Source organism: Oncorhynchus keta, unplaced genomic scaffold, assembly GCF_023373465.1.
Source record: "Oncorhynchus keta strain PuntledgeMale-10-30-2019 unplaced genomic scaffold, Oket_V2 Un_scaffold_2955_pilon_pilon, whole genome shotgun sequence".
Taxonomy (NCBI): Eukaryota; Metazoa; Chordata; class Actinopteri; order Salmoniformes; family Salmonidae; genus Oncorhynchus; species Oncorhynchus keta.
Genome location: NW_026290906.1, coordinates 20,969 through 93,057, shown reverse-complemented (window position 1 = coordinate 93,057; position 72,089 = coordinate 20,969). Strand labels below are relative to the sequence as shown.

General features: G+C 45.9%; 3 protein-coding genes and 4 long non-coding RNA genes across 59 annotated transcripts; 4 read left to right on the top strand and 3 right to left on the bottom strand.

The window, feature by feature from the left end:
* Nucleotides 1–14,416: 14,416 nt before the first annotated feature.
* Nucleotides 14,417–31,675, top strand: LOC118380609 (TSC22 domain family protein 1-like). 3 transcript variants are annotated; one of them, XM_052515561.1, is made up of 5 exons: nt 14,417–15,059; nt 19,290–19,988; nt 20,149–20,297; nt 24,983–25,034; nt 31,430–31,675. In XM_052515561.1, the coding sequence occupies exons 2-5, from the start codon at nt 19,290–19,292 to the stop codon at nt 31,562–31,564; spliced, it is 1,035 nt and encodes a 344-aa protein (XP_052371521.1). In that variant the 5' UTR covers nt 14,417–15,059; the 3' UTR covers nt 31,565–31,675. The 3 variants fall into 3 exon arrangements, with proteins under 3 accessions (XP_052371521.1, XP_052371523.1, XP_052371522.1); XM_052515563.1 differs by lacking the exon at nt 14,417–15,059 and adding an exon at nt 18,267–18,285; XM_052515562.1 differs by lacking the exon at nt 14,417–15,059 and adding an exon at nt 18,276–18,317.
* On the top strand, nt 25,354–28,777 carry LOC127928536 (uncharacterized). 2 transcript variants are annotated; one of them, XR_008131529.1, is made up of 4 exons: nt 25,354–25,476; nt 26,135–26,200; nt 28,363–28,428; nt 28,738–28,777. It is a non-coding gene; the product is annotated as an uncharacterized LOC127928536 (long non-coding RNA). The 2 variants fall into 2 exon arrangements; XR_008131530.1 differs by lacking the exon at nt 28,363–28,428.
* On the bottom strand, nt 26,837–29,542 carry LOC127928535 (uncharacterized). Of its 2 annotated transcripts, XR_008131528.1 has the most exons (4): nt 29,403–29,542; nt 28,480–29,334; nt 28,000–28,035; nt 26,837–27,667 (listed from the first exon to the last, which is right to left on the bottom strand). It is a non-coding gene; the product is annotated as an uncharacterized LOC127928535 (long non-coding RNA). The 2 variants fall into 2 exon arrangements; XR_008131527.1 differs by lacking the exon at nt 28,480–29,334 and having other exon boundaries at nt 26,844–27,633; nt 27,898–28,313; nt 29,403–29,538.
* Nucleotides 31,676–31,776: 101 nt separating the features above from the next.
* LOC127928534 (uncharacterized) lies at nt 31,777–32,940 on the bottom strand. Of its 48 annotated transcripts, none has more exons than XR_008131523.1 (6): nt 32,730–32,940; nt 32,610–32,669; nt 32,460–32,579; nt 32,239–32,298; nt 31,993–32,067; nt 31,793–31,923 (listed from the first exon to the last, which is right to left on the bottom strand). XR_008131523.1 is itself a non-coding variant. In XM_052515564.1 (4 exons), exons 1-4 carry the CDS (start codon nt 32,922–32,924, stop codon nt 31,777–31,779), a joined length of 747 nt encoding a protein of 248 aa, XP_052371524.1. In that variant the 5' UTR covers nt 32,925–32,940. The 48 variants fall into 48 exon arrangements, 11 of the variants coding, with proteins under 11 accessions (XP_052371524.1, XP_052371525.1, XP_052371527.1 ...); XR_008131507.1 differs by having other exon boundaries at nt 32,460–32,609; nt 32,640–32,729; nt 32,760–32,940; XR_008131502.1 differs by having other exon boundaries at nt 32,460–32,624; nt 32,655–32,729; nt 32,760–32,940.
* A 4,203-nt stretch (nt 32,941–37,143) lies between these two features.
* Nucleotides 37,144–64,039, top strand: LOC118381634 (eukaryotic translation initiation factor 4E type 2-like). 2 transcript variants are annotated; one of them, XM_052515557.1, is made up of 8 exons: nt 37,145–37,353; nt 44,349–44,433; nt 49,222–49,356; nt 50,677–50,781; nt 55,713–55,761; nt 57,623–57,726; nt 63,279–63,415; nt 63,878–64,039. In XM_052515557.1, the coding sequence occupies exons 1-8, from the start codon at nt 37,337–37,339 to the stop codon at nt 63,915–63,917; spliced, it is 672 nt and encodes a 223-aa protein (XP_052371517.1). In that variant the 5' UTR covers nt 37,145–37,336; the 3' UTR covers nt 63,918–64,039. The 2 variants fall into 2 exon arrangements, with proteins under 2 accessions (XP_052371518.1, XP_052371517.1); XM_052515558.1 differs by lacking the exon at nt 49,222–49,356 and having other exon boundaries at nt 37,144–37,353.
* Nucleotides 47,598–49,016, bottom strand: LOC127928530 (uncharacterized). Its single transcript, XR_008131474.1, has 3 exons — nt 48,967–49,016; nt 48,092–48,269; nt 47,598–47,733 (listed from the first exon to the last, which is right to left on the bottom strand). It is a non-coding gene; the product is annotated as an uncharacterized LOC127928530 (long non-coding RNA).
* LOC127928531 (uncharacterized) lies at nt 51,058–51,694 on the top strand. Its single transcript, XR_008131475.1, has 3 exons — nt 51,058–51,110; nt 51,217–51,325; nt 51,381–51,694. It is a non-coding gene; the product is annotated as an uncharacterized LOC127928531 (long non-coding RNA).
* Nucleotides 64,040–72,089: the final 8,050 nt, after the last annotated feature.

Here is a 72,089-nt window from a genome sequence, read left to right as displayed (position 1 = left end):
ACAGACTACCCCCAACACCCTACAGACTACCCCAACCCCTACAGACTACCCCCAACACCCTACAGACTACCCCCAACACCCTACAGACTACCCCCAACACCCCCTACAGACTACCCCCAACGCCCTACAGACTACCCCCAACACCCTACACCCCAACACCCTACTACCCCCTACGCCCTACAGACTACCCCAACACCCTACAGACTACCCCCAACACCCTACAGACTACCCCAACACCCTACAGACTACCCCTACACCCTACAGACTACCCCCAACACCCTACAGACTACCCCCAACACCCTACAGACTACAGACTACCCCCAACGCCCCCAAACCCTACAGACTACCCCAACACCCTAACTACCCTAACACCCTAGACTACCCCAACCCTACAGACTACCCCTAAACCCTACAGACTACCCCAACACCCTAAACCCTACAGACTACCCCAACACCCTAAACCCTACAGACTACCCCAACACCCTAAGCCCTACAGACTACCCCCAACACCCTAAACCCTACAGACTACCCCCAACACCCTAAACCCCCCAACACCCTACAGACTACCCCCAACACCCTACAGACTACCCCCAACACCCTACAGACTACCTCCCTACAGACTACACCCTAACCCCCTACAGACCCCCCCTACAGACTACCCCACAGACTACCCCTAAACCCTACAGACTACCCCAACACCCTAAGACCCCCAGACTACCCCAACACCCTAAACCCTACAGACTACCCCCAACACCCTAAGACCCCCCAACAGACTACCCCCCTAACGCCCTACAGACTACCCCCAACGCCCTACAGACTACCCCCAACGCCCTACAGACTACCCTAATAATAAATAATATATGCCATTTAGCAGACGCTACAGACTACCCCATTCTAACTACCCCCAACGCCCTACAGACTACCCCCAACGCCCTACAGACTACCCCCAACGCCCTACAGACTACCCCCAACGCCCTACAGACTACCCCCAACGCCCTACAGACTACCCCCAACGCCCTACAGACTACCCCCAACGCCCTACAGACTACCCCCAACGCCCTACAGACTACCCCCAACGCCCTACAGACTACCCCCAACGCCCTACAGACTACCCCCAACGCCCTACAGACTACCCCCTAAGACTACCCCCAACGCCTCTACCCCCTAACGCCCTACAGACTACCCCCAACGCCCTACAGACTACCCCCAACGCCCTACAGACTACCCCTACGCCCTACAGACTACCCCTAACGCCCCCTACAGACTACGCCCAACGCCCTACAGACGGACCCCCACGCCCAACCCCTACAGACTACGCCCAACGCCCTACAGACTACGCCCTACAGACTACGCCCTACAGACTACCCCCAACGCCCTACAGACTACCCCCAACGCCCTACAGACTACCCCCTACGCCCTACAGACTACCCCCAACGCCCTACAGACTACCCCAACGCCCTACAGACTACGCCCTACGCCCTACAGACTACCCCCAACGCCCTACAGACTACCCCCAACGCCCTACAGACTACGCCCTACGCCCTACAGACTACCCCCAACGCCCTACACCCTACAGACTACCCCCAACGCCCTAAACCCTACAGACTACGCCCAACGCCCTAAACCCTACAGACTACGCCCAACGCCCTAAACCCTACAGACTACCCCAACACCCTAAACCCTACAGACTACGCCCAACACCCTAAACCCTACAGACTACGCCCAACACCCTAAACCCTACAGACTACGCCCAACACCCTAAACCCTACAGACTACGCCCTACACCCTACAGACTACGCCCTACACCCTACAGACTACGCCCTACACCCTACAGACTACCCCAACACCCTAAACCCTACAGACTACGCCCAACACCCTAAACCCTACAGACTACGCCCAACACCCTAAACCCTACAGACTACGCCCAACACCCTAAACCCTACAGACTACGCCCAACACCCTAAACCCTACAGACTACGCCCTACACCCTACAGACTACGCCCTACACCCTACAGACTACGCCCTACACCCTACAGACTACGCCCTACACCCTACAGACTACGCCCTACACCCTAAACCCTACAGACTACGCCCAACACCCTACAGACTACCCCCAACACCCTAAACCCTACAGACTACCCCCAACACCCTAAACCCTACAGACTACCCCCAACACCCTAAACCCTACAGACTACGCCCAACACCCTAAACCCTACAGACTACGCCCAACACCCTAAACCCTACAGACTACGCCCTACACCCTACAGACTACGCCCTACACCCTACAGACTACGCCCTACAGACTACGCCCTACACCCTACAGACTACGCCCTACACCCTAAACCCTACAGACTACACCCTAAACCCTACAGACTACGCCCTAAACCCTACAGACTACGCCCTACACCCTACAGACTACGCCCAACACCCTAAACCCTACAGACTACGCCCAACACCCTAAACCCTACAGACTACGCCCAACACCCTAAACCCTACAGACTACGCCCTACACCCTACAGACTACGCCCTACACCCTACAGACTACGCCCTACAGACTACGCCCTACACCCTACAGACTACGCCCTACACCCTAAACCCTACAGACTACACCCTAAACCCTACAGACTACGCCCTACGCCCTACACCCTACAGACTACGCCCTACACCCTACAGACTACGCCCTACACCCTACAGACTACGCCCTACACCCTAAACCCTACAGACTACGCCCAACACCCTACAGACTACACCCTACACCCTACACCCTAAACCCTACAGACTACCCCCAACACCCTAAACCCTACAGACTACGCCCAACACCCTAAACCCTACAGACTACGCCCAACACCCTAAACCCTACAGACTACGCCCAACACCCTACAGACTACGCCCTACACCCTACAGACTACGCCCTACACCCTACAGACTACGCCCTACACCCTACAGACTACGCCCTACACCCTACAGACTACGCCCTACACCCTACAGACTACGCCCTACACCCTACAGACTACGCCCTACACCCTACAGACTACGCCCTACACCCTACAGACTACGCCCAACACCCTACACCCTAAACCCTACAGACTACCCCCAACACCCTACACCCTAAACCCTACAGACTACCCCCAACACCCTAAACCCTACAGACTACCCCCAACACCCTAAACCCTACAGACTACCCCAACACCCTAAACCCTACAGACTACGCCCAACACCCTAAACCCTACAGACTACCCCCAACACCCTAAACCCTACAGACTACCCCCAACACCCTAAACCCTACAGACTACCCCAACACCCTAAACCCTACAGACTACCCCCAACACCCTAAACCCTACAGACTACGCCCTACACCCTACACCCTACAGACTACGCCCAACACCCTAAACCCTACAGACTACGCCCAACACCCTACACCCTAAACCCTACAGACTACGCCCAACACCCTAAACCCTACAGACTACCCCCAACACCCTAAACCCTACAGACTACCCCCAACACCCTAAACCCTACAGACTACCCCAACACCCTAAACCCTACAGACTACCCCAACACCCTAAACCCTACAGACTACCCCAACACCCTAAACCCTACAGACTACCCCAACACCCTAAACCCTACAGACTACCCCAACACCCTAAACCCTACAGACTACCCCAACACCCTAAACCCTACAGACTACCCCAACACCCTAAACCCTACAGACTACCCCAACACCCTAAACCCTACAGACTACCCCCAACACCCTAAACCCTACAGACTACCCCCAACACCCTAAACCCTACAGACTACCCCCAACACCCTAAACCCTACAGACTACACCCTAAACCCTACAGACTACACCCTAAACCCTACAGACTACACCCTAAACCCTACAGACTACACCCTAAACCCTACAGACTACACCCTAAACCCTACAGACTACACCCTAAACCCTACAGACTACCCCCTAAACCCTACAGACTACCCCCTAAACCCTACAGACTACCCCCAAACCCTACAGACTACCCCCAACACCCTACAGACTACCCCCAACACCCTACAGACTACCCCAACACCCTACAGACTACCCCCAACACCCTACAGACTACCCCCAACACCCTACAGACTACCCCCAACACCCTACAGACTACCCCCAACACCCTACAGACTACCCCCAACACCCTACAGACTACCCCCAACACCCTACAGACTACCCCCAACACCCTACAGACTACCCCCAACACCCTACAGACTACCCCCAACACCCTACAGACTACCCCCAACACCCTACAGACTAACCCTGATGTTGTCATCGTGCCTTTCTGAAGTATTCATACCCCTTGACTTATTCCACACCCTAAACCCTACAGACTACGCCCTACACCCTAAACCCTACATACTAACCCTGATGTTGTCATCGTGCCTTTCTGAAGTATTCATACCCCTTGACTTATTCCACATTTTCTTGTTACAGCCTGAATTCAAAATGTATTAAAAAATATTTATAAAACATCTACACACAATACCCCATAATGAAAACATGTTCTTAGGAATTTTTGGCAAATCTATTGAAAATGAAATACAGAAATATCTCATTTACGTAACTATTCACACCCCTGAGTCGATACATATTAGAATCTGCTTTGGCAGCGATTACAGCTGCAAGTGTTTCTGGGTCTTTAAGAGCTAATCTGGATTGTGCAACATTTTCCCGTTCATTATTTTCAAAATCCTTGAAGCTCTGTCAAGTTGGTTGTTGATCAATGCTAGACAACCATTTTCAGGTCTTGACCTAGATTTTCAAGTAGATTTAAGTCAAAACAGTAACTAGGCCACTCAGGAACATTCAATGTAGTCTTGGTAAGCTCCAGTGTGTATTTGGCCTTGTGTTTTAGGTTATTGTCCTGCTGAAAGGTGAATTCATCTCCCAGTGTCTGGTGGAAAGCAGACTGAACCAGGTTCTTCTAGGATTTTGCCTGTGCTCAGCTCCATTCCATTTATTTTCATCCTGAAAAGCTCCCCAGTCCTTAACGATGACAAGCATACCCATAACTTGGAAAGCTTCTACCCTGCTGCTCCTCTATTAGTATTTATGCATAGTCACTTTAATAACTCTTTTATTTATTCTATTTCATTTAAAAAAACTTTTACCCCTTTTTTTTCTCCCCAATTTCGTGATGTCCCATTGGTAGATAGTCTTGTCTCACCGCTGCAACTCCTGTACGGACTCGGGAGAGGCGAAGGTCGAGAGCCATGCGACCTCCGAAAACACAACCCAACCAAGCCACTTCTTGACACAATGCCCATCCAACCCGGAAGCCAGCCGCACCAATGTGCCGGAGGAAACACCATAAACCTGGCGACCACGGCCGAGCATGCAAGCGCCTCGGCCCACCACAGGAGTCGCTAGACCGCGATGTCCCGTTTTGTCCCATATCAGTAGAGTCCTGTAGAGGGGTAGAGCAGGGTCAAGGGTGGGTCCCATGTTGTGTGCAGCACCAGAGTTCCTTTCACCATGTTGTTTGCAGTGCCTTCCCTTAGAATAACTACACCAAAAGTATGTGGTCACCTGCTCGTCGAACATCTCATTCCAAAATCATGGGCATTATTATGTAGTTCTTGCTGCAATAACAGCCTCTACTGTTCTGGGAAGGCTTTCCATTAGATGTTGTAACATTGCTGCAGGAACTTGCTTCCATTCAGCAACAAGAGCATTAGTGAGGTCGGGCACTGATGTTGGGCTATTAGGCCTGGCTGGCAGTCTGTGTTACAATTCATCCCAAAGGTGTTCAATGGGGTTGAGGTCAGGGCTCTGTGGAGGCCAGTCAAGTTCTTGTCATGCTGAAACAGGAAAGGATATTCCCTAAACTGTTGCCACAGAGTTAGAATCATCTAGAATGTCATTGAATGCTGTAATGTTAAGATTTCCCTTCACTGGAACTAAGGAGTCTGAACCATGAAAACCAACGCCAGACCATTATTCCTCCTCCACCAAACTTTACAGTTGGCACTATGTATTGGGGCAGGTAGTGTTCTCCTGGCATCCGCCAAACCCAGATTCATCCATTGGTCTGCCAGATGGTGAAGCGTGATTCATCACTAGAGAACGCGTTTCCATTGCTCCAGAGTCTAATAGCGGCGAGCTTTACACCACTCCAGCCGATGTTTGGCATTGCACATGGTGATCTTGGGCTTGTGTGCGGCTGCTCGGCCATGGAAACCCATTTCATGAAGCTCCCGACGAACAGTACTTGTGCTGACTTGCTTCCAGAGGTAGTTTAGAACTCGGTAGTGAGTGTTACAACCAAGGACAGATGATTTTTACATGCTTCAGCACTCAACGGTCCTGTTCTGTGAACTTGTGTGGCCTACCACTTCACGGCTAAGCCGTTGTTGCTCCAAGACATTTCCACTTCACAATAACAGCACTTACAGTTGACCGGGGCAGCTCTCAGCAGGGCAGAAATTTGAGGAACTGACTTGTTGGAAATGTTGCAACCTATGACGGTGCCACGTTGAAAGTCACTGAGCTCTTCAGTAAGGGGCCATTCTACTGCCAATGTTTGTCTATGGAGATTGCATGGCTATTGTGCTCAATTTTATACAAATGGCAGAATACACTCATTTCGAAGGTGTAATCCACATACTTTTGTGTATACATATTGTATATTGTTGCAGGGCCATATCAGAATAATTCAGTGTGTAGCAGTGTCACTTCCACATACCCGATACTGAGGCAGTAGGGGAGAGGGTAACCTACCCGAGGGACTCCAATCCATTTTAAAACTTAAACGTATCCTTGCGCATACCTACCTGTCCTGGTCTTCTGTGTTGGGATGCTGGGGAACATCCTGTGTTGGGTGGAGTTCAAAGGGGCACTAAACTGTGACAAGCAAACCCATAACATGATGCAGCCACCACTCTGCTTGAAAACAGTGGTACTCCGTGCTGTGTTGTGTTGAACTTAACACCTTTGTATTCAGCACATAACGTTAATTTATTCACTTTAGTCGCTTTTTTATAGAGCCCCACAGTGGAGGTGTCACAATACCCATAAAGCCTAGTGGTCAAAGAGGGAAATGGTTCCAATCATTCTTCCTCCATTCGTTTTTCCCATAGGGGATTTTAGAAACACTTAAAATAAGGGCTGTGTTGTGTGTAGGTTTACCCTGGTACAGCGATAAGGTAGTCATTCATAAATCAAGTTAAACACTATTGCACGCTGTCACAACCTGATCGGTTTCACCTGTCCTCGTTATTGTCCACCCCCTCCAGGTGTTGCTTGTTTTCCCCAGTGTACTTATCCCTGTGTTTCCTGTCTCTCTGTGCCAGTGTATTTATCCCTGTGTTTCCTGTCTCTCTGTGCCAGTGTATTTATCCCTGTGTTTCCTGTCTCTCTGTGCCAGTGTATTTATCCCTGTGTTTCCTGTCTCTCTGTACCAGTGTATTTATCCCTGTGTTTCCTGTCTCTCTGTGCCAGTGTATTTATCCCTGTGTCTCTTGTGCCAGTGTATTTATCCCTGTGTTTCCTGTCTCTCTGTACCAGTGTATTTATCCCTGTGTTTCCTGTCTCTCTGTACCAGTGTATTTATCCCTGTGTTTCCTGTCTCTCCGTACCAGTGTATTTATCCCTGTGTTTCCTGTCTCTCTGTACCAGTGTATTTATCCCTGTGTTTCCTGTCTCTCTGTACCAGTGTATTTATCCCTGTGTTTCCTGTCTCTCTGTGCCAGTGTATTTATCCCTGTGTTTCCTGTCTCTCTGTACCAGTGTATTTATCCCTGTGTTTCCTGTCTCTCTGTACCAGTGTATTTATCCCTGTGTTTCCTGTCTCTCTGTACCAGTGTATGTATCCCTGTGTTTCCTGTCTCTCTGTACCAGTGTATTTATCCCTGTGTTTCCTGTCTCTCTGTGCCAGTGTATTTATCCCTGTGTTTCCTGTCTCTCTGTACCAGTGTATTTATCCCTGTGTTTCCTGTCTCTCTGTGCCAGTGTATTTATCCCTGTGTTTCCTGTCTCTCTGTGCCAGTGTATTTATCCCTGTGTTTCCTGTCTCTCTGTACCAGTGTATTTATCCCTGTGTTTCCTGTCTCTCTGTACCAGTGTATTTATCCCTGTTTCCTGTCTCTCTGTGCCAGTGTATTTATCCCTGTGTTTCCTGTCTCTCTGTGCCAGTGTATTTATCCCTGTGTTTCCTGTCTCTCTGTACCAGTGTATTTATCCCTGTGTTTCCTGTCTCTCTGTGCCAGTGTATTTATCCCTGTGTCTCTTGTGCCAGTGTATTTATCCCTGTGTTTCCTGTCTCTCTGTGCCAGTGTATTTATCCCTGTGTCTCTTGTGCCAGTGTATTTATCCCTGTGTTTCCTGTCTCTCTGTACCAGTGTATTTATCCCTGTGTTTCCTGTCTCTCTGTGCCAGTTCGTCTTATGTTCCAAGTCAACCAGCGGTTTTCCCGTTTTCCTGCTTTTTGAATTCTCCTTTTTCTAGTCCTCCTGGTTTTGACCCTTGCTTGTTTATGGACTTTGTACCCGCCTGCCTTGACCACGAGCATTTCTGCCACTCTGTACCTCCTGGACTCTAATTTTGTTTAGACTTTTTTTTGCCTGTCCACGACCATTCTCTTGCCTACCCCTTTTGGATTAATAAACATTGTAAGACTCCAACCATCTGCATTTGGGTCTTGCCTTGTGCCTTGATACACACAGAAAGTCCATGTATATTATTATTGTTAAGAACATTTTTACTCCTGAACTTATTTATGCTTCCAATAACAAAGGGTGTGAATACTTTCTGAAGGCACTGTATGTATAAATATTTCACTATGAAAGAACGTAGTCTTGTTTTTGTCTCCAGTGTTCCCTGCAAAACAAATTGCACGAGGACAGGTGTTGTGACACAATGCTGGTTCTTTTGGGGTTTGGGATACAGGGCTCTACTGTGATTGTCCATCCAATTCTGTGATGGAAACCAAAAAAAAAAAAAAAAAACATTAGTTACATTGACAGGTAGGCTAGGTATCAGCAGCTTAATTTGACAACATCGGTAACTTCAAGTAGGGTTGACAACTTGGACTGAAATAATTTTCAGGATATTACACAACTAATTTAACGTTGTCTAGACATCACAAGCACAGAGAGGCTGCTGCCTACATACAGACTTGAACACCAATTTTAATAAATGGAACACGAGTCACTTTAATAATGTTTGCATTACTCATCTCATATGTATATACTGTATTCTATTCTACTGTATCTTAGTCTATGCATTACTCATCTATGTATATACTGTATTCTATTCTACTGTATCTTAGTCTATGCATTACTCATCTCATATGTATATACTGTATTCTATTCTTCTGTATCTTAGTCTATGCATTACTCATCTCATATGTTTATACTGTATTCTATTCTATTCTTCTGTATCTTAGTCTATGCATTACTCATCTCATATGTTTATACTGTATTCTATTCTATTCTTCTGTATCTTAGTCTATGCATTGCTCATCTCATATGTTTATACTGTATTCTATTCTATTCTTCTGTATCTTAGTCTATGCATTACTCATCTCATATGTTTATACTGTATTCTATTCTATTCTTCTGTATCTTAGTCTATGCATTACTCATCTCATATGTATATACTGTATTCTATTCTATTCTTCTGTATCTTAGTCTATGCATTGCTCATCTCATATGTTTATACTGTATTCTATTCTATTCTTCTGTATCTTAGTCTATGCATTACTCATCTCATATGTTTATACTGTATTCTATTCTTCTGTATCTTAGTCTATGCATTACTCATCTCATATGTTTATACTGTATTCTATTCTATTCTTCTGTATCTTAGTCTATGCATTGCTCATCTCATATGTTTATACTGTATTCTATTCTATTCTTCTGTATCTTAGTCTATGCATTACTCATCTCATATGTTTATACTGTATTCTATTCTATTCTTCTGTATCTTAGTCTATGCATTACTCATCTCATATGTATATACTGTATTCTATACTATCTTCTGTATCTTAGTCTATGCCGCTCTGACATTGCTCGTCCATATATTTATATATTCTTATTCCATTACTTAGATATGTGTGTGTATTAGTTATTGGTTGTGAAATCGTTATATATTACTGTCTGACTGTAACGCTTGTCGTCGGTGGAAGGAAGAATGGACCAGCGTGGAAACATGATATTTATTTAAAAAAAACACTCAGACAAAAATAACAAATTCAAAAATGAAAGCGAACAGTTCCGTTCAGGCACAGAAATAGAAAATAACAGACACAGAAAATAACAGACACAGAAAATAACACCCCACAAAACCCAACTGGAAAATCACAACTTATATCTGATCCCCAATCAGAGACGACGATAGACAGCTGCCTCTGATTGGGAACCACACACAACTTATATCTGATCCCCAATCAGAGACGACGATAGACAGCTGCCTCTGATTGGGAACCACACACAACTTATATCTGATCCCCAATCAGAGACGACGATAGACAGCTGCCTCTGATTGGGAACCACACACAACTTATATCTGATCCCCAATCAGAGACGACGATAGACAGCTGTCTCTGATTGGGAACCACACACAACTTATATCTGATCCCCAATCAGAGACGACGATAGACAGCTGCCTCTGATTGGGAACCACACACAACTTATATCTGATCCCCAATCAGAGACGACGATAGACAGCTGCCTCTGATTGGGAACCAGACTCGGGAAAACAACAAAGAAATAGAAAACACAGAATTTTCCCACCCGAGTCACACCCAGACCAAACATAAAGAATAAGTAAGGACCTCTAAGGTCAGGGCGTGACACTCAACTAGAAGCACAAGCATTTCGCTACACCCTCAATAACATCTGCTAAACATGTGTATGTGAACAATAACATTTGATTTGGTAATACATTAATTTCATTAAAGCAGTTGATAATTCCTCAGGATATGAAGTCTGGAGGGTTGACAATCCTATGATCAAGGTTCTTTATGTTGCTGTTCCTTATCTGTTATTGGCTGTCCAGAGACAATCATCCCATTCAGGATATATTGTTCTTATCTGTTATTGGCTGTCCAGAGACAATCATCCCATTCAGGATATATTGTTCTTATCTGTTATTGGCTGTCCAGAGACAATCATCCCATTCAGGATATATTGTTCTTATCTGTTATTGGCTGTCCAGAGACAATCATCCCATTCAGGATATGACATAATGGGTAGAAGCCGGTCAAATAATCTGAGAAAATAAAGTAGGCTAAATTCTCTCTTCACCTCATCACATCCACTGTCAGGGATGTGGCCTCAGCCGCCATCTTGTCACCTCATCACATCCACCGTCAGGGATGTGGCCTCAGCCGCCATCTTGTCACCTCATCACATCCACCGTCAGGGATGCGGCCTCTTCTGCCATCTTGTCACCTCATCACATCCACCGTCAGGCATGCGGCCTCAGCCGCCATCTTGTCACCTCATCACATCCACTGTTAGGGATGTGACCTCAGCCGCCATCTTGTCACCTCATCACATCCACTGTCAGGGATGTGACCTCAGCCGCCATCTTGTCACCTCATCACATCCACTGTTAGGGATGTGACCTCAGCCGCCATCTTGTCACCTCATCACATCCACTGTCAGGGATGTGACCTCAGCCGCCATCTTGTCACCTCATCACATCCACTGTCAGGGATGTGGCCTCAGCCGCCATCTTGTCACCTCATCACATCCACCGTCAGGCATGCGGCCTCAGCCGCCATCTTGTCACCTCATCACATCCACTGTTAGGGATGTGACCTCAGCCGCCATCTTGTCACCTCATCACATCCACTGTCAGGGATGTGACCTCAGCCGCCATCTTGTCACCTCATCACATCCACTGTTAGGGATGTGACCTCAGCCGCCATCTTGTCACCTCATCACATCCACTGTCAGGGATGTGACCTCAGCCGCCATCTTATCACATCCACTGTCAGGGATGTGACCTCAGCCGCCATCTTGTCACCTCATCACATCCACTGTCAGGGATGTGACCTCAGCCGCCATCTTGTCACCTCATCACATCCACTGTCAGGGATGTGACCTCAGCCGCCATCTTGTCACCGCATCACAGGCTATTATCATGAATAACACACAGCTACAGGCTATTATCAAATCAAATCAAATCAAATCAAATTTATTTATATAGCCCTTCGTACATCAGCTGATATCTCAAAGTGCTGTACAGAAACCCAGCCTAAAACCCCAAACAGCAAACAATGCAGGTGTAAAAGCACGGTGGCTAGGAAAAACTCCCTAGAAAGGCCAAAACCTAGGAAGAAACCTAGAGAGGAACCGGGCTATGTGGGGTGGCCAGTCCTCTTCTGGCTGTGCCAGGTGGAGATTATAACAGAACGTGGCCAAGATGTTCAAATGTTCATAAATGACCAGCATGGTTGAATAATAGTAAGGCAGAACAGTTGAAACTGGAGCAGGAGCATGGCCAGGTGGACTGGGGACAGCAAGGAGTCCTCATGTCAGGTAGTCCTGGGACATGGTCCTAGGGCCCAGGCCAGTTGAAACTGGAGCAGCAGCATGGCCAGGTGGACTGGGGACAGCAAGGAGTCATCATGTCAGGTAGTCCTGGGGCATGGTCCTAGGGCTCAGGTCCTCCGAGAGAGAGAAAGAAAGAGAGAAGGAGAGAATTAGAGAACGCACACTTAGATTCACACAGGACACCGAATAGGACAGGAGAAGTACTCCAGATATAACAAACTGACCCTAGCCCCCCGACACATAAACTACTGCAGCATAAATACTGGAGGCTGAGACAGGAGGGGTCAGGAGACACTGTTATCATGAATAACACACAGCTACAGGCTATTATCATTAATGACACACAGCTATGAGCTATTATCACGAATAACACACAGATACGGGCTATTATCATGAATAACACACAGCTATGGGCTATTATCATGAATAACACACAGCTATGGGCTATTATCATGAATAACACACAGCTACATGCTATTATCATGAATAACACACAGCTACAGGCTATTATCATGAATAACACACAGCTATGAGCTATTATCACGAATAACACACAGCTACAGGCTATTATCATGAATAACACACAGCTACAGGCTATTATCATGAATAACACACAGCTACAGGCTATTATCATTAATGACACACAGCTATGAGCTATTATCACGAATAACACACAGCTACGAGCTATTATCATTAATAACACACAGATACGGGCTATTATCATGAATAACACACAGCTATGGGCTATTATCATGAATAACACACAGCTACAGGCTATTATCATGAATAACACACAGCTACAGGCTATTATCATGAATAACACACAGCTATGGGCTATTATCATTAATAACACACAGCTATTATCATGAATAACACACAGCTACGGGCTATTATCATGAATAACACACAGCTACGAGCTATTATCATGAATAACACACAGCTACGGGCTATTATCATGAATAACACCCGGCTACGGTCGCCTTTCCTTACAGTTCTCTGCTGCCAATGACTGGAACGAACTGCAAAAATCACTGAAGCTGGACACTCATATCTCCCTCACTAACTTTAAGCACCAGCTGACAGAGCAACTCACAGATCATTGCACCTGTACATAGCCCATCTGTAAACAGCCAATCCAACTACCTCATCCCCATACTGTTATCTATTTGATTTATTTTGCTCCTTTGCACCCCAGTATCTCTACTTGCACATTCATCTTCTGCACATCTATCACTCCAGTGTTTAATTGCTAAATTGTAATTATTTCGCCACTATGGCCTATTTATTGCCTTACCTCCGTTATCCTACCTCATCTGCACACACTGCATATACTTTTCTATTGTTTTATTGACTGTATGTTTGTTTATGTGTAACTCTGTGTTGTTGTTTGTGTTGCACTGCTTTGCTTTATCTTGGCCAGGTCACATTTGTAAATGAGAACTTGTTCTCAACTAACTTTCCTGGATAAATAAAGGTGAAAAAAATTAAATAATAATAATAACACCCGGCTATGGGCTATTATGATGAATAACACCGGGCTATACGGGATACGTTAGGGATGGCAGGTAGCCTCGTGCGTTGGGTCAGTAACTGAAAGGTTGCCGGATCAAATCCCCGAGAAGACAAGGTCAAAATCTGTCATTTTGCCCCTGAACAAGGCGCCGTCATTGAAGGCCGTCATTGAAAATAACAGACTTGCCTCGTTAAATTAAGGTTAAATAAAAAAATGTTTTAAAAAATCATTGCTACTCGGATATCTCTACACTAAGTTCCCAACGTGTACACGCCTCTTCGATGGCATCAGGCCCCATCCCACTTCGAAAAAACGCCATCCGCTGGAGGGAGACAGCAGTACTGTGATCTGGCCAGCAGGGACCGCCATAAACACGGAGAGAGGAACTTCCGGGTTTATGCAAGTTGTCAACAGTTTGCTGAAGATAAATAAACATGTAGATAGTGCGAGAGCAGAACGCTACCCTTGTTTTTCCCTGGAGAGAGAGAGAGACGGGAGAGTAAAAGACGGACAGACACCGCGGAAAGCACAAGTAGCTAGTTAAAACTAGAATTGTAGGTTAGTTCCTGTAGTTAGTTTTAAGTCACTTGTCCCAGGCCAGCTAACAGATAACTCCAGCCTGCTCTCCCTCTCCTCTACTGATGCCTGTCTCTGTCGGGGCTCCATGGAAGAGCTGCTAGTACAGGGCGGACCGGGACTGCAGCAGATTCTCCTCACCCTTTTGCCCCATGCCCTGATCCAAGTACGGTCCCTGCTCATCTCTCCGGTCCAACGGGATATTATAACCGTGGGGTGAGCCTGGAAACGGGAGCTTACGGCCCGATAGAGCTTGCGGTGATTGGGCGAGGAGTATTTTTCCAACTCTTTCTACAATTTTTTTATTTTTATAAAAGTCTGATTTTTATAAAGTTGACATTTTTATTTATCCCAACATCCAACTGGTGAAGGTTATGCAGCGCGTCTGTTCGGCTGTGATGAGATGTCGTCATGTGAGTCATAGAGGCGACCATCAAACAAGGTACGTCGTCGTCTTTCGCCCTGAAACAAACTCTACCAAGAAGGAAAAACAATACCAAAATAAAGTTGTGCATCTCTGTGAAGAGGGGGAAGGAGAGAAGGGGATTGTGTATTGACATGAAACCGAACTTGTTGATGGGTCAGAGGCTGTATAGACCGGTGACGTCACGGAGCGGAATTACATTCAAAGCACGTAGCCTTTTGTTGGACCGATAACAGTAATACTTAGGGTTATAGCTGTCCTCTATGAAGACCTTAACAACGGTCCTACTGTAGGTATCATACACAGACTGGAGAGTTAACTGGTCTAGTTATCATACACATACTGGAGAGTTAACTGGTCTAGTTATGATACAGACTGTAGAGTTAACTGGTCTAGTTATGATACACATACTGGAGAGTTAACTGGTCTAGTTATGATACACATACTGGAGAGTTAACTGGTCTAGTTATCATACAGACTGTAGAGTGAACAACTGGTCTAGTTATGATACAGACTGTAGAGTTAATTGGTCTAGGTATGATACAGACTGTAGAGTTAACTGGTCTAGGTATGATACAGACTGTAGAGTTAACTGGTCTAGGTATGATACAGACTGTAGAGTTAACTGGTCTAGTTATGATACAGACTGTAGAGTTAACTGGTCTAGGTATGATACAGACTGTAGAGTTAACTGGTCTAGGTATGATACAGACTGTAGAGTTAACTGGTCTAGGTATGATACAGACTGTAGAGTTACCAACTGGTCTAGTTATGATACAGACTGTAGAGTTAACTGGTCTAGGTATGATACAGACTGTAGAGTTACCAACTGGTCTAGTTATGATACAGACTGTAGAGTTACCAACTGGTCTAGTTATGATACAGACTGTAGAGTTACCAACTGGTCTAGTTATGATACAGACTGTAGAGTTAACTGGTCTAGTTATGATACAGACTGTAGAGTTAACTGGTCTAGTTATGATACAGACTGTAGAGTTAACTGATACACAGACTGTATAGTTACCAACAGGTCTAGTTATGATATAGACTGTAGCTCGAGCTTCCTGTTCTGGGAGAGTAATGGAGTGAGGCGCGCAAATATCACTCAATATTATCACCCTTTTTTTGCTTAAAATGCTATAAAATTACCACTGGCCTAATATTAATATTAACACCGGCCTAATATTCATATTAATACTGGCCTAATATTTAAATATTAACACTGGCCTAATATTAATATTAACACCGGCCTAATATTTAAATATTAACACTGGCCTAATATTAATATTAACACCGGCCTAATATTTAAATATTAACACTGGCCTAATATTAATATTAACACCGGCCTAATATTTAAATATTAACACTGGCCTAATATTAATATTAACACCGGCCTAATATTAATATTAATACTGGCCTAATATTTAAATATTAACACTGGCCTAATATTAATATTAATATTAACACTGGCCTAATATTTAAATATTAACACTGGCCTAATATTTAAATATTAATATTAACACTGGCCTAATATTTAAATATTAACATTGGCCTAATATATAAATATTAATATTAACACTGGCCTAATATTTGTATATCAGAGAAGTAAGAGATCGGACCCACGTTGCCAGTAGCTGTTTCTCAACGTAAAGCGCAGCAACAACCAAACACAGTCAACATTATTATTATATTATATAACAACCAAACACAGTCAACACCAGGTACAAGGCTAATGTATCTACAATGTTCCAGCAGTAGTGGCTATCATGAAAGTGCTAAATAAGTACATTCAATTAACCTTTTGCAGAACTTGAAATTGATGTGAAAGCCCAGGGAGTACAGGTTACAGACTTGGAAATGTCACCAACTGACATGGGCGATTGGGTTTACTGGGCTGGAGAAGACTCAGGAGTCCCTCACCAACTGACATGGGTACTGGAGAAGACTCAGGAGTCCCTCACCAACTGACATGGGTACTGGAGAAGACTCAGGAGTCCCTCACCAACTGACATGGGTACTGGAGAAGACTCAGGAATCCCTCACCAACTGACATGGGTACTGGAGAAGACTCAGGAATCCCTCACCAACTGACATGGGTACTGGAGAAGACTCAGGAATCCCTCACCAACTGACATGGGTACTGGAGAAGATACCAAACCATCAAGATACCAAACCATCAAAATCACAGGCCTGCCCGAGATAGTGAAACTACCACAGGCTACCACCTTTACTGCTAATCTGTTGATTGAGATCTTGGGGGAGGAGTTGCTGTCACAGTCACCTGAGGTTGCTGGTGAGGTTCCATCAACACTCAGTGAAGGATAATGTCCTCCCCTCAGCAACAGAAAAACACTTGAGTTCCAAGGGTCTGAAATCCGGCTGATCCCTAGCTACTACAGCGAGGTGACCAAGGACCGGGCTGCTACTACAGCGAGGTGACCAAGGACCGGGCTGCTACTACAGCGAGGTGACCAAGGACCGGGCTGCTACTACAGCGAGGTGACCAAGGACCGGGCTGCTACTACAGCGAGGTGACCAAGGACCGGGCTGCTACTACAGCGAGGTGACCAAGGACCGGCCAGCTACTACAGCGAGGTGACCAAGGACCGGGCTGCTACTACAGCAAGGTGACCAAGGACCGGCCAGCTACTACAGCAAGGTAACTAAGGACCGGGCTGCTACTACAGCGAGGTGACCAAGGACCGGGCTGCTACTACAGCGAGGTAACCAAGGACCGGCCAGCTACTACAGCTACTACAGCAAGGTAACCAAGGACCGGGCTGCTACTACAGCGAGGTGACCAAGGACCGGGCTGCTACTACAGCGAGGTGACCAAGGACCGGGCTGCTACTACAGCGAGGTGACCAAGGACAGGCCAGCTACTACAGCGAGGTGACCAAGGACCGGCCAGCTACTACAGCGAGGTGACCAAGGACCAGCCAGCTACTACAGCAAGGTAACCAAGGACCGGCCAGCTACTACAGCAAGGTAACCAAGGACCGGGCTGCTACTACAGCGAGGTGACCAAGGACCGGCCAGCTACTACAGCGAGGTGACCATGGACCGGCCAGCTACTACAGCGAGGTGACCAAGGACCGGCCAGCTACTACAGCGAGGTGACCAAGGACCGGGCTGCTACTACAGCGAGGTGACCAAGGACCGGGCTGCTACTACAGCGAGGTGACCAAGGACAGGCCAGCTACTACAGCGAGGTGACCAAGGACCGGCCAGCTACTACAGCGAGGTGACCAAGGACCGGCCAGCTACTACAGCGAGGTGACCAAGGACCGGGCTGCATTCTATGAGCTGTACAACAAGGGGGCTAGATTCGCAGCAGCGTTTTCCCCGTAACGCTGAAGGTCTTCCTTAACGGAGCAGAGTTCACTTTCAACTCAGCAAAAGATGAGAAAAGATGTATCCTTCCCTCAACTTAGCACAAGAAGGTAGAAGAAGGTAGAAGAAGGTAGAAGAAGGTAGAGGAGTGAGTCTAGAACTGACAGTGAAATAGCCATATGAATGTAACCAAGTATGACTTTTACTAGGGAACATCTGGGAGGATTTCAGAGAAACTCAAATCTTCTTTATTTTTTACTAACGCTCATAAATCGTGGTTATTGGGCCTGGTTTTTTTGTCAAACACCTATCAGATTGTTATATCATATGATGAGCTTAGTTGACACCAATCCAGCTGTGAGATCTGGTGTTTGTCATGAAGCAGAAATACCACCTGCTTCTTCTAAGTCATAATTATTTAGTAATGTTGGTAAACTGGTTTATATCTGTCAGTGCTCCACAACCTGAACAGACACACACACACACACACACACACACACACACACACACACACACACACACACACACACACACACACACACACACACACACACACACACACACAGCCCAGTGTTGTGCAATAGCTGCTCCCTGCCACTCCCTCTGTGGTTGACTGCTGTACCCTACCACTGTCAGTTAACAGTAACCCTCTGTGGTTGACTGCTGTACCCTACCACTGTCAGTTAACAGTAACCCTCTGTGGTTGACTGCTGTACCCTACCACTGTCAGTTAACAGTAACCTTAACCATCCACTTATCAAAACACACACACACACACACACACACACACACACACACACACACACACACACACACACACACACACACACACACACACACACACACACACACACACACACTAGCCCTGCTGGCACATCCAGCTCTCACTGTGTGTCTCTGTCTCTGTGTGTTTAGATGAGTGGAGGGAAGAAGAGGAGTGGCTTCCAGATTACCAGTGTGACGTCAGACTACACTCAGAGCTCCGGGGAAGCCCCACCCCCTGCCCAGGCCTCTAGCCAATCAAATCCCTCCCCTCCATCCTCCAGCCAATCCACTGCTTCCTCCCAGCCTGGCCCCTTCCACCAGCAGGGAAGCACCTCCCAGCCGACGACTCCCCTCTCGCTGAGGAAATGCAACTCCCAAGATGCCACGGGACAGGGATCCAGGTTCCGTGTCGTCCGATTGGGCCAGGGCCACAGAGAACCCTATCACCGGGGGCGATGGACCTGCACCGACTTCCTGGAACGGGAGGAAGGGTTCGGGTTTAGACGGGTGATTGACAGCATGAGACACGCCCACTCTCTGGAGTCGCTTGAGGGGATTGGTCTAGAGAGGGGAGGGGCTGCAGGCGGGCTGCTGGGGAACGTGCGTGCGCTCAGGACGGGACACCTTGTGCACTCTCAGGGTACCTCCCACTTGCTGGCCCAGCCAATAGGGTCAGATGGGGAGAGGTTTGGAGGGCTGAAGCCCCTCCTCCTCCACAGCGGCCCGTCCTCCCCCACACACCTGGACAGACTCCACTTACGATTGGTCAACTCCACGCCTCCTCCACCCAGCCCCCGCCCACGCAACATCCCCCCTCCTCTACGCCTGGATGTGGACGCTACCGGGAGGGTGAGAACACACGCACGCACGCACGCACGCACGCACACACACACACACACACACAGAGGTGTTTTGAAGGCGTTCACTGTTTCTTCTTCTCTCTCTCGCTCTCTCTCTCTCTCTCTCTCTCTCTCTCTCTCGCTCTCTCTCTCTCTCCCCCCCTGTCTAGTCCCTGTTGAGAGTGTCTAATTCCCAGCCCAGCTCCCCCCTACAGGATAGAGATGGTGTGTTCCCACCCAGTTTGACACCCATCCAGACTCCTTCGGGCTGGTCCATGTTCGGCTCCGGGGGGGGCATCCATCTGCCGGGGGATGACAGGTATGGTGGTGTGTGTGGGTTAGATCCCCCTCCGGGACAGTGAGTGTATTTGACCTCAGTCATGTTTCTGTTGGGTGGGAGAGCTGTGTTTCTTTATTCTAAAGAGAGAGATAATCAACATACTCCAAGCGAGTGGGCAGCTGAGAATGTTGTCATTGGCTGAGGCACTGAGTGGGTGGGGTTTGGAAGTGAGGTTGTGCCTGTGTGAGCCAATGAGAGTGCAGTACAGTGTGGTGTGTGGGAGAGGCAGAATGGTCCCTCGTGAGAATCTAAATCCACAGACAAAGCCTGCTCTCATCTGTGTTCAACTAGCTGGCTGGGGCTGGGTTAGAGTTGGGTCTCTGGCTCTGTGGTGTTAGGGTAGCTGGCTGGGGCTGGTTTAGAGTTGGGTCTCTGGCACTGTGGGGTTAGGGTAGCTGGCTGGGTTAGAGTTGGGTCTCTGGCTCTGTGGGGTTAGGGTAGCTGGCTGGGTTAGAGTTGGGTCTCTGGCTCTGTGGGATTAGGGTAGCTGGCTGGGTTAGAGTTGGGTCTCTGGCTCTGTGGGGTTAGGGGTTAGGGTAGCTGGCTGGGGCTGGGTTAGCTGGCTAGCTGGCTGGGGCTGGGTTAGAGTTGGGTCTCTGGCTCTATGGGGTTAGGGTAGTTGGCTGGGGCTGGTTTAGAGTTGGGTCTCTGGCTCTGTGGTGTTAGGGTAGCTGGCTGGGGCTGGTTTAGAGTTGGGTCTCTGGCACTGTGGGGTTAGGGTAGCTGGCTGGGTTAGAGTTGGGTCTCTGGCTCTGTGGGATTAGGGTAGCTGGCTGGGTTAGAGTTGGGTCTCTGGCTCTGTGGGGTTAGGGTAGCTGGCTGGGGCTGGGTTAGAGTTGGGTCTCTGGCTCTATGGGGTTAGGGTAGCTGGCTGGGGCTGGTTTAGAGTTGGGTCTCTGGCTCTGTGGTGTTAGGGTAGCTGGCTGGGGCTGGTTTAGATTTGGGTCTCTGGCTCTGTGGGGTTAGGGGTTAGGGTAGCTGGCTGGGTTAGAGTTGGGTCTCTGGTTCTATGGGGTTAGGGTAGCTGGCTGGGGCTGGTTTAGATTTGGGTCTCTGGCTCTGTGGGGTTAGGGGTTAGGGTAGCTGGCTGGGGCTGGGTTAGAGTAGGGTCTTTGGCTCTATGGGGTAAGGGTAGCTGGCTGGGGCTGGTTTAGAGATGGGTCTCTGGCTCTATGGGGTTATGGTACCTGGCTGGATTAGAGTTGGGTCTCTGGCTCTATGGGGTTAGGGTAGCTGGCTGGGGCTGGGTTAGAGTTGGGTCTCTTGCTCTGTGGGGTTAGGGTAGCTGGCTGGGTTAGAGTTGGGTCTCTGGTTCTGTGGGGTTAGGGTAGCTGGCTGGGTTAGAGGTGGGTCTCTGGTTCTGTGGGGTTAGGGGTTAGGGTAGCTGGCTGGGTTAGAGTTGGGTCTCTGGTTCTATGGGGTTAGGGTAGCTGGCTGGGGCTGGGTTAGAGTTGGGTCTCTGGTTCTATGGGGTTAGGGTAGCTGGCTGGGGCTGGGTTAGAGTTGGGTCTCTGGTTCTGTGGGGTTAGGGGTTAGGGTAGCTGGCTGGGTTAGATGTGGGTCTCTGGCTCTGTGGGGTTAGGGTAGCTGGCTGGGTTAGAGGTGGGTCTCTGGCTCTGTGGGGTTAGGGTAGTTGGCTGGGGCTGGGTTAGAGTTGGGTCTCTGGCTCTGTGGGGTTAGGGTAGCTGGCTGGGGCTGGGTTAGAGTTGGGTCTCTGGCTCTGTGGGGTTAGGGGTTAGGGTAGCTGGCTGGGTTAGAGTTGGGTCTCTGGCTCTGTGGGGTTAGGGGTTAGGGTAGCTGGCTGGGTTAGAGTTGGGTCTCTGGCTCTGTGGGGTTAGGGGTTAGGGTAGCTGGCTGGGGCTGGTTTAGAGTTGGGTCTCTGGCTCTATGGGGTTAGGGTAGCTGGCTGGGGCTGGTTTAGAGTTGGGTCTCTGGCTCTGTGGTGTTAGGGTAGCTGGCTGGGGCTGGGTTAGAGTTGGGTATCTGGCTCTATGGGGTTAGGGTAGCTGGCTGGGTTAGAGTTGGGTATCTGGTTCTGTGGGGTTAGGGTAGCTGGCTGGGTTAGAGTTGGGTATCTGGTTCTGTGGGGTTAGGGTAGCTGGCTGGGTTAGAGTTGGGTCTCTGGCTCTGTGGGGTTAGGGGTTAGGGTAGCTGGCTCTGTGGGGTTAGTGTAGCTGGCTGGGGCTGGGTTAGAGTTGGGTCTCTGGCTCTGTGGGGTTAGGGTAGCTGGCTGGGTTAGAGTTGGGTCTCATGTTCTGTGGCGTTAGGGGTTAGGGTAGCTTGCTGGGTTAGAGGTGGGTCTCATCTGGCTCTATGGGGTTAGGGGTTAGGGTAGCTGGCTGGGTTAGAGTTGGGTCTCTGGCTCTGTGGGGTTAGGGGTTAGGGTAGCTGGCTGGGGCTGGGTTAGAGTTGGGTATCTGGTTCTATGGGGTTAGGGTAGCTGGCTGGGTTAGAGGTGGGTCTCTGGCTCTGTGGGGTTAGGGTAGTTGGCTGGGGCTGGGTTAGAGTTGGGTCTCTGGCTCTGTGGGGTTAGGGTAGCTGGCTGGGGCTGTGTTAGAGTTGGGTCTCTGGTTCTGTGAGCACACACTTCCCTCGCCTTGACAGGAGACTCCGCCATGCGGAAAGTAAAGTGATGATTTGCCAATGAGACATGTGGATGGAATCAGGAAGTAATCTGCATAATCTAAATCCACAGACAAAGCTGCTCTCATCTGGGATCAACTGGGTGGCTGGGGCTGGGTTAGAGTTGGGTCTCTGGTTCTATGGGGTTAGGGGTTAGGGTAGCTGGCTGGGGCTGGGTTAGAGTTGGGTCTCTGGTTCTGTGGGGTTAAGGGTTAGGGTAGCTGGCTGGGGCTGGGTTAGAGTTGGGTATCTGGCTCTATGGGGTTAGGGTAGCTGGCTGGGTTAGAGTTGGGTATCTGGTTCTATGGGCTTAGGGTAGCTGGCTGGGTTAGAGTTGGGTCTCTGGCTCTGTGGTGTTAGGGTAGCTGGCTGGGGCTGGGTTAGAGTTGGGTATCTGGCTCTATGGGGTTAGGGTAGCTGGCTGGGTTAGAGTTGGGTATCTGGTTCTGTGGGGTTAGGGTAGCTGGCTGGGTTAGAGTTGGGTATCTGGTTCTGTGGGGTTAGGGTAGCTGGCTGGGTTAGAGTTGGGTCTCTGGCTCTGTGGGGTTAGGGGTTAGGGTAGCTGGCTCTGTGGGGTTAGTGTAGCTGGCTGGGGCTGGGTTAGAGTTGGGTATCTGGTTCTGTGGGCTTAGGGTAGCTGGCTGGGTTAGAGTTGGGTATCTGGCTCTATGGGGTTAGGGTAGCTGGCTGGGGCTGGGTTAGGGGTTAGGGTAGCTGGCTGGGGTAGAGGTGGGTCTCTGGTTCTGTGGGGTTAGGGTAGCTGGCTGGGGCTGGGTTAGAGTTGGGTCTCTGGTTCTGTGGGGTTAGGGTAGCTGGCTGGGTTAGAGGTGGGTCTCTGGTTCTGTGGGGTTAGGGTAGCTGGCTGGGTTAGAGGTGGGTCTCTGGCTCTGTGGGGTTAGGGTAGCTGGCTGGGTTAGAGTTGGGTCTCTGGCTCTATGGGGTAAGGGGTTAGGGTAGCTGGCTGGGGCTGGGTTAGAGTTGGGTGTCTGGCTCTGTGGGGTTAGGGTAGCTGGCTGGGTTAGAGGTGGGTCTCTGGCTCTGTGGGGTTAGGGTAGCTGGCTGGGTTAGAGTTGGGTCTCTGGCTCTGTGGGGTTAGGGGAGCTGGCTGGGTTAGAGTTGGGTCTCTGGCTCTGTGGGGTTAGGTTAGCTGGCTGGGTTAGAGTTGGGTCTCTGGCTCTGTGGGGTTTGGGTAGCTGGCTGGGTTAGAGTTGGGTCTCTGGCTCTGTGGGGTTAGGGTAGCTGGCTGGGTTAGAGGTGGGTCTCTGGCTCTATGGGGTTAGGGTAGCTGGCTGGGTTAGAGTTGGGTCTCTGGCTCTGTGGGTTTAGGGGTTAGGGTAGCTGGCTGGGTTAGAGTTGGGTCTCTGGCTCTGTGGGGTTAGGGTAGCTGGCTGGGTTAGAGTTGGGTCTCTGGCTCTGTGGGTTTAGGGGTTAGGGTAGCTGGCTGGGTTAGAGTTGGGTCTCTGGCTCTGTGGGGTTAGGGTAGCTGGCTGGGTTAGAGTTGGGTCTCTGGCTCTGTGGGGTTAGGGGTTAGGGTAGCTGGCTGGGTTAGAGTTGGGTCTCTGGCTCTGTGGTGTTAGGGTAGCTGGCTGGGTTAGAGTTGGGTCTCTGGCTCTGTGGGGTTAGGGTAGCTGGCTGGGTTAGAGTTGGGTCTCTGGCTCTGTGGTGTTAGGGTAGCTGGCTGGGTTAGAGTTGGGTCTCTGGCTCTGTGGGGTTAGGGGTTAGGGTAGCTCGGCTGGGTTAGAGTTGGGTCTCTGGCTCTGTGGGGTTAGGGTAGCTGGCTGGGTTAGAAGTGGGTCTCTGGCTCTGTGCCTCTGTGCTGTGTGATCTAACAAAGACTGTGAAGGCACCCTGGTCTATGTACTATGTAGGGAACAGGGTGCCATTTTTAGATGTGTTGTGTTTTTGCTGCAGTGGAATATGTTAGATTGTTTGAGGTGTTTGATTTAGGAATAGGCATTAATGTGAACCATGTGCCACCACATGACACTGAACCGAGACACACGACAACATATTCTGACTGGTTTATTTTATTGTCTTTGCAGTGGGTCGAGCAGCAGCATGATCGCAATAGACAACAAGATAGAGCAGGCAATGGTAGGTCTCTGTTGTGCAATAACCTTATTGTGATATCTAGTCTGTTGTGTAATAACCCTATTGTGATATCTAGGTCTGTTGTGTAATAACCTTATTTTGATATCTAGTCTGTTGTGTAATAACCTTATTGTGATATCTAGTCTGTTGTGTAATAACCTTATTGTGATATCTAGGTCTGTTGTGTAATAACCTTATTTTGATATCTAGTCTGTTGTGTAATAACCTTATTGTGATATCTAGGTCTCTGTTGTGTAATAACCTTATTGTGATATCTAGGTCTGTTGTGTAATAACCTTATTTTGATATCTAGTCTGTTGTGTAATAACCTTATTGTGATATCTAGTCTGTTGTGTAATAACCTTATTGTGATATCTAGTCTGTTGTGTAATAACCTTATTGTGATATCTAGTCTGTTGTGTAATAACCTTATTGTGATATCTAGGTCTGTTGTGTAATAACCTTATTGTGATATCTAGGTCTGTTGTGTAATAACCTTATTGTGATATCTAGGTCTGTTGTGTAATAACCTTATTGTGATATCTAGGTCTCTGTTGTGTAATAACCTTATTGTGATATCTAGGTCTGTTGTGTAATAACCTTATTGTGATATCTAGGTCTGTTGTGTAATAACCTTATTGTGATATCTAGGTCTGTTGTGTAATAACCTTATTGTGATATCTAGGTCTCTGTTGTGTAATAACCTTATTGTGATATCTAGGTCTCTGTTGTGTAATAACCTTATTGTGATATCTAGGTCTGTTGTGTAATAACCTTATTGTGATATCTAGGTCTCTGTTGTGTAATAACCTTATTGTGATATCTAGGTCTGTTGTGTAATAACCTTATTGTGATATCTAGGTCTGTTGTGTAATAACCTTATTGTGATATCTAGGTCTGTTGTGTAATAACCTTATTGTGATATCTAGGTCTGTTGTGTAATAACCTTATTGTGATATCTATGTCTGTTGTGTAATAACCTTATTGTGATATCTAGGTCTCTGTTGTGTAATAACCTTATTGTGATATCTAGGTGTGTTGTGTAATAACCGTATTGTGATATCTAGGTCTCTGTTGTGTAATAACCTTATTGTGATATCTAGTCTGTTGTGTAATAACCTTATTGTGATATCTAGTCTGTTGTGTAATAACCTTATTGTGATATCTAGGTATGTTGTGTAATAACCTTATTGTGATATCTAGGTCTGTTGTGTAATAACCTTATTGTGATATCTAGGTCTGTTGTGTAATAACCTTATTGTGATATCTAGGTCTGTTGTGTAATAACCTTATTGTGATATCTAGGTCTCTGTTGTGTAATAACCTTATTGTGATATCTAGGTCTCTGTTGTGTAATAACCTTATTGTGATATCTAGGTCTCTGTTGTGTAATAACCTTATTGTGATATCTAGGTCTCTGTTGTGTAATAACCTTATTGTGATATCTAGGTCTGTTGTGTAATAACCTTATTGTGATATCTAGGTGTGTTGTGTAATAACCTTATTGTGATATCTAGGTCTCTGTTGTGTAATAACCTTATTGTGATATCTAGTCTGTTGTGTAATAACCTTATTGCGATATCTAGGTCTCTGTTGTGTGATAACCTTATTGTGATATCTAGGTCTGTTGTGTAATAACCTTATTGTGATATCTAGGTCTGTTGTGTAATAACCTTGTGATATCTAGTCTGTTGTGTAATAACCTTATTGTGATATCTAGTCTGTTGTGTAATAACCTTATTGTGATATCTAGGTCTGTTGTTTAATAACCGTATTGTGATATCTAGTCTGTTGTGTAATAACCTTATTGTGATATCTAGGTCTCTGTTGTGTAATAACCTTATTGTGATATCTAGGTCTCTGTTGTGTAATAACCTTATTGTGATATCTAGGTCTGTTGTGTAATAACCTTATTGTGATATCTAGGTCTGTTGTGTAATAACCTTATTGTGATATCTAGTCTGTTGTGTAATAACCTTATTGTGATATCTAGGTCTGTTGTGTAATAACCTTATTGTGATATCTAGGTCTCTGTTGTGTAATAACCTTATTGTGATATCTAGGTCTCTGTTGTGTAATAACCTTATTGTGATATCTAGGTCTGTTGTGTAATAACCTTATTGTGATATCTAGTCTGTTGTGTAATAACCTTATTGTGATATCTAGGTCTGTTGTGTAATAACCTTATTGTGATATCTAGTCTGTTGTGTAATAACCTTATTGTGATATCTAGGTGTGTTGTGTAATAACCTTATTGTGATATCTAGGTCTGTTGTGTAATAACCTTATTATGATATCCACGTCTCTGTTGTGTAATAACCTTATTGTGATATCTAGGTCTCTGTTGTGTAATAACCTTATTGTGATATCCACGTCTCTGTTGTGTAATAACCTTATTGTGATATCTCGGTCTGTTGTGTAATAACCTTATTGTGATATCTAGGTCTGTTGTGTAATAACCTTATTGTGATATCTAGGTCTGTTGTGTAATAACCTTATTGTGATATCCACGTCTCTGTTGTGTAATAACCTTATTGTGATATCCACGTCTCTGTTGTGTAATAACCTTATTGTGATATCCACGTCTCTGTTGTGTAATAACCTTATTGTGATATCTAGGTCTGTTGTGTAATAACCTTATTGTGATATCTAGGTCTGTTGTGTAATAACCTTATTGTGATATGTAGTCTGTTGTGTAATAACCTTATTGTGATATCTAGTCTGTTGTGTAATATTTTTTTTGTGATATCTAGTCTGTTGTGTAATAACCTTATTGTGATATCTAGTCTTGTGTAATAACCTTATTGTGATATCTAGTCTGTTGTGTAATAACCTTATTGTGATATCTAGTCTGTTGTGTAATAACCTTATTGTGATATCTCGGTCTGTTGTGTAATAACCTTATTGTGATATCTAGGTCTGTTGTGTAATAACCTTATTGTGATATCTAGGTCTGTTGTGTAATAACCTTATTGTGATATCCACGTCTCTGTTGTGTAATAACCTTATTGTGATATCCACGTCTCTGTTGTGTAATAACCTTATTGTGATATCCACGTCTCTGTTGTGTAATAACCTTATTGTGATATCTAGGTCTCTGTTGTGTAATAATCTTATTGTGATATCTAGGTCTCTGTTGTGTAATAATCTTATTGTGATATCTAGGTCTGTTGTGTAATAACCTTATTGTGATATCTAGGTCTGTTGTGTAATAACCTTATTGTGATATCTAGTCTGTTGTGTAATAACCTTATTGTGATATCTAGTCTGTTGTGTAATAACCTTATTGATATCTAGGTCTGTTGTGTAATAACCTTATTGTGATATCTAGTCTGTTGTGTAATAACCTTATTGTGATATCTAGTCTGTTGTGTAATAACCTTATTGTGATATCTAGGTCTGTTGTGTAATAACATTATTGTGATATCTAGGTCTGTTGTGTAATAACCTTATTGTGATATCTAGGTCTGTTGTGTAATAACCTTATTGTGATATCTAGGTCTCTGTTGTGTAATAACCTTATTGTGATATCTAGGTCTCTGTTGTGTAATAACCTTATTGTGATATCTAGGTCTCTGTTGTGTAATAACCTTATTGTGATATCTAGTCTGTTGTGTAATAACCTTATTGTGATATCTAGTATGTTGTGTAATAACCTTATTGTGATATCTAGTATGTTGTGTAATAACCTTATTGTGATATCTAGTCTGTTGTGTAATAACCTTATTGTGATATCTAGTCTGTTGTGTAATAACCTTATTGTGATATCTAGGTCTCTGTTGTGTAATAACCTTATTGTGATATCTAGGTCTGTTGTGTAATAACCTTATTGTGATATCTAGGTCTGTTGTGTAATAACCTTATTGTGATATCTAGGTCTGTTGTGTAATAACCTTATTGTGATATCTAGGTCTCTGTTGTGTAATAACCTTATTGTGATATCTAGGTCTGTTGTGTAATAACCTTATTGTGATATCTGGTCTGTTGTGTAATAACCTTATTGTGATATCTAGGTCTGTTGTGTAATAACCTTATTGTGATATCTAGGTCTGTTGTGTAATAACCTTATTGTGATATCTAGTCTGTTGTGTAATAACCTTATTGTGATATCTAGGTCTGTTGTGTAATAACCTTATTGTGATATCTAGGTCTCTGTTGTGTAATAACCTTATTGTGATATCTAGGTCTCTGTTGTGTAATAACCTTATTGTGATATCTAGGTCTGTTGTGTAATAACCTTATTGTGATATCTAGTCTGTTGTGTAATAACCTTATTGTGATATCTAGTCTGTTGTGTAATAACCTTATTGTGATATCTAGGTTTGTTGTGTAATAACCTTATTGTGATATCTAGGTCTGTTGTGTAATAACCTTATTGTGATATCCACGTCTCGATGAAGGGGAGGAGACAGGTTAAAGGAGGATTTTGAGACAATTGAGACATGGATGGTATTTGTGCATTTCAGAGGGTGAATGAGCAAGACAAAATATTTAAGTTCCTTTGAACGGGGTAGATAGAAGGTGCCAGGTGCACCGGTTTGTGTCAAGAACTGCAATGCTGCTGGGTTTTTCACGCTCAACAGTTTCCTGTGTGTATCTAGAATGGTCCACCACCCAAAGGACATCCAGACGACTTGACATAACTGTGGGAAGTATTGGAGTCAACATGGGGCCAGCTTCCCTGTGGAACGATTTCGACACCTTGTAGATTTCGGTTCAGGCTGGAACCTCCCTGACGCAAACTGCCCGGGAGGTACCATGCTCACCCCCTCCAGTGGTTTTGGAACGATCAACCTTATCAACCTTATCAACCAATCACAGTACATGATACAAGAAGCAACACTTAGCTTGCATGAAGAAGCTAATTTACAGTGGCGCTCACTTCGAACAAGCTAAAGGTACTGATCAACAGACGAGGATGGCGATATTTACCTCCGTATTGGTGAGCCTCGCAAGCAAGGGAAGAGATCCGATCTCGATTCAGCAATCGACCTTTTCTCAAAACTACCTCAAGGGATATGAAGGCTGTAGCTGCCGTTAAACCCTTCCACTTACGTCAGGTACCACCGGCGGTTTTACCGCCTATTCCCCCACTCGCAACTTCAAAACCCAGATCTTCGTCCTGATTGGTCCATGCGGCAAGTCCAGACATAGGCAACCTCCCCCAATGACGTCTTCTACAAAACCCACAGGAACTGGTGTGACGGCTAGTCTTCTACAAAACCCACAAGAACTGGTGTGACGGCTAGTCTTCTACAAAACCCACAGGAACTGGTGTGACGGCTAGTCTTCTACAAAACCCACAAGAACTGGTGTGACGGCTAGTCTTCTACAAAACCCACAGGAACTGGTGTGACGGCTAGTCTTCTACAAAACCCACAGGAACTGGTGGGACGGCTAGTCTTCTACAAAACCCACAGGAACTGGTGTGACGGCTAGTCTTCTACAAAACCCACAGGAACTGGTGGGACGGCTAGTCTTCTACAAAAACCCACAGGAACTGGTGTGACGGCTAGTCTTCTACAAAACCCACAGGAACTGGTGGGACGGCTAGTCTTCTACAAAACCCACAGGAACTGGTGTGACGGCTAGTCTTCTACAAAACCCACAGGAACTGGTGGGACGGCTAGTCTTCTACAAAACCCACAGGAACTGGTGGGACGGCTAGTCTTCTACAAAACCCACAGGAACTGGTGTGACGGCTAGTCTTCTACAAAACCCTGCTTCTTCTTTCCCCAGGGATGCTGGCCCATGTTGACTCTACAAGGTGTTGCATTCTTTCCCCAGGGATGCTGGCCCATGTTGACTCTACAAGGTGTTTGCAATCTTTCCCCAGGGATGCTGGCCCATGTTGACTCTACAAGGTGTTGCATTCTTTCCCCAGGGATGCTGGCCCATGTTGACTCTACAAGGTGTTTGCAATCTTTCCCCAGGGATGCTGGCCCATGTTGACTCTACAAGGTGTTGCATTCTTTCCCCAGGGATGCTGGCCCATGTTGACTCTACAAGGTGTTGCATTCTTTCCCCAGGGATGCTGGCCCATGTTGACTCTACAAGGTGTTTGCAATCTTTCCCCAGGGATGCTGGCCCATGTTGACTCCAATACTTCCCACAGTTGTGTTAAAATGGCTGGATGTCCTTTTTGTGGTGGACCATTCTTGATACACACGGGAAACTGTTGAGCGTGGAAAAACCCAGAAGCATTGCAGTTCTTGACAGCATTGCGGTCCTTGACACAAACCGGTGCGCCTGGCACCTACTACCATACCCCGTTCAAAGGCACTTAAATCCTTCCTCTTGCTCATACACAATCCATGTCTCAAGGCTTAAAAAATCCTTCTTTAACCCGTCTTCACCTGGTCAGTCCGTCATGGTGTTCTTAATATTTGTCCACTCAGGACCTTGTAAAGACCCACCTGATGCTGGCGGTCAGAGAGGAAGTGGAGTTGCTATGGGAACAGATTAAAGAACTATCAGAAAGGAACGCCCAGCTGGAGAGAGAGAACTATATCCTGAGAACTCTGAGAGACTGACAACAGCAACAGCCATGTTACGCTCCTGCAGTAGTCCTTCCAGAATACATACAGCATTACTGATTCTCTCTAACTGCAGAAAACAAGAATAAATAACTTACTTAAAACCTGCCTGACTACTCACAACTCTCTCTCTCTCTCTCTCCCTCTCACACACACACAGCGTTGTCAGGGGTAACCAGCTGAGCTGGGTCAGAATGTGGATCGGAGCGCTAAGAGGATGGGAAGGAAAGGATCAAACAGTCAGGGATCAGCACCTCTATAAACACCTCTACATACACCACCTCCTCTATAAACATCTCTACATACACCACCTCCTCTATAAACACCTCTACATACACCACCTCCTCTATAAACACCTACAACACCACATACACCACCTCCTCTATATACACACCTATAAACACCTCTACCTCCTCTATAAACACCTCTACATACACCACCTCCTCTATAAACACCTCTACATACACCACCTCCTCTATAAACACCTCTACATACACCACCTCCTCTATAAACATACACACCACCTCCTCACCTATAAACACCTCTACACCACCTCACTATAAACACCTCTATATACACCACCTCCTCTATAAACATCTCTACATACACCACCTCCTCTATAAACATCTCTACATACACCACCTCCTCTATAAACACTCTACATACACCACCTCCTCTATAAACACCTCTACATACACCACCTCCTCTATAAACATCTCTACATACACCACCTCCTCTATAAACACCACCTCCTCTATAAACATACACCACCTCCTCTATAAACACCTCTACATACACCACCTCCTCTATACACCACATAAACACTCTATATATAAACACCACATACACCACCTCCTCTATAAACACCTCTCTACACCACCTACACCTCTACCTCCTCTATAAACATCTCTACATACACCACCTCCTCTATAAACACCTCTACATACACCACCTCCTCTATAAACATCTCTACATACACCACCTCCTCTATAAACACCTCTACATACACCACCTCCTCTATAAACACCTCTACATACACCACCTCCTCTATAAACATCTCTATATACACCACCTCCTCTATAAACACCTCTACATACACCACCTCCTCTATAAACACCTCTACATACACCACCTCCTCTATAAACACCTCTACATACACCACCTCCTCTATAAACATCTCTACATACACCACCTCCTCTATAAACACCTCTACATACACCACCTCCTCTATAAACATCTCTACATACACCACCTCCTCTATAAACATCTCTATATACACCACCTCCTCTATAAACACCTCTACATACACCACCTCCTCTATAAACATCTCTATATACACCACCTCCTCTATAAACATCTCTATATACACCACCCTCCCCACCTCTACATACACCACCTCTATAAACACCTCTACATACACACCCTCCTCATATTTACACCTCTACACACCACCTCCCTATAAACCTCTATAAACATCTCTACCACCACCTCCTCTATAAACATTTAGGCAGATTGCCACCTTTGTGTTCTATAAACACGGACATACACCACCTCTCTATGAAAACATGCCATTCTGATATACTCCGCTACACTCGCCGAGCATGTGTCCTTGGTGAGCAGGGTACTTGGTGAGCAGGGTACATACACCACCTCCTCTATAAACAGGGTACTTGGTGTGCAGGGTACACCACCTTGGTGAGCAGGGTCTACTTGGTGTAAACAGGGTACATACACCACCTGGTGAGCAGGGTACTCTATGTGCAGGGTACTTGGTGTGCAGGGTACTTGGTGAGCAGGGTACTTGGTGTGCAGGGTACTTGGTGAGCAGGGTACTTGGTGAGCAGGGTACTTGGTGTGCAGGGTACTTGGTGAGCAGGGTACTTGGACGACTGTTGGAGCATGACCTGTACGTCAAGGCTGAGAAATGCCTTTCAGCAAGTCGTCTCTGTCCTAGTGTACTGCATTTCCACATCAGGGGTGGAGATAGAAAGTGATTGCATTTCAGCTGTGTGTAATTGGCCGACTCCCACCACGGTAAAGGAGGTGCAGCGGTTTTTAGGGTTTACTACCGGAGATTTATCTGGGGTTTTGGCCAGGTGGCTGCTCCCATTGCCTCACTGCTGAAGGGGGGTCCTGTACGTTTGAAGTGGTCGACTGAGGCGTACAGGGCTTTTAGTCACCTGAGGGCTCTCTTTACCTCGGATCCCGTGTTGGCACATCTGGACCCCTCTTTGGCGTTCATAGTGGACGCGACCGAGGCTAGGGTTGGAGCCGTGCTTTCACAGCGCTCGGGCACGCCACTGAAGCTCCGCCCCTGCGCTTTCTTTTCGAAGAAGCTCAGTCCGGCGGAGAGAAACTATGATGTGGGGGACCGGTTAGCTGTGGTAAAGGCCCTGAAGGTGTGGAGACATTGGCTTGAGGGGGCGAAATACCCTTTCCTCATCTGGACTGACCACCGTAACCTGAGGTACATCCGGGCAGCGAGGAGACTGAATCCTCGTCAGACAAGGTGGGCCATGTTTTTTTTTTTTTTTTACCTGTTTTGTGTTTACCCTGTCCTACAGACCAGGTTCCCAGAATGTGAAGGCAGACGCACTGTCCCGGCTGTATGACACAGAGGAGCGGTCCATGGATCAGACTCCTATTCTCCCGGCCTCCTGCCTGGTAGCGCCAGTCATGTGGGAGCTGGACGCGGACATTGAGCAGGCGTTACGTACAGAGCCTGCTCCTCCAGTGTCCCGTCAGGCGCTACGTACAGAGCCTGCTCCCCTCCAGTGTCCCGTCAGGCGTTACGTACCCCACTCCCCTAGTGTCCATCCAGGCGTTACAGAGCCTGCTCCTCCAGTGTCCCGTCAGGCGTTACGTACAGAGCCCACTCCTCCAGTGTCCTCTATAAACAGAGCCCACTCACTCCAGTGTCCCGTCAGGAATTACGACTTACATACTTTTACACCTCCAGAGCCCACTCATACCCCACTCCAGTGTCCCGTCAGGCGTTATACAGAGCCCACTCCTCCAGTGTCCAGTGTCCCGTGTCAGGCGTTGACGGGGCGAGCCCACTCCCCTCCAGTGTCCCGTCCAGGCGTACGTACGAGCCTGCTCCTCCAGTGTCCCGTTTTTTTTTTTTTTTTTTTTACCTCTACAGAGCCACCCTCTCAGTGTCCCGTCAGGCGTATACGTACAGAGCCCACTCCTCCAGTGTCCCGTCAGGCGCTACGTACAGAGCCTACTCCTCCAGTGTCCCGTCAGGCGTAAACAGAGCCCACTCCACCCAGTGTCCCGTCAGGCGTTACGTACAGAGCCTGCTCCCCTCCAGTGTCCCGTCAGGCACCTACAGAGCCCACTCCCCTCCAGTGTCCCGTCAGGCGTTACGTACAGAGCCCGCTCCTCCAGTGTCCTCCAGGCGTCTATACAGAGCTCTACTCCTCCAGTGTCCCGTCAGGCGTTACGTACAGAGCCTGCTCCTCCAGTGTCCCTCAGGCGTTACGTACAGAGCCTGCATCTATCCAGTGTCCCTACAGAGCCCACTCCCCTCCAGTGTCCTCTACATCAGGCACCTATGTACAGAGCCCACTCCCCTCCAGTGTCCCTATAAGGCGTGTCCCGCCTCCCCTCCAGTGTCCCGTCAGGCATACGTACAGAGCCTGCTCCTCCAGTGTCCCGTCAGGCATACACCAGCCTGCCCTCCAGTGTCCCGTCAGGCATCTCTAGAGCCTGCTCCCCCAGTCCAGGCGTCCCAGAGCCTCTCCTCCAGTGTCCCGTCGTCAGTACAGAGCAGTGTCCCACCCTGTACAGAGCCCTCCTCCAGTGTCCCGTCAGGCGTCAGTACAGAGCCTGCTCCTCCAGTGTCCCGTCAGGCGTACAGTACAGAGCCTGCTCCTCCAGTGTCCCGTCAGGCGTCTCCTCCAGTGTCCTCTATAAAGCCACAGACAGAGCCTGCTCCTCCAGTGTCCCGTCAGGCGTTACGTACAGAGCCTGCTCCCCTCCAGTGTCCCGTCAGGCGTTACGTACAGAGCCTGCTCCCCTCCAGTGTCCCGTCAGGCGTTACGTACAGAGCCTGCTCCCCTCCAGTGTCCCGTCTGGCGTCAGTACAGAGCCTGCTCCCCTCCAGTGTCCCGTCAGGCGTCAGTACGTTCCATCTGCTGTCCGTGACCAGTTGATCTAATGGGCCCAAACATCACCCTCCTCTGGTCATCCGGGAATCAGCTGGACGGTACGCTTTCTGACTGGGAAGTACTGGTAGCCCACCTTGGCTCGGGACGTGAGGGTTTGTTTCCTCCTACTTGGTGTAAGGCTCCTAGACACCTGCCCAGAGGTAAGCTACATCCCTTATCCGTTCCACAACGTGGTCACACCTGTCAGTGGATTTTCTGACCGATCTTCCTCCCTCACAGGGAAACACCCTTATCCTGGTCGTTGTGGATCGTTTCTCTAAGTCCTGTCGTCTCCTCCCTCTGCCCGGTCTCCCTACGGCCCTACGGACTGCGGAGGCCTTGTTTACACACGTCTTCCGGCACTACGGGGAGCCTGAGGATATAGTGTCTGATCGAGGTCCCCAGTTCACTTCGAGAGTCTGGAGGGCGTCCATGGAACGTCTGGGGGTCTCGATCAGCCTCACCTCATGTTTTCACCCCGAGAGTGATGGGCAGGTGGGGAGAGTGAACCAGGATGTGGGCAGGTTTCTGCGGTCTTATTGTCAGGACTGGCCAGGGGAGTGGGATTTCCTAGTTCTTAATATATGTCACGAGAAGAGAATCATCCAGCCCATTTGGGTATCTCACTACACCCCTAAAAGTCACGTCTTGAAATATGCAGACGGACGGATTAAAAGTATATTTACATTGTAATACTTCTGACAGACAACATTCTAGCTCCGCCCACAACTTCCAGACTTTATTCTTAGAAAGGATTATTGAGTCATTATTAGTTTTACACTTAAGATATAACTCTGCCGTTGTTCTGTAGAATGTGAATTTTGTTGTTTAATACATTAGTGTATACTGGATTAAGCATACACATTCATTAACTGTCATTTTGTTATTTCTGCTCCAACTTTGACTCCATAGTTAACTTTCTTTAGGATATTGTCAGTTGGATATGTTCTGCACGGTTTTGTATACATTATCTTGCCTATCATATGAACATCCTTTTCTGACTCATAAGTATCCCTCAAGGTTGCTCTGATGTCCAAAATAAATCAAATACTTTACATGTGCTTGTTTGTGCTTGCCTGTCTTAATAAACCAATAGAAAAGTCCCAAAATTGCATTGCAAACCATCACCACTGTCATTGCCAGGCTTGTAATTACATCTACTGACGACAGAACAGACTAGAACAACTGAGGTAAAAGCGCCCTCCTGTGGTGGACCATGATATTACTGCTACAGTTCTTCAGATACTGCCTGAGCATACCGGTCCGCAACATGTATTACATTATGTTTATTATGAATTATCTCAAATAGGAAAGCAGGCCACAGATCCGTCCGTCCATCCAACCAACATCAATACATTCGAGAAATGAACGGAGCTGAGGCATTCCGTGTTCAACTTCGTTCCGTTTGTCCCATCCACCGACCCGTCTGCTTCCGTTCACAAGCGGAACCGCGGCTGTGTGGAACTTCAGTTGCACCGCGACCAGCTATCTTGCGTGTTGTTTGAAGCGAGTGAACGTAACCAGCGGGTTAATAAACGATTAACGTTTAAACCCATCAACTCTCCTTGTTGTCGTGAGGTTCGCTTCTCTGTGAAGAAGACTGCTCGGAGCTGAGATGAATCAATTTGAACAGTAAGTTATCTGTCTGCGCTAGCCATGATGCTAACCACGATGTTAGTTGTTTTAGCATCTACCCAGAGTCACCAATTAGATAGCATCTACCCAGAGTCACCAATTAGATAGCATCTACCCAGAGTCACCAATTAGATAGCATCTACCCACAGTCACCAATTAGGTAGCATCTACCCACAGTCACCAATTAGGTAGCATCTACCCACAGTCACCAATTAGGTAGCATCTACCCACAGTCACCAATTAGATAGCATCTACCCACAGTCACAATTAGATAGCATCTACCCACAGTCACCAATTAGGTAGCATCTACCCACAGTCACCAATTAGATAGCATCTACCCACAGTCACCAATTAGATAGCATCTACCCAGAGTCACCAATTAGATAGCATCTACCCAGAGTCACCAATTAGATAGCATCTACCCAGAGTCACCAATTAGATAGCATCTACCCACAGTCACCAATTAGGTAGCATCTACCCACAGTCACCAATTAGATAGCATCTACCCACAGTCACCAATTAGATAGCATCTACCCACAGTCACCAATTAGGTAGCATCTACCCACAGTCACCAATTAGGTAGCATCTACCCACAGTCACCAATTAGGTAGCATCTACCCACAGTCACCAATTAGATAACATCTACCCACAGTCACCAATTAGATAGCATCTACCCACAGTCACCAATTAGATAGCATCTACCCACAGTCACCAATTAGGTAGCATCTACCCACAGTCACCAATTAGATAGCATCTACCCACAGTCACCAATTAGATAGCATCTACCCACAGTCACCAATTAGGTAGCATCTACCCACAGTCACCAATTAGATAGCATCTACCCACAGTCACCAATTAGATAGCATCTACCCACAGTCACCAATTAGATAGCATCTACCCACAGTCACCAATTAGGTAGCATCTACCCACAGTCACCAATTAGATAACATCTACCCACAGTCACCAATTAGGTAGCATCTTCCCACAGTCACCAATTAGATAGCATCTTCCCACAGTCACCACCAGGTAGCATCTACCCACAGTCACCAATTAGGTAGCATCTACCCACAGTCACCAACTAGCATCTACCCACAGTCACCAATTAGGTAGCATCTACCCACAGTCACCAATTAGGTAGCATCTTCCCACAGTCACCAATTAGATAGCATCAACCCACAGTCACCAATTAGGTAGCATCAACCCACAGTCACCAATTAGGTAGCATCAACCCACAGTCACCAATTAGATAGCATCAACCCACAGTCACCAATTAGATAGCATCAACCCACAGTCACCAATTAGATAGCATCAACCCACAGTCACCAATTAGATAGCATCAACCCACAGTCACCAATTAGATAGCATCAACCCACAGTCACCAATTAGATAGCATCAACCCACAGTCACCAATTAGATAGCATCTACCCACAGTCACCAATTAGATAGCATCTACCCACAGTCACCAATTAGATAGCATCTACCCACAGTCACCAATTAGATAGCATCTACCCACAGTCACCAATTAGATAGCATCTACCCACAGTCACCAATTAGATAGCATCTACCCACAGTCACCAATTAGATAGCATCTACCCACAGTCACCAATTAGATAGCATCTACCCAGAGTCACCAATTAGATAGCATCTACCCAGAGTCACCAATTAGATAGCATCAACCCACAGTCACCAATTAGATAGCATCAACCCACAGTCACCAATTAGATAGCATCTACCCACAGTCACCAATTAGATAGCATCTACCCACAGTCACCAATTAGATAGCATCTACCCACAGTCACCAATTAGATAGCATCTACCCACAGTCACCAATTAGATAGCATCTACCCACAGTCACCAATTAGATAGCATCTACCCACAGTCACCAATTAGATAGCATCTACCCACAGTCACCAATTAGATAGCATCTACCCACAGTCACCAATTAGATAGCATCTACCCACAGTCACCAATTAGATAGCATCTACCCACAGTCACCAATTAGATAGCATCTACCCACAGTCACCAATTAGGTAGCATCTACCCACAGTCACCAATTAGGTAGCATCTACCCACAGTCACCAATTAGGTAGCATCTACCCACAGTCACCAATTAGGTAGCATCTACCCACAGTCACCAATTAGCATCTACCCACAGTCACCAATTAGCATCTACCCACAGTCACCAATTAGGTAGCATCTACCCACAGTCACCAATTAGATAGCATCTACCCACAGTCACCAATTAGATAGCATCTTCCCACAGTCACCAATTAGGTAGCATCTTCCCACAGTCACCAATTAGATAGCATCTTCCCACAGTCACCAATTAGGTAGCATCTTCCCACAGTCACCAATTAGATAGCATCTTCCCACAGTCACCAATTAGATAGCATCTACCCACAGTCACCAATTAGATAGCATCTTCCCACAGTCACCAATTAGGTAGCATCTACCCACAGTCACCAATTAGGTAGCATCTACCCACAGTCACCAATTAGATAACATCTACCCACAGTCACCAATTAGGTAGCATCTTCCCACAGTCACCAATTAGATAGCATCTTCCCACAGTCACCAATTAGATAGCATCTTCCCACAGTCACCAATTAGATAGCATCTTCCCACAGTCACCAATTAGATAGCATCTTCCCACAGTCACCAATTAGATAGCATCTTCCCACAGTCACCAATTAGATAGCATCTTCCCACAGTCACCAATTAGATAGCATCTTCCCACAGTCACCAATTAGATAGCATCTTCCCACAGTCACCAATTAGATAGCATCTTCCCACAGTCACCAATTAGATAGCATCTTCACACAGTCACCAATTAGATAGCATCTTCACACAGTCACCAATTAGATAGCATCTTCACACAGTCACCAATTAGATAGCATCTTCCCACAGTCACCAATTAGATAGCATCTTCCCACAGTCACCAATTAGATAGCATCTCACCAATCATCTTCACACAGTCACCAATTAGGTAGCATCAACCCACAGTCACCAATTAGATAGCATCAACCCACAGTCACCAATTAGATAGCATCAACCCACAGTCACCAATTAGATAGCATCTACCCACAGTCACCAATTAGATAGCATCTACCCACAGTCACCAATTAGATAACATCAGCTAACAGCAACCCTTGCGTGGTTGTAAACTATGGAAGTGGTAACTATTTAAGTCAGGCCTGGCTCCACTGAAAATTAGTATATTGAATCTGCCATGGAGGCCTGTTTTTATAACATTATCGTATGTCCCAGCTGCTTGCCATAGTTTTGAAGTAACCGCGAAAAAGCCTTTATTTGAGGACATTTTTCATGCTGCCAGCTACTATTGGTCATATTGAGCACCGTGCTCAACTCATTCTTCTGCATCACAATGCCAGCTGTGCTAAACGAGATTTCCCCTGTGAGCGATATCACTGTTTGCCTGGGTGCACGTTGTGGTGACCCACGGTGCCATAAATGACTGGTGCCTACCCATCAAAAGTGAAACATTTTCTGGTCATGGTTAACTATATTTTATTTAGAAAAATGTGTAAAACCTAAACAAAACATGTCCCTCTTTCTCAATATGTAACCCTGAACACGCCGTAACCCTCTGAACACGCCGTAACCCCTGAACACACAGTATCCCCTAGCCGTAACCCTGAACACGCCATAACCCCTAGCCGTAAGCCTGAACACGCCATAACCCCTGAACACACAGTATCCCCTAGCCGTAACCATGAACACGCCATAAGCCCTGAATACGACATAACCCCTAGCCGTAACCCTGAACACGCCATAACCCCTAGCCGTAACCCTGAACACGCTATAACCCTGAACACGCCATAAGCCCTGAATACGACAACCCCTAGCCGTAACCCTGAACACGCCATAACCCCTAGCCGTAACCCTGAACACGCCATAACCCTGAACACGCCATAACCCCTAGCCGTAACCCTGAACACGCCATCACCCTGAACACGCCATAACCCCTAGCCGTAACCCTGAACACGCCGTAACCCTGAACACGCCATAACCCCTAGCCGTAACCCTGAACACGCCATAACCCCTAGCCGTAACCCTGAACATGCCATAACCCCTAGCCGTAACCCTGAACACGCCATAACCCCTAGCCGTAACCCTGAACATGCCATAACCCCTAGCCGTAACCCTGAACACGCCATAACCCCTGAACACGCAGTAACCCCTAGCCGTAAGCCTGAACATGCCATAACCCCTGAACACACAGTATCCCCTAGCCGTAACCCTGAACACGCCATAAGCCCTGAATACGACATAACCCCTAGCCGTAACCCTGAACACGCCATAACCCCTAGCCGTAACCCTGAACACGCCGTAACCCTGAACACGCCATAACCCCTAGCCGTAACCCTGAACACGCCGTAACCCTGAACACGCCATAACCCCTAGCCGTAACCCTGAACACGCCATAACCCTGAACACGCCATAACCCCTAGCCGTAACCCTGAACACGCCATAACCCCTAGCCGTAACCCTGAACACGCCATAAGCCCTGAATACGACATAACCCCTAGCCGTAACCCTGAACACGCCGTAACCCTGAACACGCCATAACCCCTAGCCGTAACCCTGAACACGCCATAACCCTGAACACGCCATAACCCCTAGCCGTAACCCTGAACACGCCATAACCCCTAGCCGTAACCCTGAACACGCCATAAGCCCTGAATACGACATAACCCCTAGCTGTACCCCTGAACACGCCGTGACCCTAATTATAGACCAGGGTAGCCTACAACACTTTTACAAACTATTTTAGTAATATATTAGTTATAATACTAAAGAGCATTTTCATAATAAAAAAAAATCAAAACCTACAAGTATTTACAGTTTTAAATAATGTTGTTATTATTCCAAGGAAGAACATTTGATAAACAAGCCACATTTGTGTTTATTTAAAATGTGGTTTGAACTGGGTGTGACTTGGTGACCTCTGTGTGAAAGTCCTGCAATTGGCGTGGAGCAGGTTTGAGACTGGTCTCTGGAATTAATAAGAAAAATATACATTTCTCAACTACCTCTCCCATGTCTTAACGGTCTGCTGTGAATGAATAACTTGAAATGTTAAAATATTTCCAATAGGCGGCAGTATATAACCACAAAGCATCAGTTCCAGTCTAAAGCAGCAAGATGATGCAGTGTGACATGCAGTGATGCACTGTGTTATGCACTGTGACATGCAGTGTGACATGCAGTGATGCACTGTGACATGCAGTGTGACATGCACTGTGACATGCAGTGTGACATGCAGTGATGCACTGTGACATGCAGTGTGACATGCAGTGATGCACTGTGACATGCAGTGTGACATGCAGTGTGACATGCAGTGATGCACTGTGCCATGCAGTGTGACATGCACTGTAACATGCAGTGTGACATGCACTGTGACATGCAGTGTGACATGCAGTGTGACATGCACTGTGCCATGCAGTGTGACATGCACTGTAACATGCAGTGATGCAGTGTGACATGCAGTGTGACATGCCCTGTGACATGCAGTGTGCCATGCACTGTGACATGCAGTGTGACATGCAGTGTGACATGCAGTGATGCACTGTGACATGCAGTGTGACATGCAGTGATGCAGTGTGACATGCACTGTGACATGCACTGTGCCATGCAGTGTGACATGCACTGTGACATGCAGTGTGACTGTGACATGCACTGTGACATGCAGTGTGCCATGCACTGTGACATGCAGTGTGACATGCACTGTGACATGCAGTGTGACATGCAGTGATGCACTGTGACATGCAGTGTGACATGCAGTGATGCAGTGTGACATGCAGTGTGACATGCACTGTGCCATGCAGTGTGACATGCACTGTGACATGCACTGTGACATGCACTGTGACATGCACTGTGCCATGCACTGTGACATGCACTGTGACATGCACTGTGACATGCAGTGATGCAGTGTGACATGCAGTGTGACATGCAGTGTGACATGCAGTGATGCAGTGTGCCATGCAGTGTGACATGCAGTGTGACATGCAGTGTGACATGCACTGTGACATGCAGTGATGCAGTGTGACATGCAGTGACATGCAGTGTGACATGCAGTGATGCAGTGTGCCATGCAGTGTGACATGCAGTGTGACATGCAGTGTGACATGCAGTGTGACATGCAGTGATGCAGTGTGACATGCAGTGATGTAGTGTGACATGCAGTGATGCAGTGTGCCATGCAGTGTGACATGCACTGATGCACAGTGCATTAGGAAAGTATTCACAACCCTTGACTTACACATTTTATTATGTTACATCCTTATTCTAAAATGGATCTGTTTTTTCCCCATCAATCTACAATACCACACAATGACAAAGCAAAAACAGGTTTATTTTTGTTTGCAATATTATTAAAAATAAAAGAACTGCAATATCACATTTTACATGAGTATTCAGACCCTTTACTCTGTACTTTGTTGAAGTACCTTAGGCAGCAATTACAGCCTCGAGTCTTCTTAGGTATGACACTACAAGCTTGGCACACCTGTATTTGGGGAGTTTCTCCCATTCTTCTCTGCAGATCCTCTCAAGCTCTGTCAGGTTGGATGGGGAGAGTTGCTGCACAGCTATTTTCAGGTCTCTCCAGAGATGTTTGATCGGGCTCCTGTCCGGGCTCTGGCTGGGCCAGAGGAGGCCCTGGATAATATGGGTTAGGGTTAGGCAGGATGCCCTGGATCAGTGGGAGGTCAGGGGTGAGGGCTCACTTTCAAGCACACTCACTACCCCTATCAGTCCATCTCCAGGTGCTACAGAGATACTAGTGGCTGGGGTGATGCTGGCTCCACATCATCAAGGTCATCAGCTGCTAGTGGCTGGGGTAACGCTTTCTGACCATCTAACTGCCATCTCTCCAGAGCCCAGATTATTCCGGTTACATCTGTAGGCTGTAGCTAGCTAATTGGATCTAGCTAACGTGTATAATGTGTGTGTATTTTCTCTCCCCCCAGTCTGAAAGATGACGACCCAGAGGATCAGGATGAGACAGTCTGTAACCGGGAGGAAGACTGCTCCATCAACAACAATCGACGCAAGGTACGCAACACACACTAAACACACAGTCACGCATACAGTACCAGTCAAAAGTTTGGACTTCTTAACGGGTTTTTCTTTATTTGTGCTATTTTCTACATTGTAGAGTAACGAAGACATCAAAACTATGAAATAACACATATGGAATCATGTAGTAACCAAATAAGTGTTAAACAAATCAAAATATATTTTAGATTCTTCAAAGTAGCCACCCTTTGTCTTGATGACAGCTTTGCACACTCTTGGCATTCTCTCAATCAGCTTCATGAGGTAGTCACCTGGAATGCATTTAAACTAACAGGTGTGTCTTGTTAAACGTTAATTTGTGGAAGTTCTTTCCTTAATGTGTTTGAGCCAATCAGTTGTGTCGTGACAAGGTAGGGGTGGTATACAGAAGTGAATGTGTTTGAGCCAATCAGTTGTGCTGTGACAAGGTAGGGGTGGTATACAGAAGATAGCCCTATTTGGTAAAAGACCAAGTCCATATTATGGCAAGAACAGCTCAAATAAGCAAAAAGAAACGACAGTCCATCATTACTTTAAGACATGAAGGTCAGTCAATACGGAAGATTTCAATCTGGAAAATTAGGAACTGTGAACGTTTTTTCAAGTGCAGTCGCAAAAACCATCAAACACCTTCATGAAACTGGCTCTCATGAGGACCGCCACAGGAAAGGAAGACCCAGAGTTACCTCTGCTGCAGAGGATAAGTTCATTAGAGTTAACTGTCTCTCATGAGGACCGCCACAGGAAAGGAAGACCCAGGAGCTCTGCTGCAGAGGATAAGTTCATTAGAGTTACCAGCCTCAGATTGCAGCCCAAATAAATGCTTCACAGAGTTCAAGTAACAGACACATCTCAACATCAACTGTTCAGAGGAAACTGCGTGAATCAGGCCTTCATGGTCGAATTGCTGTAAAGAAACCACTACTAAAGGACACCAATAAGAAGAAGAGACTTGTTTGGGCCAAGAAACACAAGCAATGGACATTAGACCGGTAGAAATCTTTCCTTTGGTCTGATGAGTCCAAATTTGAGATTTTTGGTTCCAACCTCCGTGTCTTTGTGAGACTCAGAGTAGGTGAACGGATGATCTCCGCATGTGTGGTTCCCACCGTGAAGCATGGAGGAGGAGGTGTGATGGTGTGGGGATACTTTGCTGGTGACACTGTCTGTGATTTATTGAGAATGACTACCACAGCATTCTGCAGCGATATACCATCCCATCTGGTTTGGGTTTAGTGGGACTATCATTTGTTTTTCAACAGGACAATGACCCAACACACCTCCAGGTTGTGTAAGGGCTATTTGACCAAGAAGGAGAGTGATGGAGTGCTGCATCAGATGACCTGGCCTCCACAATCACCCGACCTCAACCCAATTGAGATGGTTTGGGATGAGTTGGACCGCAGAGTGAAGGTAAAGCAGGCAACAAGTGCTCAGCATATGTGGGAACTCCTTCTGTTGGAAAACATTTCAGGTGAAGCTGGTTGAGAGAATGCCAAGAGTGTGCAACTCTGTCATCGAGGCAAAGGGTGAATACTTTGAAGAAATGTCAAATATAAAATATATTCTGATTTTTTTAACACTTTTTTGGGGGAGTTACTACATGACTCCATGTGTGTTATTTCATAGTTCTGATACCTTCACTATTATTCTACAGTGTAGAAAATAGTAAAAATAAAGAAAAACCCTTGAGAAGGTGTGTTTAAACCTTTGACTGGTACTGTAGATTTTTCATTTCATTGTATATATTTTCACTAATCCAACCTGCAAAATGTGCTAATTGCCAACAACGGTCTATTTGAAAGAAATACGTAATAATATACCACATCCATTCCTTTAAATATGAATTGAAGCATTACTTTACATTCTACAACTGGCATCACTGACAGACCAGATGGGAACAAATGGGATTCATCCCCTCCTTCCGTCAGTCTCCTCTGTCAGTCTATCTGAGCTTATCTATCTATCCCCTCCTTCCGTCAGTCTCCTCAGTCTATCTGAGCTTATCTATCTATCCCCCTCCTTCCGTCAGTCTCCCTCTGTCAGTCTATCTGAGCTCATCTATCTATCCCCTCCTTCCGTCAGTCTCCCTCTGTCAGTCTATCTGAGCTTATCTATCTATCCCCTCCTTCCGTCAGTCTCCTCTGTCAGTCTATCTGAGCTTATCTATCTATCCCCCTCCTTCCGTCAGTCTCCCTCTGTCAGTCTATCTGAGCTCATCTATCTATCCCCTCCTTCCGTCAGTCTCCCTCTGTCAGTCTATCTGAGCTTATCTATCTATCCCCCTCCTTCCGTGTCTCCCTCTGTCAGTCTATCTGAGCTATCTATCTATCCCCTCCTTCCGTCAGTCTCCCTCTGTCAGTCTATCTGAGTTTATCTATCTATCCCCCTCCTTCCGTCAGTCTCCCTCTGTCAGTCTATCTGAGCTCATCTATTCATCCCCTCCTTCCGTCAGTCTCCCCTCTGTCAGTCTATCTGAGCTTATCTATCTATCCCCTCCTTCCGTCAGTCTCCTCTGTCAGTCTATCTGAGTTTATCTATCTATCCCCCTCCTTCCGTCAGTCTCCCTCTGTCAGTCTATCTGAGCTTATCTATCTATCCCCCTCCTTCCGTCAGTCTCCCTGTCAGTCTGTCTGTGCTCATCTATTCATCCCCTCCTTCCGTCAGTCTCCCTCTGTCAGTCTATCTGAGCTTATCTATCTATCCCCCTCCTTCCGTCAGTCTCCCTCTGTCAGTCTATCTGAGCTCATCTATTCATCCCCTCCTTCCGTCAGTCTCCCTCTGTCAGTCTATCTGAGCTTATCTATCTATCCCCCTCCTTCCGTCAGTCTCCCTCTGTCAGTCTATCTGAGCTCATCTATTCATCCCCCTCCTTCCGTCAGTCTCCCTCTGTCAGTCTATCTGTGCTCATCTATCTATCCTATTTTCCCTCAAATCTGATTTAATATTTGGGTTCAAGTAATCCTTGCAGATTAAGCTGTAACCTGTTTTATAGCTAATGGCTCATACTGTGTGTGTGTGTGTGTGTGTGTGTGTGTGTGTAGACAGTGAGTCCTGCAGTAGGGGAACATCCTCTCCAGTATAACTATACCTTGTGGTATTCATACTGACTGTGGGTGTGTGTGTGTGTGTGTGTGTGTGTGTGTGTGTGTGTGTGTGTGTAGACAGTGAGTCCTGCAGTAGGGGAACATCCTCTCCAGTATAACTATACCTTGTGGTATTCATACTGACTGTGTGTGTGTGTGTGTAGACAGTGAGTCCTGCAGTAGGGGAACATCCTCTCCAGTATAACTATACCTTGTGGTATTCATACTGTGTGTGTGTGTGTGTGTGTGTGTAGACAGTGAGTCCTGCAGTAGGGGAACATCCTCTCCAGTATAACTATACCTTGTGGTATTCATACTGTGTGTGTGTGTGTGTGTGTGTAGACAGTGAGTCCTGCAGTAGGGGAACATCCTCTCCAGTATAACTATACCTTGTGGTATTCATACTGTGTGTGTGTGTGTGTGTGTGTGTAGACAGTGAGTCCTGCAGTAGGGGAACATCCTCTCCAGTATAACTATACCTTGTGGTATTCATACTGACTGTGTGTGTGTGTGTGTGTGTAGACAGTGAGTCCTGCAGTAGGGGAACATCCTCTCCAGTATAACTATACCTTGTGGTATTCATACTGACTGTGTGTGTGTGTGTGTGTAGACAGTGAGTCCTGCAGTAGGGGAACATCCTCTCCAGTATAACTATACCTTGTGGTATTCATACTGACTGTGTGTGTGTGTGTGTGTGTAGACAGTGAGTCCTGCAGTAGGGGAACATCCTCTCCAGTATAACTATACCTTGTGGTATTCATACTGACTGTGTGTGTGTGTGTAGACAGTGAGTCCTGCAGTAGGGGAACATCCTCTCCAGTATAACTATACCTTGTGGTATTCATACTGACTGTGTGTGTGTGTGTGTGTGTGTGTGTGTGTGTGTAGACAGTGAGTCCTGCAGTAGGGGAACATCCTCTCCAGTATAACTATACCTTGTGGTATTCATACTGACTGTGTGTGTGTGTGTGTGTGTAGACAGTGAGTCCTGCAGTAGGGGAACATCCTCTCCAGTATAACTATACCTTGTGGTATTCATACTGACTGTGTGTGTGTGTGTGTGTGTGTGTGTGTGTGTGTGTGTGTGTAGACAGTGAGTCCTGCAGTAGGGGAACATCCTCTCCAGTATAACTATACCTTGTGGTATTCATACTGACTGTGTGTGTGTGTGTGTGTGTAGACAGTGAGTCCTGCAGTAGGGGAACATCCTCTCCAGTATAACTATACCTTGTGGTATTCATACTGACTGTGTGTGTGTGTGTGTGTGTGTGTGTGTGTGTGTGTGTGTGTGTGTGTGTGTGTGTGTAGACAGTGAGTCCTGCAGTAGGGGAACATCCTCTCCAGTATAACTATACCTTGTGGTATTCATACTGACTGTGTGTGTGTGTGTGTGTGTAGACAGTGAGTCCTGCAGTAGGGAACATCCTCTCCAGTATAACTATACCTTGTGGTATTCATACTGACTGTGTGTGTGTGTGTGTGTGTGTGTGTGTGTGTGTGTGTGTGTGTGTGTGTGTAGACAGTGAGTCCTGCAGTAGGGGAACATCCTCTCCAGTATAACTATACCTTGTGGTATTCATACTGACTGTGTGTGTGTGTGTGTGTGTAGACAGTGAGTCCTGCAGTAGGGGAACATCCTCTCCAGTATAACTATACCTTGTGGTATTCATACTGACTGTGTGTGTGTGTGTGTGTGTAGACAGTGAGTCCTGCAGTAGGGGAACATCCTCTCCAGTATAACTATACCTTGTGGTATTCTCGGAGGACTCCGTCTCGTCCCGCCAACACACAGAGTTATGAACAGAACATCAGACAGATCGGCACGGTCGCATCGGTCAGTACACACTACTAACACACTACTAACACACTACTACTAACACACTACTACTAACACACACATCATATATACACACTACTACTAACACACTACTACTAACACACTACTACTAACACACTACTACTAACACACTACTACTAACACACACATCATATATACACACACTACTAACACACACATCATATATACACACACTACTAACACACTACTACTAACACACTACTACTAACACACTACTAACACACTACTACTAACACACTACTACTAACACACACATCATATATACACACTACTACTAACACACTACTACTAACACACTACTACTAACACACTACTAACACACTACTACTAACACACTACTACTAACACACACATCATATATACACACACTACTAACACACACACTACTAACACACTACTACTAACACACTACTACTAACACACTACTACTAACACACACATCATATATACACACACTACTAACACACTACTACTAACACACTACTACTAACACACTACTACTAACACACTACTACTAACACACTACTAACACACTACTACTAACACACTACTACTAACACACACATCATATATACACACACTACTAACACACACACTACTAACACACACACTACTAACACACATCATATATACACACACTACTAACACACACCACTAACACACACACACACACACTACTAACACACATCATATATACACACACTACTAACACACACACACTACTAACACACACACACTACTAACACACACACACTACTAACACACACACACTACTAACACACATCATATATACACACACTACTAACACACACACACTACTAACACACACACACTACTAACACACACACACTACTAACACACACACACTACTAACACACACACACTACACACACTACTAACACACACACACTACTAACACACACACACTACTAACACACACACACTACTAACACACACACACACACTACTAACACACACACACACACTACTAACACACTACTAACACACACACACACAGTACTAACACACACACACACACTACTAACACACACACACACACACTACTAACACACACACTCACACACCACTAACACACACACACACACACACACACACACACACACACACACTACTAACACACACACACACACACACACTACTAACACGCATCATATACACACACACACACACCACTAACACTCATCATATACACACTGTGTTTAACATGTGGTTGATAGGGTTCGGATGTGACCGGCTGATTGGTTGATGTTATCTTGTGCTGTGATTGGTTGCCAGGTGGAGCAGTTCTGGAAGTTCTACAGTCACCTGGTGCGACCGGGAGATCTGACTGGCCACTCTGACTTCCACCTGTTTAAAGAGGGAATCAAACCCATGTGGGAGGTAACATGTCTATATACACATTATATTATTATTATATATGGGTATAATGTGGGAGGTAACATGTAGATATATACACATTATATTATTATATATGGGTATAATGTGGGAGGTAACATGTCTATATACACATTATATTATTATTATATATGGGTATAATGTGGGAGGTAACATGTAGATATATACACATTATATTATTATTATATATGGGTATAATGTGGAGGTAACATGTCTATATATACATTATATTATTATTATATATGGGTATAATGTGGAGGTAACATGTCTATATACACATTATATTATTATTATATATGGGTATAATGTGGGAGGTAACATGTCTATATACACATTATATTATTATATATGGGTATAATGTGGGAGGTAACATGTCTATATACACATTATATTATTATTATATATGGGTATAATGTGGAGGTAACATGTAGATATATACACATTATATTATTATTATATATGGGTATAATGTGGGAGGTAACATGTCTATATACACATTATATTATTATATATGGGTATAATGTGGGAGGTAACATGTCTATATACACATTATATTATTATTATATATGGGTATAATGTGGGAGGTAACATGTCTATATATACATTATATTATTATTATATATGGGTATAATGTGGGAGGTAACATGTCTATATACACATTATATTATTATTATATATGGGTATAATGTGGGAGGTAACATGTCTATATATACATTATATTATTATTATATATGGGTATAATGTGGGAGGTAACATGTCTATATACACATTATATTATTATTATATATGGGTATAATGTGGGAGGTAACATGTCTATATACACATTATATTATTATTATATATGGGTATAATGTGGGAGGTAACATGTCTATATACACATTATATTATTATATATGGGTATAATGTGGGAGGTAACATGTAGATATATACATTATATTATTATTATTATTTTATTTCTTTCATCACATTCCCAGTGGGTCAGAAGTTTACATTTGCACAAAAATGGCTTCACAGGCAAGGATATTGCTGCCAGTAAGATTGCACCTAAATCAACCATTTATCAGATCATCAAGAACTTCAAGGAGAGCAGTTCAATTGTTGTGAAGAAGGCTTCAGGGTGCCCAAGAAAGTCCAGCAAGCGCTAGGACCATTGCCTTAAGTTGATTCAGTTGCGGGATCGGGGCACCACCAGTACAGAGCTTGCTCAGGAATGGCAGCAGGCAGGTGTGAGTGCATCTGCACACACAGTGAGGCGAAGACTTTTGGAGGATGGCCTGGTGTCAAGAAGGGCAGCAAAGAAGCCACTTCTCTCCAGGAAAAGCATCAGGGACAGACTGATATTCTGCAAAGGGTACAGGGATTGGACTGCTGAGGACTGGGGTAAAGTCATTTTCTCTGAATCCTTTTTCCGATTGTTTGGGGCATCCGGAAAAAAGCTTGTCCGGAGAAGACAAGGTGAGCGCTACCATCAGTCCTGTGTCATGCCAACAGTAAAGCATCCTGAGACCATTCATGTGTGGGGTTGCTTCTCAGCCAAGGGAGTGGGCTCACTTACAATGTTGCCTAAGAACACAGCCATGAATAAAGAATGGTACCAACACATCCTCCGAGAGCAACTTCTCCCAACCATCCAGGAACAGCTTGGTGACGAACAATGCCTTTTCCAGCATGATGGGGCACCTTGTCATAAGGCAAAAGTGATAACTAAGTGGCTCGGGAACAAAACATTGACATTTCAGGTCCATGGCCAGGAAACTCCCCAGACCTTAATCCCATTGAGAACTTGTGGTCAATCCTCAAGAGGCGAATGGACAAACAAAAAGCCACAAATTCTGACAAACTCCAAGCATTGATTATGCAAGAATGGGCTGCCATCAGTCAGGATGTGGCCCAGAAGTTAATTGACAGCATGCCATCAGTCAGGATGTGGCCCAGAAGTTAATTGACAGCATGCCATCAGTCAGGATGTGGCCCAGAAGGTAATTGACATCATGCCATCAGTCAGGATGTGGCCCAGAAGTTAATTGACAGCATGCCATCAGTCAGGATGTGGCCCAGAAGTTAATTAACATCATGCCATGAGTCAGGATGTGGCCCAGAAGTTAATTGACAGCATGCCATCAGTCAGGATGTGGCCCAGAAGTTAATTAACATCATGCCATCAGTCAGGATGTGGCCCAGAAGTTAATTGACAGCATGCCATCAGTCAGGATGTGGCCCAGAAGTTAATTAACATCATGCCATCAGTCAGGATGTGGCCCAGAAGTTAATTGACAGCATGCCATCAGTCAGGATGTGGCCCAGAAGTTAATTAACATCATGCCTTCAGTCAGGATGTGGCCCAGAAGTTCATTAACATCATGCCTTCAGTCAGGATGTGGCCCAGAAGTTAATTGACAGCATGCCATCAGTCAGGATGTGGCCCAGAAGTTCATTAACATCATGCCATCAGTCAGGATGTGGCCCAGAAGTTAACTGACAGCATGCCATCAGTCAGGATGTGGCCCAGAAGTTAATTGACAGCATGCCATCAGTCAGGATGTGGCCCAGAAGTTAATTGACAGCATGCCATCAGTCAGGATGTGGCCCAGAAGTTAATTGACAGCATGCCATCAGTCAGGATGTGGCCCAGAAGTTAATTAACATCATGCCTTCAGTCAGGATGTGGCCCAGAAGTTAATTAACATCATGCCATCAGTCAGGATGTGGCCCAGAAGTTAATTAACATCATGCCTTCAGTCAGGATGTGGCCCAGAAGTTAATTAACATCATGCCATCAGTCAGGATGTGGCCCAGAAGTTAATTGACAGCATGCCAGTCAGGATGTGGCCCAGAAGTTAATTAACATCATGCCATCAGTCAGGATGTGGCCCAGAAGTTAATTAACATCATGCCATCAGTCAGGATGTGGCCCAGAAGTTAATTGACAGCATGCCATCAGTCAGGATGTGGCCCAGAAGTTAATTGACAACATGCCATCAGTCAGGATGTGGCCCAGTAGTTAATTGACAGCATGCCATCAGTCAGGATGTGGCCCAGTAGTTAATTGACAGCATGCCATCAGTCAGGATGTGGCCCAGAAGTTAATTGACAGCATGCCATCAGTCTGGATGTGGCCCAGTAGTTAATTGACAGCATGCCATCAGTCAGGATGTGGCCCAGAAGTTAATTGACAGCATGCCATCAGTCAGGATGTGGCCCAGAAGTTAATTGACAGCATGCCATCAGTCTGGATGTGGCCCAGTAGTTAATTGACAGCATGCCATCAGTCAGGATGTGGCCCAGAAGTTAATTGACATCATGCCATCAGTCAGGATGTGGCCCAGTAGTTAATTGACAGCATGCCATCAGTCAGGATGTGGCCCAGAAGTTAATTGACAGCATGCCATCAGTCAGGATGTGGCCCAGAAGTTCATTAACATCATGCCATCAGTCAGGATGTGGCCCAGAAGTTAACTGACAGCATGCCATCAGTCAGGATGTGGCCCAGAAGTTAATTGACAGCATGCCATCAGTCAGGATGTGGCCCAGAAGTTAATTGACAGCATGCCATCAGTCAGGATGTGGCCCAGAAGTTAATTGACAGCATGCCATCAGTCAGGATGTGGCCCAGAAGTTAATTAACATCATGCCTTCAGTCAGGATGTGGCCCAGAAGTTAATTAACATCATGCCATCAGTCAGGATGTGGCCCAGAAGTTAATTAACATCATGCCTTCAGTCAGGATGTGGCCCAGAAGTTAATTAACATCATGCCATCAGTCAGGATGTGGCCCAGAAGTTAATTGACAGCATGCCAGTCAGGATGTGGCCCAGAAGTTAATTAACATCATGCCATCAGTCAGGATGTGGCCCAGAAGTTAATTAACATCATGCCATCAGTCAGGATGTGGCCCAGAAGTTAATTGACAGCATGCCATCAGTCAGGATGTGGCCCAGAAGTTAATTGACAACATGCCATCAGTCAGGATGTGGCCCAGTAGTTAATTGACAGCATGCCATCAGTCAGGATGTGGCCCAGTAGTTAATTGACAGCATGCCATCAGTCAGGATGTGGCCCAGAAGTTAATTGACAGCATGCCATCAGTCTGGATGTGGCCCAGTAGTTAATTGACAGCATGCCATCAGTCAGGATGTGGCCCAGAAGTTAATTGACAGCATGCCATCAGTCAGGATGTGGCCCAGAAGTTAATTGACAGCATGCCATCAGTCTGGATGTGGCCCAGTAGTTAATTGACAGCATGCCATCAGTCAGGATGTGGCCCAGAAGTTAATTGACAGCATGCCATCAGTCAGGATGTGGCCCAGAAGTTAATTGACAGCATGCCATCAGTCAGGATGTGGCCCAGAAGTTAATTGACAGCATGCCATCAGTCAGGATGTGGCCCAGAAGTTAATTGACAGCATGCCATCAGTCAGGATGTGGCCCAGAAGTTAATTGACAGCATGCCATCAGTCAGGATGTGGCCCAGAAGTTAATTGACAGCATGCCATCAGTCAGGATGTGGCCCAGAAGTTAATTGACAGCATGCCAGGGCGGATTGCAGAGGTCTTGATAAAGAAGGGTCAACACTGCAAATATTGACTCTTTGCATCAACTTCATGTAATTGTCAATAAAAGCCTTTGACATTTATGAAATGCTTGTAATTATACTTCAGTATCCATAGTAACATCTGACACAAATATCTGAAGACACTGAAGCAGCAGACTCTGTGGAAATTAATATTTGTGTCATTCTCAAAACCTTTGGCCACAACTGTATATAGATGATATTATTTTTTAAATGTTTATTATATATAGGTATAATGTGGGAGGTGTGTGTCTCTAAGATGGTGAGTCCATCAGTATGATAGCATCCCATCCAGTGTAACCATACCTTTTTGGTATTCTCTCTGTGTGTGTGTGTAACCCTCCAGGATGAAGCTAATAAGAACGGAGGGAAGTGGATCATCAGGCTGCGGAAAGGTCTGTTCTTATTATAAGACACAACCTGTTCGCTTTGCTTCTCATGTTGTCTTTTACCATTCTCTAAATCTCCCTTCAAGTGTAGACATCACATCAACACATACTGGAGGAGGTCCTGGATAGCTACAGGAGCTAGCCTAGCTAATGAACTAGCTACAACACATACTGGAGGAGGTCCTGGATAGCTACAGGAGCTAGCCTAGCTAATGAACTAGCTACATCACATCAACACATACTGGAGGAGGTACTGGATAGCTACAGGAGCTAGCCTAGCTAATGAACTAGCTACAACACATACTGGAGGAGGTCCTGGATAGCTACAGGAGCTAGCCTAGCTAATGAACTAGCTACAACACATACTGGAGGAGGTCCTGGATAGCTACAGGAGCTAGCCTAGCTAATGAACTAGCTACATCACATCAACACATACTGGAGGAGGTACTGGATAGCTACAGTAGCTAGCCTAGCTAATGAACTAGCTACATCACAACACATACTGGAGGAGCTACTGGATAGCTACAGTAGCAAGCCTAGCTAATGAACTAGCTACATCACAACACATACTGGAGGAAGTACTGGATAGCTACAGGAGCTAGCCTAGCTAATGAACTAGCTACATCACAACACATACTGGAAGAGGTACTGGATAGCTACAGTAGCTAGCCTAGCTAATGAACTAGCTACATCACAACACATACTGGAGGAGCTACTGGATAGCTACAGGAGCTAGCCTAGCTAACGAACTAGCAACATCACAACACATACTGGAAGAGGTACTGGATAGCTACAGTAGCTAGCCTAGCTAACGAACTAGCTACATCACAACACATACTGGAAGAGGTACTGGATAGCTACAGTAGCTAGCCTAGCTAACGAACTAGCTACATCACAACACATACTGGAGGAGGTCCTGGATAGCTACAGTAGCTAGCCTAGCTAATGAACTAGCTACATCACAACACATACTGGAGGAGGTACTGGATAGCTACAGGAGCTAGCCTAGCTAACGAACTAGCTACATCACAACACATACTGGAGGAGGTACTGGATAGCTACAGGAGCTAGCCTAGCTAACGAACTAGCAACATCACAACACATACTGGAAGAGGTACTGGATAGCTACAGTAGCTAGCCTAGCTAACAGACTAGCTACATCACAACACATACTGGAGGAGGTCCTGGATAGCTACAGTAGCTAGCCTAGCTAACGAACTAACTACATCACAACACATACTGGAAGAGGTACTGGATAGCTACAGTAGCTAACTTAGCCAACTATCTAGCTACATCACAACACATACTGGAAGAGGTACTGGATAGCTACAGTAGCTAGCCTAGCTAACGAACTAACTACATCACAACACATACTGGAAGAGGTACTGGATAGCTACAGTAGCTAGCCTAGCTAACTAACTAACTACATCACAACACATACTGGAAGAGGTACTGGATAGCTACAGTAGCTAGCTTAGCCAACTATCTAGCTACATCACAACACATACTGGAAGAGCTACAGTAGCTAGCTTAGCCTACTATCTAGCTACGTCGGCTTAAGGGACGTTCTGGTACTGGTTCCGACCGCCATTTTGCTTAGAAATCGATCTGTGGACACTAGATTAAAATGGCTTGAAATGAGCAGTAGCCCTGATTTTCAGAAGCACCTGAGAATGTCTACTGTGTGAAACAGGAGGTGAAATCTGACACCACTTGTTGTTGTTGTTGTTGACAGGTCTGGCCAGCAGGTTCTGGGAGAACATTATTCTGGCCATGTTGTTAATATTGTTGTTGTTGACAGGTCTGGCCAGCAGGTTCTGGGAGAACATTATTCTGGCCATGTTGTTAATATTGTTGTTGTTGACAGGTCTGGCCAGCAGGTTCTGGGAGAACATTATTCTGGCCATGTTGGGAGAACAGTTCATGGTGGGAGAGGAGATCTGTGGGGTGGTGGTCTCTATACGGTTCCAGGTACGTACACACACACACACACACACACACACACACACACACACACACACACACACACACACACACACACACAGAGAGAGGAGATCTATGGGGTGGTGGTCTCTATTCGCTTCCAGGTACGTGTACACACACACACACACACACACACACACACACACACACACACACACACACACACACACAGAGAGAGTAGATCTATGGGGTGGTGGTCTCTATTCGCTTCCAGGTACACACACACACACACACACACACACACACACACACACACACACACACACACACACACACACACACACACACACAGAGAGAGGAGATCTGTGGGGTGGTGGTCTCTATTCGCTTCCAGGTACACACACGCACACACACACAGAGAGGAGATCTGTGGGGTGGTGGTCTCTATATTCGCTTCCAGGTGCGTGTACACACACACACACACACACACACACAGAGAGAGGAGATCTGTGGGGTGGTGGTCTCTATTCGCTTCCAGGTACGTACACACACACACACACACATACACACACACAGAGAGGAGATCTGTGGGGTGGTGGTCTCTATATTCGCTTCCAGGTACGTACACACACACCACACACACGTGTGGTTTGGCGCATGGCCGCTTGGTGCAATACAGCTCAATCTAACACATTCCTGGCTATTGGTTGTCACTAGTTACCACAGCCACAAAATCATAAAACCCAAATATTTTTACATTTTCTCTTCTTAAAATATGGTTTTAAACCTTAACCCTAACATCGATGGAGCTGTAGTGGAGCTGGTCGAGAGTTTCAAGTTCGTTGGTGATGTGGACACCATCAAATCAAATGTATATAGCCCTTCGTACATCAGCTGATATCTCAAAGTGCTGTACATAAACCCGGCCTAAAACCCCAAACAGCAAGCAATGCAGGTGTAGAAGCACGGTGGCTACGAAAAACTCCCTAGAAAGGCCAAAACCTAGGAAGAAACCTAGAGAGGAACCAGGCTATGAGGGGTGGCCAGTCCTCTTCTGGCTGTGCCGGGTGGAGATTATAACAGAACATGGCCAAGATGTTCAAATGTTTATAAATGACCAGCAGGGTCAAATAATAGGTCTGGGACAGGTAGCACGTCCGGTGAACAGGCCAGGGTTCCATAGCTGCAGGCAGAACAGTTGAAACTGGAGCAGCAGCACGGCCAGGTGTACTGGGGACAGCAAGGAGTCATGCCATGTAGTCCTGAGGCATGGTCCTAGGGCTCAGGTCCTCCTCCGAGAGAGAAAGGGAGAATTAGATATAACAAACTGACCCTAGCCCCCCGACACATAAACTACTGCAGTATAAATACTGGAGGCTGAGACGGGAGGGGTCAGGAGACACTGTGGCCCCATCCGAGGACTCCCCCGGACAAGGCCAAACAGGAAGGATATAACCCCACCCACTTTGCCAAAGCACAGCCCCCACACCACTAGAGAGATCTCTTCAACCACCAACATAGATATGCCTTATGGGTATTGAAGCTGACATTCTATACCATTTGGTATATAGTAGTCTGGTTCTAGATATGTCTTATGGGTATTGAAGCTGACATTCTATACCATTTGGTATCTAGTAGTCTGGTTCTAGATATTGGTATTGAAGCTGACATTCTATACCATTGGTATCTAGTAGTCTGGTTCTAGATATGCCTTATGGGTATTGAAGCTGACATTCTATACCATTTGGTATCTAGTAGTCTGGTTCTAGATATGCCTTATGGGTATTGAAGCTGACATTCTATACCATTTGGTATCTGTAGTCTGGTTCTAGATATGTCTTATGGGTATTGAAGCTGACATTCTATACCATTTGGTATCTAGTAGTCTGGTTCTAGATATGCCTTATGGGTATTGAAGCTGACATTCTATACCATTTGGTATCTAGTAGTCTGGTTCTAGATATGCCTTATGGGTATTGAAGCTGACATTCTATACCATTTGGTATCTGGTAGTCTGGTTCTAGATATGTCTTATGGGTATTGAAGCTGACATTCTATACCATTTGGTATCTAGTAGTCTGGTTCTAGATATGTCTTATGGGTATTGAAGCTGACATTCTATACCATTTGGTATCTGGTAGTCTGGTTCTAGATATGCCTTATGGGTATTGAAGCTGACATTCTATACCATTTTTGGTATCTAGTAGTCTGGTTCTAGATATGGGTATTGAAGCTGACATTCTATACCATTTGGTATCTAGTAGTCTGGTTCTAGATATGCCTTATGGGTATTGAAGCTGACATTCTATACCATTTGGTATCTAGTAGTCTGGTTCTAGATATGCCTTATGGGTATTGAAGCTGACATTCTATACCATTTGGTATCTAGTAGTCTGGTTCGAGATATTGGTATTGAAGCTGACATTCTATACCATTTGGTATCTAGTAGTCTGGTTCTAGATATGGGTATTGAAGCTGACATTCTATACCATTTGGTATCTAGTAGTCTGGTTCTAGATATGTCTTATGGGTATTGAAGCTGACATTCTATACCATTTGGTATCTAGTAGTCTGGTTCTAGATATTGGTATTGAAGCTGACATTCTATACCATTTGGTATCTAGTAGTCTGGTTCTAGATATGTCTTATGGGTATTGAAGCTGACATTCTATACCATTTTTGGTATCTAGTAGTCTGGTTCTAGATGTGCCTTATGGGTATTGAAGCTGACATTCTATACCATTTGGTATCTAGTAGTCTGGTTCTAGATATGCCTTATGGGTATTGAAGCTGACATTCTATACCATTTTTGGTATCTAGTAGTCTGGTTCTAGATATGGGTATTGAAGCTGACATTCTATACCATTTGGTATCTGGTAGTCTGGTTCTAGATATGTCTTATGGGTATTGAAGCTGACATTCTATACCATTTGGTATCTAGTAGTCTGGTTCTAGATATGCCTTATGGGTATTGAAGCTGACATTCTATACCATTTGGTATCTAGTAGTCTGGTTCTAGATATGTCTTATGGGTATTGAAGCTGACATTCTATACCATTTGGTATCTAGTAGTCTGGTTCTAGATATGTCTTATGGGTATTGAAGCTGACATTCTATACCATTTGTATCTGGTAGTCTGGTTCTAGATATGTCTTATGGGTATTGAAGCTGACATTCTATACCATTTGGTATCTAGTAGTCTGGTTCTAGATATGCCTTATGGTATCTAGTGCTTCTACACCTGCATTGTTTGCTGTTTGGGGTTTTAGGCTGGGTTTCTGTACAGCACTTTGAGATATCAGCTGATGTATACGAAGGGCTATATAAATAAATTTGATTTGATTATGGGTATTGAAGCTGACATTCTATACCATTGGTATCTAGTAGTCTGGTTCTAGATATGTCTTATGGGTATTGAAGCTGACATTCTATACCATTTGGTATCTAGTAGTCTGGTTCTAGATATGCCTTATGGGTATTGAAGCTGACATTCTATACCATTTGTATCTGGTAGTCTGGTTCTAGATATGTCTTATGGGTATTGAAGCTGACATTCTATACCATTTGGTATCTAGTAGTCTGGTTCTAGATATGCCTTATGGGTATTGAAGCTGACATTCTATACCATTTGTATCTGGTAGTCTGGTTCTAGATATGTCTTATGGGTATTGAAGCTGACATTCTATACCATTTGGTATCTGGTAGTCTGGTTCTAGATATGCCTTATGGGTATTGAAGCTGACATTCTATACCATTTGGTATCTAGTAGTCTGGTTCTAGATATGCCTTATGGGTATTGAAGCTGACATTCTATACCATTTGGTATCTAGTAGTCTGGTTCTAGATATGTCTTATGGGTATTGAAGCTGACATTCTATACCATTTGGTATCTAGTAGTCTGGTTCTAGATATGCCTTATGGGTATTGAAGCTGACATTCTATACCATTTGGTATCTAGTAGTCTGGTTCTAGATATGCCTTATGGGTATTGAAGCTGACATTCTATACCATTTGGTATCTAGTAGTCTGGTTCTAGATATGCCTTATGGGTATTTACATTTACATTTAAGTCATTTAGCAGACGCTCTTATCCAGAGCGACTTACAAATTGGGTCTGGTTCTAGATGTGCCTTATGGGTATTGAAGCTGACATTCTATACCATTGGTATCTAGTAGTCTGGTTCTAGATATGCCTTACTCCCTCCGTCCCTTATCTCACGGCTGCCAGAAACGGGTTTGGTCTCACGGGCGCCTCCCTTTCAGCATCTGTACTGCCTCCATTTCACAGTCCGTTCATACAGGACTGATGATGTCACTTCCCCGTCTCACTCTATCATTTTATTCCCAGCTGTTAACGATGAGTTGCGGAGCGCTTTATATCCAAGTAATTTGAAAGATTCCGATCTCCTACTTACAGTATTTGTTAAATGTAATTGTATTTTAGTGGTAGTTTTGGGATAACTGTAATAAAAAGGTGTTCGGTTTGGAACGTTAACGATCCAAAATGTGTTTAAACATTTTAAATGTCACATCCCTACTACTAAGGGCACAACGTTGGCAAAGGATTCCCTCTCGAAGAGGGGGAGCAGGGGAGCCCTCGATGACTCGACAACGAGCGTTTGACTTGTGAACGCGAATGTGTGTTTCTCTAGGAAGACATCCTGTCTATATGACAGCCAGCGATCAGGGTTAGTGTGTAATGTGTGTTTCTCTAGGAAGACTTCCTGTCTATATGACAGCCAGCGATCAGGGTTAGTGTGTAATGTGTGTTTCTCTAGGAAGACATCCTGTCTATATGACAGCCAGCGATCAGGGTTAGTGTGTAATGTGTGTTTCTCTAGGAAGACATCCTGTCTATATGACAGCCAGCGATCAGGGTTAGTGTGTAATGTGTGTTTCTCTAGGAAGACATCCTGTCTATATGACAGCCAGCGATCAGGGTTAGTGTGTAATGTGTGTTTCTCTAGGAAGACATCCTGTCTATATGACAGCCAGCGATCAGGGTTAGTGTGTAATGTGTGTTTCTCTAGGAAGACTTCCTGTCTATATGACAGCCAGCGATCAGGGTTAGTGTGTAATGTGTGTTTCTCTAGGAAGACATCCTGTCTATATGACAGCCAGCGATCAGGGTTAGTGTGTAATGTGTGTTTCTCTAGGAAGACTTCCTGTCTATATGACAGCCAGCGATCAGGGTTAGTGTGTAATGTGTGTTTCTCTAGGAAGACATCCTGTCTATATGACAGCCAGCGATCAGGGTTAGTGTGTAATGTGTGTTTCTCTAGGAAGACATCCTGTCTATATGACAGCCAGCGATCAGGGTTAGTGTGTAATGTGTGTTTCTCTAGGAAGACATCCTGTCTATATGACAGCCAGCGATCAGGGTTCGTGTGTAATGCGTGTTTCTCTAGGAAGACATCCTGTCTATATGCCAGCCAGCGATCAGGGTTAGTGTGTAATGTGTGTTTCTCTAGGAAGACATCCTGTCTATATGCCAGCCAGCGATCAGGGTTAGTGTGTAATGTGTGTTTCTCTAGGAAGACATCCTGTCTATATGACAGCCAGCGATCAGGGTTAGTGTGTAATGTTCTTGTTGTTTACAGGAGGACATCCTGTCTATATGGAATAAGACGGCCAGCGATCAGGTGACGACATCTAGAATCCGAGACACTCTTCGACGCGTCCTGAACCTCCCACCTAACACCATCATGGAGTACAAGACACACAACGACAGCCTCAAGTACGATTCACACACACACACTCCCACCTAACACCATCATGGAGTACAAGACACACAACGACAGCCTCAAGTACGATTCACACACACACTCCCACCTAACACCATCATGGAGTACAAGACACACAACGACAGCCTCAAGTACGATTCACACACACACTCCCACCTAACACCATCATGGAGTACAAGACACACAACGACAGCCTCAAGTACGATTCACACACACACACACTCCCACCTAACACCATCATGGAGTACAAGACACACAACGACAGCCTCAAGTACGATTCACACACACACTCCCACCTAACACCATCATGGAGTACAAGACACACAACGACAGCCTCAAGTACGATTCACACACACACTCCCACCTAACACCATCGTGGACACACAACGACCACTCAGTTTTTTGTGTTGTCTTTAAGGAGAATTCTGTTTATTGATCTTGTGTTTTCTTCGTAGGGATAATTCCAGCTTCCGCAACACAAAGATCACCCTGTGAAGAGATGGAGGATGGAGAGAAAGCAAGAGGAGGAGGGAGAAGGAAGAGTGGAGAGAGACTGGAGTGGAGGGAGAGAGAGACTGGAGTGGAGGGAGAGAGGGGAGGGAGGGAGGGAGAGACTGGAGTGGAGGGAGGGAGAGACTGGAGTGGAGGGAGGGAGAGACTGGAGTGGAGGGAGGGAGAGACTGGAGTGGAGGGAGAGAGGGGAGGGAGGGAGGGACTGGAGTGGAGGGAGGGAGGGAGAGACTGGAGTGGAGGGAGGGAGAGACTGGAGTGGAGGGAGAGACTGGAGTGGAGGGAGGGAGAGACTGGACTGGAGTGGAGGGAGGGAGGGAGAGACTGGAGTGGAGGGAGGGAGGGGAGGGGAGGGAGGGAGTGGAGGGAGGGAGGGAGGGAGGGAGAGACTGGAGTGGAGGGAGGGAGGGAGAGACTGGAGTGGAGGGAGGGAGGGAGAGACTGGAGTGGAGGGAGGGAGGGAGAGACTGGAGTGGAGGGAGGGAGGGAGAGACTGGAGTGGAGGGAGGGAGGGAGAGACTGGAGTGGATGGTGGGAGGGAGAGACTGGAGTGGAGGGAGGGAGGGAGAGACTGGAGTGGAGGGAGGGAGGGAGGGAGAGACTGGAGAGACTCTGCCTCTCTCACTCAGAGATCTTTCACTGCGGAGATGGAGTAGTGTGTTTTTGCAGCTTGTCCCTCCCTGAGTTACAACAGGCCAGTGTGGGACCAACTGTGTGTTCTTCCATGACAATACAGAAATAAAAGTGTCTTTGGTATCCAGTCTGACCACGTCATTATTACATTAACCCTAATCTTAATCTGTTTTTTAAAAATCCTACATGTGACCTGTGGAATGCTCATGTAATGTTGACTATATGGTTCCATGTGGTTGTTTCCTGTCCAGTGTTGACTATATGGTTCCATGTGGTTGTTTCCTGTCCAGTGTTGACCATATGGTTCCATGTGGTTGTAATCTGTCCAGTGTTGACCATATGGTTCCATGTGGTTGTAATCTGTCCAGTGCTCTCAGGCCGTTACATTTGTATAATTTGAGGGGTGGAACAAACTGAGAGGGAGGTGACCTCTGAGGTACCGGGATATTTTTTGAATAATAAATCGTAGTGTAGAGGCATATACAGAAGTTTTTTATTTAACCTTTATTTAACTTGGCAATTCAGAATAGAACATTTTCTTTTATAATGACGGCCTACACCGGCCGAACCCGCACGATGCCGGACCAACTGAGATGCAGTGTCTTAGACCGCTGAGATGCAGTGTCTTAGACTGCTGAGATGCAGTGTCTTAGACTGCTGAGATGCAGAGTCTTAGACCGCTGAGATGCAGTGTCTTAGACCGCTGAGATGCAGTGTCTTAGACCGCTGAGATGCAGTGTCTTAGACCGCTGAGATGCAGTGTCTTAGACCGCTGAGATGCAGTGTCTTAGACCGCTGAGATGCAGTGTCTTAGACCGCTGAGATGCAGTGTCTTAGACCGCTGAGATGCAGAGTCTTAGACCGCTGAGATGCAGAGTCTTAGACCGCTGAGATGCAGAGTCTTAGACCGCTGAGCTGCAGAGTCTTAGACCGCTGAGATGCAGTGTCTTAGACCGCTGAGATGCAGTGTCTTAGACCGCTGAGATGCAGTGTCTTAGACCGCTGAGATGCAGTGTCTTAGACCGCTGAGATGCAGTGTCTTAGACCGCTGAGATGCAGTGTCTTAGACCGCTGAGCTGCAGTGTCTTAGACCGCTGAGATGCAGTGTCTTAGACCGCTGAGATGCAGAGTCTTAGACCGCTGAGATGCAGAGTCTTAGACCGCTGAGATGCAGAGTCTTAGACCGCTGAGATGCAGAGTCTTAGACCGCTGAGATGCAAACTCGACCAATGATATTAATTTGGGGACAGGTCAAAAAGCATTAAACATTTATGGCACTTTAGCTAGTTAGCTTGCACTTGCTCGCTAATTTGTCCTACAGTGCCTTGCGAAAGTATTCAGCCCCCTTGAACTTTGCGACCTTTTGCCACATTTCAGGCTTCAAACATAAAGATATAAAACTATTTTTTTGTGAAGAATCAACAACAAGTGGGACACAATCATGAAGTGGAACGACATTTAGCCTACAGCATAGAGTATTCTCTTTTCAGCAGGAGACATTTGCTTTCCAATCTGTCGATTGTAGTTGAAATAAAAGGCTTGTATTGTCTGCATGCTCTTCACTGGTTGATTTCCTGCGTTCCCGACTAGACCTTGTTATTGGTCACGTTCCTGACTAGGCTATGCCTTGTAATTGGGCCGTTCCAGACTATGCCTTGTTGTTGGGCAGTTCCCGACTCAGCTATGCCTTGTTGTTGGGCAGTTCCCGACTCAGCTATGCCTTGTTGTTGGGCAGTTCCCGACTCAGCTATGCCTTGTTGTTGGGCAGTTCCCGACTAGGCTATGCCTTGTTGTTGGGCCGTTCCCGACTATGCTATGCCTTGTTGTTGGGCAGTTCCCGACTAGGCTATGCCTTGTTGTTGGGCCGTTCCCGACTAGGCTATGCCTTGTTGTTGGGCCGTTCCCGACTAGGCTATGCCTTGTTGTTGGGCCGTTCCCGACTAGGCTATGCCTTGTTGTTGGGCCGTTCCCGACTAGGCTATGCCTTGTTGTTGGGCCGTTCCCGACTAGGCTATGCCTTGTTGTTGGGCAGTTCCCGACTAGGCTATGCCTTGTTGTTGGGCCGTTCCCGACTAGGCTATGCCTTGTTGTTGGGCCGTTCCCGACTAGGCTATGCCTTGTTGTTGGGCCGTTCCCGACTAGGCTATGCCTTGTTGTTGGGCCGTTCCCGACTAGGCTATGCCTTGTTGTTGGGCCGTTCCCGACTAGGCTATGCCTTGTTGTTGGGCCGTTCCCGACTAGGCTATGCCTTGTTGTTGGGCCGTTCCCGACTAGGCTATGCCTTGTTGTTGGGCCGTTCCCGACTAGGCTATGCCTTGTTGTTGGGCCGTTCCCGACTAGGCTATGCCTTGTTGTTGGGCCGTTCCCGACTAGGCTATGCCTTGTTGTTGGGCCGTTCCCGACTAGGCTATGCCTTGTTGTTGGGCCGTTCCCGACTAGGCTATGCCTTGTTGTTGGGCCGTTCCCGACTAGGCTATGCCTTGTTGTTGGGCCGTTCCCGACTAGGCTATGCCTTGTTGTTGGGCCGTTCCCGACTAGGCTATGCCTTGTTGTTGGGCCGTTCCCGACTAGGCTATGCCTTGTTGTTGGGCCGTTCCCGACCTAAATTAAATCAAAGTTTGTCATGTGCGCCGAATACAACAGTGAAATGCTTACTTACAGGCTCTAACCAATAGTGCAAAAAATATGTTAGGTGAACAATAGGTAAGTAAAAAGACAGTGAAAAACAATAGCGAGGCTATAAAAGTAGAGTAGAGGCTATATACAGTAGAGGCTATATACAGTAGAGAGGCTATAAAAGTAGCAAGGCTACATACAGACACCAGTTAGTCAGACCAATTGAGGTAGTATGTACATGAATGTATAGTTAAAGTGACTATGCATATATAAACAGAGTAGCAGCGGCGTAAAGGAGGGGTTGGGAGGGGTACAATGCAGGAGTCTTATGGTTTGGGTCTGGAACAGCTTGGTGGAAACACAGTTACCTGTCACCCACTCCAGGTCTGGAGCAGCTTGGTGGAAAGACCTGTTACCCACTCCAGGTCTGGAGCAGCTTGGTGGAAAGACCTGTCACCCACTCCAGGTCTGGAACAGCTTGGTGGAAAGACCTGTCACCCACTCCAGGTCTGGAACAGCTTGGTGGAAAGACCTGTCACCCACTCCAGGTCTGGAACAGCTTGGTGGAAACACAGTTACCTGTCACCCACTCCAGGTCTGGAGCAGCTTGGTGGAAAGACCTGTCACCCACTCCAGGTCTGGAGCAGCTTGGTGGAAACACAGTTACCTGTCACCCACTCCAGGTCTGGAACAGCTTGGTGGAAACACAGTTACCTGTCACCCACTCCAGGTCTGGAACAGCTTGGTGGAAAGACCTGTCACCCTCTCCAGGTCTGGAACAGCTTGGCAGGTTGGCAGATCTGAAAAATTGGCACAATATAATTTTAATGACAAAGCCTTGAGTACACACCTAAACAGAACAGACTATGGGAGGCTCACAGTACTACATAGAGCCATGATTACATGGACCTCTATTCCACAGTACTACATAGAGCCATGACTACATGGAACTCTATTCCACAGTACTACATAGAGCCATGACTACATGGAACTCTATTCCACAGTACTACATAGAGCCATGATTACATGGACCTCTATTCCACAGTACTACATAGAGCCATGATTACATGGACCTCTATTCCACAGTACTACATAGAGCCATGATTACATGGACCTCTATTCCACAGTACTACATAGAGCCATGACTACATGGAACTCTATTCCACAGTACTACATAGAGCCATGATTACATGGACCTCTATTCCACAGTACTACATAGAGCCATGATTACATGGACCTCTATTCCACAGTACTACATAGAGCCATGATTACATGGACCTCTATTCCACAGTACTACATAGAGCCATGATTACATGGACCTCTATTCCACAGTACTACATAGAGCCATGATTACATGGACCTCTATTCCACAGTACTACATAGAGCCATGACTACATGGAACTCTATTCCACAGTACTACATAGAGCCATGATTACATGGACCTCTATTCCACAGTACTACATAGAGCCATGACTACATGGACCTCTATTCCACAGTACTACATAGAGCCATGATTACATGGAACTCTATTCCACAGTACTACATAGAGCCATGATTACATGGACCTCTATTCCACAGTACTACATAGAGCCATGATTACATGGACCTCTATTCCACAGTACTACATAGAGCCATGATTACATGGACCTCTATTCCACAGTACTACATAGAGCCATGATTACATGGACCTCTATTCCACAGTACTACATAGAGCCATGATTACATGGACCTCTATTCCACAGTACTACATAGAGCCATGATTACATGGAACTCTATTCCACAGTACTACATAGAGCCATGATTACATGGACCTCTATTCCACAGTACTACATAGAGCCATGATTACATGGACCTCTATTCCACAGTACTACATAGAGCCATGACTACATGGAACTCTATTCCACAGTACTACATAGAGCCATGATTACATGGACCTCTATTCCACAGTACTACATAGAGCCATGACTACATGGACCTCTATTCCACAGTACTACATAGAGCCATGATTACATGGACCTCTATTCCACAGTACTACATAGAGCCATGATTACATGGACCTCTATTCCACAGTACTACATAGAGCCATGACTACATGGACCTCTATTCCACAGTACTACATAGAGCCATGACTACATGGACCTCTATTCCACAGTACTACATAGAGCCATGATTACATGGACCTCTATTCCACAGTACTACATAGAGCCATGACTACATGGAACTCTATTCCACAGTACTACATAGAGCCATGATTACATGGACCTCTATTCCACAGTACTACATAGAGCCATGACTACATGGAACTCTATTCCACAGTACTACATAGAGCCATGATTACATGGACCTCTATTCCACAGTACTACATAGAGCCATGATTACATGGACCTCTATTCCACAGTACTACATAGAGCCATGACTACATGGAACTCTATTCCACAGTACTACATAGAGCCATGATTACATGGACCTCTATTCCACAGTACTACATAGAGCCATGATTACATGGACCTCTATTCCACAGTACTACATAGAGCCATGACTACATGGAACTCTATTCCACAGTACTACATAGAGCCATGATTACATGGACCTCTATTCCACAGTACTACATAGAGCCATGATTACATGGACCTCTATTCCACAGTACTACATAGAGCCATGATTACATGGAACTCTATTCCACAGTACTACATAGAGCCATGATTACATGGACCTCTATTCCACAGTACTACATAGAGCCATGATTACATGGACCTCTATTCCACAGTACTACATAGAGCCATGACTACATGGACCTCTATTCCACAGTACTACATAGAGCCATGATTACATGGACCTCTATTCCACAGTACTATTCCACAGTACTACATAGAGCCATGACTACATGGAACTCTATTCCACAGTACTACATAGAGCCATGATTACATGGACCTCTATTCCACAGTACTACATAGAGCCATGATTACATGGAACTCTATTCCACAGTACTACATAGAGCCATGATTACATGGAACTCTATTCCACAGTACTACATAGAGCCATGATTACATGGACCCTATTCCACAGTACATGAGCCATGATTACTGGACCTTCTATTCCACAGTACTACATAGAGCCATGATTACATGGAACTCTATTCCACAGTACTACATAGAGCCATGATTACATGGACCTCTATTCCACAGTACTACATAGAGCCATGATTACATGGACCTCTATTCCACAGTACTACATAGAGCCATGATTACATGGAACTCTATTCCACAGTACTACATAGAGCCATGATTACATGGAACTCTATTCCACAGTACTACATAGAGCCATGATTACATGGAACTCTATTCCACAGTACTACATAGAGCCATGACTACATGATTACATGGACTCTATTCCACAGTACTACATAGAGCCATGATTACATGGACCTCTATTCCACAGTACTACATAGAGCCATGATTACATGGAACTCTATTCCACAGTACTACATAGAGCCATGATTACATGGACCTCTATTCCACAGTACTACATAGAGCCATGATTACATGGAACTCTATTCCACAGTACTACATAGAGCCATGATTACATGGAACTCTATTCCACAGTACTACATAGAGCCATGATTACATGGACCTCTATTCCACAGTACTACATAGAGCCATGATTACATGGACCTCTATTCCACAGTACTACATAGAGCCATGATTACATGGACCTCTATTCCACAGTACTACATAGAGCCATGATTACATGGACCTCTATTCCACAGTACTACATAGAGCCATGATTACATGGACCTCTATTCCACAGTACTACATAGAGCCATGATTACATGGACCTCTATTCCACAGTACTACATAGAGCCATGATTACATGGACCTCTATTCCACAGTACTACATAGAGCCATGATTACATGGACTCTATTCCACAGTACTACATAGAGCCATGATTACATGGACCTCTATTCCACAGTACTACATAGAGCCATGATTACATGGAACTCTATTCCACAGTACTACATAGAGCCATGATTACATGGACCTCTATTCCACAGTACTACATAGAGCCATGACTACATGAGTACTACATAGAGCCATGATTACATGGACCTCTATTCCACAGTACTACATAGAGCCATGATTACATGGACCTCTATTCCACAGTACTACATAGAGGACCATGAGCCATGACATGGACCTCTATTCCACAGTACTACATAGAGCCATGATTACATGGACCTCTATTCCACAGTACTACATAGAGCCATGATTACATGGACCTCTATTCCACAGTACTACATAGAGCCATGACCATGGAACTCTATTCCACAGAACTACATAGAGCCATGACTACATGGAACTCTATTCCACAGTACTACATAGAGCCATGATTACATGGACCTCTTCCATTCCACAGTACTACATAGAGCCATGACTACATGGAACTCTATTCCACAGTACTACATAGAGCCATGACTACATGGACATTCCACAGTACTACACCATGACTATGGAACTCTATTCACAGTACTACATAGAGCCATGACTACATGGAACTCTATTCCACAGTACTACATAGAGCCATGACTACATGGAACTCTATTCCACAGTACTACATAGAGCCATGACTACATGGAACTCTATTCCACAGTACTACATAGAGCCATGACTACATGGAACTCTATTCCACAGTACTACAGCCATGAGGCCATGAGCCATACATGGACCTCTATTCCACAGTACTACATAGAGCCATGATTACATGGACCTCTATTCCACAGTACTACATAGAGCCATGACTACATGGAACTCTATTCCACAGTACTACATAGAGCCATGATTACATGGACCTCTATTCCACATCAGGTAACTGAACTGGCTGTCCCCTTCTCCAGTCCACCTTGTCGTGCT

Coding starts and splice junctions, on each gene's coding strand:
- LOC118380609 (XM_052515561.1), top strand. CDS start 19,290: ATGAGTGGAGGGAAGAAGAGGAGTGGCTTCCAGATTACCAGTGTGACG. Junction 20,298..24,982: donor CATCTGCCGGGGGATGACAG/GTATGGTGGTGT, acceptor TTGTCTTTGCAG/TGGGTCGAGCAGCAGCATGA. Junction 25,035..31,429: donor ACAAGATAGAGCAGGCAATG/GTAGGTCTCTGT, acceptor TTGTCCACTCAG/GACCTTGTAAAGACCCACCT.
- LOC127928534 (XM_052515564.1), bottom strand. CDS start 32,924: ATGTTTATAGAGGAGGTGGTGTATATAGAGATGTTTATAGAGGAGGTG. Junction 32,299..32,459: donor TAGAGATGTTTATAGAGGAG/GTAGAGGTGTAG, acceptor TTTATAGAGGAG/GTGGTGTATGTAGAGATGTT. Junction 32,068..32,238: donor TAGAGGTGTTTATAGAGGAG/GTGGTGTATGTA, acceptor TTTATAGAGGAG/GTGGTGTATGTAGAGGTGTT.
- LOC118381634 (XM_052515557.1), top strand. Junction 44,434..49,221: donor TCAACAACAATCGACGCAAG/GTACGCAACACA, acceptor GTGTGTGTGTAG/ACAGTGAGTCCTGCAGTAGG. Junction 49,357..50,676: donor AGATCGGCACGGTCGCATCG/GTCAGTACACAC, acceptor ATTGGTTGCCAG/GTGGAGCAGTTCTGGAAGTT.